This window comes from Triticum urartu, chromosome 1A (genome assembly GCF_056163025.1).
Source record: "Triticum urartu cultivar PI428250 chromosome 1A, HENAU_Tu73, whole genome shotgun sequence".
Taxonomy (NCBI): Eukaryota; Viridiplantae; Streptophyta; class Magnoliopsida; order Poales; family Poaceae; genus Triticum; species Triticum urartu.
Genome location: NC_141873.1, coordinates 573,955,912 through 574,028,000, shown reverse-complemented (window position 1 = coordinate 574,028,000; position 72,089 = coordinate 573,955,912). Strand labels below are relative to the sequence as shown.

The 72,089-nt window shown below is 45.9% G+C and overlaps 2 protein-coding genes, 2 long non-coding RNA genes and 2 pseudogenes across 4 annotated transcripts; 3 read left to right on the top strand and 3 right to left on the bottom strand.

Annotated features, from left to right (window-relative positions):
- Positions 1-23,354: 23,354 nt before the first annotated feature.
- LOC147992921 (uncharacterized) lies at positions 23,355-25,773 on the bottom strand. Its single transcript, XR_015615423.1, has 4 exons — positions 25,722-25,773; positions 25,454-25,633; positions 24,744-24,915; positions 23,355-24,286 (listed from the first exon to the last, which is right to left on the bottom strand). It is a non-coding gene; the product is annotated as an uncharacterized LOC147992921 (long non-coding RNA).
- A 29-nt stretch (positions 25,774-25,802) lies between these two features.
- LOC147992920 (uncharacterized) lies at positions 25,803-27,466 on the bottom strand. The gene is made up of 3 exons (XR_015609886.1): positions 26,328-27,466; positions 26,151-26,224; positions 25,803-26,013 (listed from the first exon to the last, which is right to left on the bottom strand). It is a non-coding gene; the product is annotated as an uncharacterized LOC147992920 (long non-coding RNA).
- Positions 27,467-29,810: 2,344 nt separating this feature from the next.
- Positions 29,811-30,406, bottom strand: LOC125539899 (mitochondrial import receptor subunit TOM7-1 pseudogene; annotated as a pseudogene).
- A 1,114-nt stretch (positions 30,407-31,520) lies between these two features.
- LOC125533201 (subtilisin-like protease pseudogene) lies at positions 31,521-33,831 on the top strand (annotated as a pseudogene).
- Positions 33,832-38,475: 4,644 nt separating this feature from the next.
- LOC125539914 (WRKY transcription factor 71-like) lies at positions 38,476-41,968 on the top strand. The gene is made up of 3 exons (XM_048703449.2): positions 38,476-39,077; positions 40,791-40,946; positions 41,407-41,968. Exons 1-3 carry the CDS (start codon positions 38,671-38,673, stop codon positions 41,771-41,773), a joined length of 930 nt encoding a protein of 309 aa, XP_048559406.1. The 5' UTR covers positions 38,476-38,670; the 3' UTR covers positions 41,774-41,968.
- A 4,648-nt stretch (positions 41,969-46,616) lies between these two features.
- Positions 46,617-49,407, top strand: LOC125539923 (WRKY transcription factor 28). Its single transcript, XM_048703460.2, has 3 exons — positions 46,617-47,287; positions 48,027-48,185; positions 48,666-49,407. Exons 1-3 carry the CDS (start codon positions 46,893-46,895, stop codon positions 49,033-49,035), a joined length of 924 nt encoding a protein of 307 aa, XP_048559417.2. The 5' UTR covers positions 46,617-46,892; the 3' UTR covers positions 49,036-49,407.
- The last annotated feature ends 22,682 nt before the right edge of the window (positions 49,408-72,089 follow it).

The following is a 72,089-nucleotide window of genomic DNA, read 5'->3' as shown; positions in this document are numbered from 1 at the left end:
TGCCACGAACCGGGACCAATGGTGTTGCCTATATATACCCCCGCGTAAGAGTAGAGCACATTGCTCTGTTTTTTGTCTTAGCCGAGGGGAGAGGGCTTGGTGGTGCTCTAGCTCACCTCCTATGCACACAAGGTGTTCGATGGAATGCCCGAGCCACACTACTTAAGCTTTCTCCTCTCCAAGCTCGACCTCGAAGCTCCATTTTCCTCAATATTTGTCTAGGTTTAGCGATCCGTCACGCCCCATCCCCGTCTTCACCGCCGTCGATCACCCGCGCCGATCTCATCGCCGGCACCACCGTGGTGAGCCTCTTGTTCTTATCTTCTTTCTGAAAGGAAAAATATTCTTACTTGTATGTTTAGATAGATACTTGTATTATTTTCTTACTTTTATTATTGCATCTTATATAGTGCGATGGTTTTGGTATCCGCCCCCGTCGGCCCTCGTCCTGTCTATGATTCGGATGTGGTATATATTATCTTTTCATAACTATTGGTTCATTTATTGTTTATGAAAATTATGCCGACCAACGTGACATAGATTTTATTTATCTAGGAGGTTGTTGAACCGGAAATTCAAACCGACCCTATTGTCGAGAGGTTAAATTTAGTTGAAGAAGAAAACAATTTCTTGAAGGAAAAAATAAAAAAACTTGAGGAGGAGAAGATGATATTGGAGTTGCATGTTGCGTATTTCGTCGATGATCACAAGATCAAGATGGATGCAATGCGCTTGAAGATTAGAAACATTAGAAAATATGCCATTCATACCGAGGCTTGGTATCATTATGCCGTTGGATCAGTTGTTACCTTGGTTGCGATTATGATCGCATTTGTTTTCGCATTGAAATGTTTTACATAGTTTCAATGTATGGTTTAATTAATTTAGATGCTCTGCAGAGCTTTATGTTGTTAGATGAGAACTATATATGTATGTAATTTGGTTTTGATGTGATGATGAACTTCTATTAATTTGGTCACTTAATTATCTATTCATGATGTTCTGTAATGATTTTTGACACACTTAATTATATATAATGCACGTAGATGAACCGGCAATGGATGTACGGTGACAGACACACCTCCGAATACATTAAGGGCGTGCATGATTTTCTCGAAGTGGCTGAGGCAAACAAGTAGAATGGTTTTATGTGTTGTCCATGCCCTATATGTGGGACTACGAAGTCTTACTCTGACCGGAAAATCCTTCACACCCACCTACTTTACAAGGGTTTCATGCCACACTATAATGTTTGGACGAGGCACGGAGAAATAGGGGTTATGATGGAAGACGGCGAAGAAGAAGAGTACGATGACAACTATGTGCCCCTTGAATACGGTGATGGTACTGAACATCAAGAGGAACCAGACGATGTGCACGATGGTGCTGCAACGGGCGAAGCTGCTGAAGATCAAGAGGAACCAGACGATGTGCCCGATGATGATGATCTCTGCCGGGTCATTGTCGATGCAAGGACGCAAAGCGAAAGTCAAAAGGAGAAGCTGAAGTTCGATCGCATGTTAGAGGATCACAAAAAAGGGTTGTACCCCAATTGCGAAGATGGCAACACAAAGCTCGGTACCGTACTGGAATTGCTGCAGTGGAAGGCAGAGAATGCTGTGCCTGATAAAGGATTTGAGAAGCTACTGAAAATAATGAAGAAGAAGCTTCCAAAGGATAACGAATTGCCCGGCAGTACATACGCAGCAAAGAAGGTCGTATGCCCTCTAGGATTGGAGGTGGAGAAGATACATGCATGCCCTAATGACTGCATCCTCTACCGCGGTGCATAAAAGGATCTGAACGCATGCCCGGTATGCGGTGCATTACGGTATAAGATCAAACGAGATGACCCTGGTGATGTTGACGGCGAGCCTCCCAGGAAGAGGGTTCCTGCGAAGGTGATGTGGTATGCTCCTATAATACCACGGTTGAAACGTCTGTTCAGAAGCAGAGAGCATGCCAAGTTGATGCGATGGCACAGTGAGGACCGTAAGAAAGACGAGAAGTTGAGAGCACCCGCTGACGGGTCGCAGTAGAGAAAAATAGAGAGAAAGTACTGGGATGAGTTTGCAAAGGACCCAAGGAACGTATGGTTTGCTTTAAGCGTGGATGGCATTAATCCTTTCGGGGAGCAGAGCAGCAATCATAGCACCTGGCCCGTGACTCCATGTATGTATAACCTTCCTCCTTGGATGTGCATGAAGCGGAAGTTCATTATGATGCCAGTTCTCATCCAAGGCCCTAAGCAACTCGGCAACGACATTGATGTGTACCTAAGGCCATTAGTTGAAGAACTTTTACAGCTGTGGAATGGAAACGGTGTACGTACATGGGATGAGCACAAAAAGGAGGAATTTGACCTAAAGGCGTTGCTGTTCGTGACCATCAATGATTGGCCCGCTCTCAGTAACCTTTCAGGACAGACAAACAAGGGATACCACGCATGCACGCACTGTTTACTTGACACCGATAGTATATACCTGGGAAGCTGCAGGAAGAATGTGTACCTGGGCCATCGTTGATTTCTTCCGACCAACCATCAATGTAGAAAGAAAGGCAAGCATTTCAAAGGCGAGGCAGATCACCGGAAGAAGCCCGCCATGCGTACCGGTGATCATGTACTTGCTATGATCAATGATTTACACGTAATCTTTGGAAAGGGTCCCGGTGGACTAGCTGTTCCGAATGACGCTGAGAATCACGCACCCATGTGGAAAAAGAAATCTATATTTTGGGACCTACCCTGCTGGAAAGACCTAGAGGTCCGCTCTTCGATCGACGTGATGCACGTGACGAAGAACCTTTGCGTGAACCTGCTAGGCTTCTTGGGCGTGTATGGGAAGACAAAAGAGACACCTGAGGCACTGGAGGACCTGCAACACTTGCACGAAAAAGAGGGCATGCCTCCGAAGCAGTATGAAGGTCCTGCCAGCTACGCTCTTACGAAAGAAGAGAAAGAAATCTTCTTTGAATGCCTGCTCAGTATGAAGGTCCCGACTGGCTTCTCATCAAATATAAAGGGAATAATAAATATGATAGAGAAAAAATTCCAGAACCTAAAGTCTCATGACTGCCACGTGATTATGACGCAACTGCTTCCGATTGCATTGAGGGGGCTTTTACCGGAAAACGTCCAATTAGCCATTATGAAGCTATGTGCATTCCTCAATGCAATCTCTCAGAAGGTGATCGATCCAGAAATCGTACCAACGCTAAGGAGTGATGTGGCGCAATGTCTTGTCAGTTTCGAGCTGGTGTTCCCACCATCCTTCTTCAATATCATGACGCACGTCCTAGTTCATCTAGTCGACGAGATTGTCATTCTGGGGCCCGTATTTCTACACAATATGTTCCCCTTTCAGAGGTTCATGGGAGTCCTAAAGAAATATGTCCGTAACCGCGCTAGGCCAGAAGGAAGCATCTCCATGGGCCATCAAACAGAGGATGTCATCGGGTTTTGTGTTGACTTCATTCCTGGCCTTAAGAAGATAGGTCTACCTATATCGCGGTATGAGGGGAGACTGACTGGAAAAGGCACGCTTGGAAGGGACTCAATAATATGCAGGGACGGATATTCTTGGTCTCAAGCACACTACACAGTTCTACAGAACTCTACCTTGCTGACCCCGTATGTCGATGAACACAAGAACAGTCTGCGCTCCAAACACCCGGAGCAGTGGGACAACTGGATTACATGTGAACACATCAGGACTTTCAGCAGTTGGTTGGAAACACGTCTCAGAGGTGACAGCACTGTTTGTGATGAGCTGTACTTGTTGTCCAGGGGACCATCTTTGACTATAATGATTTGGAAAGGATACAAGATAAATGGGAATACATTTTACACGATTGACCAAGATCAAAAGAGCACCAACCAAAATAGCGGTGCCCGCTTTGATGCAGCAACCGACAAGGGAAAGGAGACATATTATGGTTACATGGTGGACATATGGGAACTTGACTACGGAGTAGATTTTAAGGTCCCTTTGTTTAAGTGCAAATGGGTCAATCTGTCAGGAGGCGGGGTCCAGGTAGACCCACAGTACGGAATGACAACAGTGGATCTAAAAAATCTTGGGTACACTGACGAACCGTTCGTCCTAGCCAATGATGTGGCACAGGTTATCTATGTGAAGGACATGTCTACCAGACCGAGGAAAAGAAAAGATAAGGAAGCGAATACATCATACGATGAACCAAAGCGCCACATAGTTCTTTCAGGAAAAAGGGACATCCTGGGAGTGGAGGGCAAGACAGACATGTCTGAAGAGTATGAAAAGTTTCATGAAATTCCTCCCTTCAAAGTCAAGGCTGACCCAAGCATCCTGATAAACGATGAAGATTATCCATGGTTACGGCACAATAAGCAAATGACACAAGCGAAGAAAAAGTGAAGACTTTCTCCCGCAACTATTATGATGATACCATGCCAACTTTGTAACAGACGAGTATGATACCATTGTCCGTTTTGTACATGCACATGCTATGCCAACTTTTTCAGAGTTCATTTGAAAACTATGCGGCTCTCATGCATATAGGTACATCTATGTTCATATATTAGTCCCTGGCCCATGCGGCTCGCCCCTGGCCCATGACCATTAGTCCTGGTTTGTGCCACAAACCGGGACTAAAGGGTTGGTCTTCGTTGTGCTCAGAGTTTAGTCCCACCTCGCCAACCGAAGGGCGCTCACACCGGTTTATAAGCCCATCCCTCTCTACCTTGTTGAGCTCCTCTCAAAGTGAAAATAGATGCCCCTATACAGGGAATTTGACCTAAATTCATAGTGAATTTCTCTGAAACTCATAGAAATTGATTATGAATTTAGGTTCAATTTTCTCTATAGGTGCATCTATGTTCATTTTTTTAGTAAAGTTAATCACAAACTTGTGATTCACACAAATTTCAAAGAATTCAAATTTTAACTATTCAAATTTGAAAACTAATGGCACAAACAGAAAGTTTATAATTTTTCTAAAACTAATGGCACTAACAAAAAGTTTATAATTTTGCTGACCTAAAAGCAAAAAGAATTAAAAAGTAATGCAAAAAACCAAAAAGAAAATAAATAATGCAGAAAACAAAACAAAAAACTAGAAAAAAATAAAAATAGCAACAATAAGTATTTTGTTGTAAGTAGAAACAAAATAAAATAAATAAAGCAACAAAGAAAACAAAAAAAGTGTTTTCAAATTTGAAAACTAATGGCACTAACAGAAAGTTTATAATTTTTCTAAAACTAAAAGCAAAAAGAATTAAAAAAATAAAGCAAAAAACAAAAGAAAATAAATAATGCAGAAAACAAAACAAAAAAACTGGAAAAAAATTAAATATAGCAACAATAAGTATTTTGTTGTAAGTAGAAACAAAATAAACTAAATAAAGCAACAAAGAAAACAAAAAAAACAAAAAAAAAGTGCCACCTACTAGGCACCCACAGCCTGAATACGACTAGAAACCCTACCATGAGCCAGTATTCAGGCCCGCGGGAGGCCCAGTAGGCCCACAGGCACACATTGCACGGTTAGGCCCGAAAGCATGCTTTAGAGAGGAGCTTGAGAGGGAAGGCGCACCGCACCTTATAAACAGGTGCGGCTCCCTCTCAACCAGCGAGGTGGGACTAAACATTTGGGCGCGGGGCAGCACAAGGCCTTTGGTCCTGGTTGGTGGCACCAACCGGGACTAAAGGGGGCATTGGTCCCGGTTCGTGGCACCAACCGGGACCAATGCCCCTCTTTAGTCCCGGTTGGTGCCACCAACCAGGACCAAAGGACGCCGCTTCCCGCCCTTTGGGCTGCTGAAAAGAGGCCTTTGGTCCCGGTTGGTGGCACGAACCGGGACTAAAGAGGGGCATTAGTCCCGGTTTGTGCCACGAACTGGGACCAATGCTCTTGCTATATAAGCCAAGACTTAGGAAATTTTCACATTTCCCTCACAGTTGCCCCCGACGACGCCGAGCACATCGACGCCGCCAGGCTGCCCCGACGCCGCCCGCCGCCCCCGCCGTCACCGTCGCCCGCGCCCGTCGTCGCCGTCACCCGCGCTCTCGCCGGCCGTCGCCCCCGCCGTCACCGTCACCCGCGCCCTCGCCGCCCGCCGCCCCCGCCGTCACCGTCGCCCGCGCCCTCACCGGTCGTCGCCCGTCGCCGCCCTCGCCCGATGCCGACGCCGCGCGCCGCCCCTGCCCTGCGCCATCGCCGCCCTGGCCTACCCCCGTCGCCGTCGCCCGCGCCCCTGCCCCGACGCGCGCCGCCCCTGCCCGCCGTCGCCCGAGCCTCTGCCCCGACGCCATCCTCGCCGCCGACCCCGCGGTCCTCTCCTCAGCTTGGTCCGGCCGCCGGCGCCCTCCCTTTGCATTTTCTTTCATATATATTCTTGTTTTATATATATATATATATATGCTTGTTTATATATATATATGCTTGTTTTTTATATATATGTAATGATTTTTTTATAGAATATGATGTTTTTTTCATAGATGATCACATATATGATGTATGCACGAATGTGGATGAAATATAATGTTTTTTTGTTCATAGAACATGATGTTTTTTTAGTTCACATTTTTTTTTGTTCATGAGAGAGGCGGGGACGTTGAGGGATCATAGATGTATTTTTTCAGAATTTTCTATCATGCATAGACGGATTTTAGACCACGGGAGCACCCCCTCCCTATCGTTGCAAAATTTGCTAAGTGATATTAAGAAAGGAAGGAAAAGAAGGATAGGAAAGAAGAAAATAAGAAGAGGAAAGAAAGAACAAGAGGAGAGGAAGAAAAGGAGAAATAAATAAGAAGAAGAAAAAGAAGAGGAGAAGAAGAAAGGAATAGTGGAGAAGAATAGAAAATAGAATATTCTATTTTCTATTCTTCTCCACTATTCCTTTCTTCTTCTCCCCTTTTTTTCTTCTTTTTTTTCTTCGATCTTCTCCTCTAGCTATTCCTTTCTTCTTCTCCTCTTTTTTCGTCTTCTTCTTCTTCTTAATTTTTATCGGGAACGAGGGTGCCGAGGATCGCCAAGGGGTCGAGGGTCGGGAACTAGGGTAGAGGGTCGAGGGTTCGAGGGTTCTATAGGGTCGAGGGATCGAGGGTCGAGGGTTCCAGGGTCGTCTAGGGGTCAAGGGTTCTAGGGTCTTCGAGGGTTTGAGGGGTCGAGGATCGCCGAGGGGTCGAGAGAGGTTTCCTAGTGTCAAAGTATTGAAGAAATCCATGGCTTCATCATTAGCCGGAAGTAACCAGGGCATGATGGTACGAAGTCCTCCAAAGTTATTCTGGAATGGAGTCCCGGATAGGATAATTTGCCTTTTTGTACGAATTTCAGCAAAGGCCATCCAAATAACGATATTTGGAAGGTTCTTGCTGAACTTTGTACCAAAAAGCGAATTATCCTATCTGGGACTCCGTTCCAAAATAATTTTGGAGAGCTTCGTACCATCATGCACCTGTTACTTTCGCCTAATGATGAAGACATGGTTTTGTTGAATCCTTTGACACTAGGCAACCTCCCGACCCCTCGGCGATCCTCGAACATGAGAGGAAGAAGAGGATAAAAAGAAGAGGAAGAAGAAAAAAAGAGAAGAAGAAAGAATAGAGGAGTTAATAGAGGAGTTCTTCTCCTCTATTCTTTCTTCTCCTCTCTTTTTTCTTCTTCTTCCTCTTTTTTTATTGGGAACGAGGGTCGTCGAGGGTCGCCGAGCGGTAGAGGAAACCCTAATTAAATAGCAAGTATCGTCGGTGTGAGATACATGTGGCCGTCGGTGTCGGACACTACATCCACGTCCCACAAGCGACGCGGGCATCGATGCCCATGTCACTTGTGGGACATAGATGTAGTGTCGTCGTTGTCGATATACCCCCTCCCGATAGCTTCAACACGTGGGGAGGGGTCGATATTACCCCCTCCTTGAAGCGTTCTCGAGGCCACCCCTAACCCTTGAAGCGTTGTCGAGGCCACCCGAAACCCTAGAGAAGCAGCGTCGAGGCCACTAATTAATATGATTCCTTATTGTGATTAGATAGCTAGTTCTATGTTTGCCACTAATATATCCATATCTGTCATGTTTGAATAATAATTGCCATGTTGTAAATATTTGTAGAAACTATGGACACCCCGCCCCGAGACGAAGCACAAGAAGCATTGTTGAGGGAGATAATCGCAGAAGGAAGTGATGCCGTCTGCTCGATGATGTTTCTCAACGACACCGATGGTCTGGAAGGAGAGGGTGAAGAAGCAGCTGGCTATGATTATGATGGCTCCGATGACCCAATGCCGGTGCAAGAAGGAGAGGGTGAAGAAGTAGACCATGAGGACGGCTCCGGTGATCACCAAACCGAGTCCGGCCAGGTATATATATTAGTTAAGCATGTGCTGACTAGCTAATTGATGCATTCATTGTTTTGGTATGTACACATATTAATTAACTCTCGTCTTTGTTTCTTTTTTCTAGCCCTCCGGATCGAGCACAACTTCGGTAAAGAGACGAGGCCCGAAGAAAAAGTTGAGCTCGGATGAAAGGTTTGAGATCATAGCAATCGCGCGCGATGGCCAACCGATTGAACCCATCCGGACAAAGAAGGCATTTGTTGCTCAGTGCGGGGTTCTGGTTAGGGACAAGATCCCGATCAGCATCCAGCAATGGTATAAGCCTAAGAACGAAGACCCTGAGGTGTCTTATGTCAATGATCTACAGAAAAATGATATTTGGACTGAGCTGAAGTCAAATTTCACCCTACCGCCAGAGAATGATCCGGAGAAGCCAGTTATAGAGCCATTAATCAAGTCTTTTTCTCTTAAGAAGATGGCAGACCTATTCAGGAATTGGAAGAAAGACCTGAATAGGTTTGTCGATAAAAAAGACCCCAGAATTTAAGGGCAAATATGAAAAGATCAGAGATGACTGGCCCGCATTTGTGGCCCACAAGACATCGGAAAAGAGTAAAAAGATGTCGGCGACAAACAAGCAAAATGCTGCAAAGAAGAAGCTTCACCATCGCACGGGGTCAGGTGGCTACCTCATAGCCCGGCCTAAGTGGGCCAAGGCTGAGAGTGATCTGATTGATAAAGGGATCGAACCAGAGACAATGAACTGGCCAGACTGTTGCCGGACTTGGTTCTTCGGGGCTGGCGGAACCTTGGACCCTGTATCAGGGAAGTGCATTTGGACGGACGATCAAATGGACATACCAATCAAGAGGCTTCAGCAATATATCGAAGCAGCGCAGCAAGGGACGTTCTTTCCATACAGAGAGAAAGGCTGGTTTTCCGGACGCAGGCGGTTACAAATGCCAAGAGAGGAGGAAAAAAGTGCAGCAGACCGAACTGCAGGCGCTGCATGCAAGGGTACAAGCGATAGAGGAATGAGAAGCAAATCACAGCAAATGACCTGCCGAAGCTTCCCCCGAAGCTACCCCGCCATCTCAGCGGAGAAGCAGCGTGGCTTCCACCAAGCTGCTTCAGCCGGAGCATGCCTTGACGGCTCCTGCCAGCTATCCCGTGGATTCTATCACGGAGGCTCAAAATTGCCACCTTATGGCGGAATGGAGCAATTTGAAGGTCAAGGCGGTTGTTGGCTCTGTTTATCCTACTAAACCCGACGCAACTTTTCACTGCCGGCCGATTCTAGAAGGATATGCTAGGGTGATGGTGGATGAAATAACGGAGGGATTTGAGGACCTCCGGCTTGACCACCCTACCGGTGAAGGGGAGACTCGGCTGGGTTCTGCTCTGAAGACTCCATGCCTATGGCGGAAGGATCTCATCAACCTCCCGAACTGGACGCCTCCGCCTCCTCCTCCTCCTCCGGTGAGTCAGGGCACTCTGCCTCCTCCACCGCCTCCTCCTCCTCCTCCGGCGAGTCAGGGCACTCCGCCTCCTCCACCGCCTCCTCCTCCGGCGAGTGATGATCAGGGCACTCGGCCGACTCCTTCTCCGGCACGTGGCGGCACTCCGCCTCCTTCTCCGCCTGCGCCGGCGCGCCCGAGCAGCCAGCCTCCTCCTTCTCCGCCTCGTCAGCAAGGACGGAAGAGACCCGCCGCCGCTCCGGCTGCTCCAGCGCGTCGTAGTCCTTCTCCTCTGCCTCGTAAGCAAGGAAAGAAGACATCCGCTCTGTCTGCTCTGCCGGCATCTAGCAGTACAGCCAAAGGCGGGAGGACATACAGATTCGGTCCTTCTCTGAAGACTCCAGAGAAGTTACCGTACGAGAGGACCGAGGAGGAAAACGCGAAGATCGCGCGGACCGAAGTGAAGGACTGGTTTGAAGGGTTGAAAGCAAAGAGACATCCACCTCCGGAGGAGAAGGTAGATCCGGTGAAAGTGAAGCGCACTCTGGCTGCCCTGACAAAACCACCCAAGTCTCCGTCGAAAGGCAACTATGAGCGCATTATTGGAAAGGCATTTGCCGAAGCGGTGAGGTCGGGAAGTACTAAAAGTGATCAAAGGATGAAAGAACGACGAGCTGGAAAAAAATTGCCCAGCTCAGCGAACAAGCGAAGCAATCGTGCCCCCCGCTCAAGGTGCCTGCTAGCGACATCGTCGATCCGAGGATGGTGCCCGGTTATGGCAATCCTGAAGATTACCTGCCCGACGATGTACATTATGATTTCTTGGAGGTGCAGATACAAAGATACGAGTATGGGAAGCCTCTCGTCAAAGATGAAAGATCTCTATCAACGATGATGCGAAGATTGCATGATTGGTACATGAAAACCTGCAGAGTGTTTGAGGGGAGGAGTACTTTGTATGTGAGAGTTCAAAAGGAGCATGACCTCGTTGGAATTGAACTGTTGCCTATTCCATTTGAGGAGTTCTATCAGTTTTTCAATCAATTGGCCCTCGATAAAGCAACGGTCACCTGCTGCTGTCTGTAAGTAGTACTACTTCTGTCATTAAGTCTCTCTATATAACTCAGCTCTTTCATTGCATGTATTTATAATTATCCTCACTATACTATGCAGATTGAAGATCGCCGAATTGAAGAAAAAACAAGTGGGTGATATTGGCTTCATTAACACATATCTCATAGATGAAACTGAGGTTAAATTTCATGCCGAAGATACCGAGGCCAACTTGCTACGATCGTTGGTAATAAATGAAAACAAAGATATAATACTCTTTCCTTACAACATCAAGTGAGTGTTACTGTCTAGCTTGTGCATATTCGGTTTCCCTTATATATTAGTCCAGGTTATAGTAATGTAATTGATGAGTTATGCATGCGTGCGCAGTTTCCACTATATTCTCCTAGAGATTAAGCTTGAGAAGGGACTAGTAACCGTCTTAGACTCGAGATGAAAAGATCCCCAGGAGTATGCGGACATGACTGAAATCCTCGAGAAGTAAGTTAAATCGATCATTATCCACCATATCAGCAACTTTGTTCATTTCTGATATCAAGTAATTGTTTTCTTTGTATGGCAGGGTTTGAAGAAAATTCACCAAAAAAGCTCCGGGACTGCCTAAGAAGCTGCAATTTAGACACCCGAAAGTAAGTACTATAGTAGCATATTCCACACATCTCCTAGTGATTCAAGCGCTAGTTTCATCAATACCATTTAGCATGCTTGCTAATTATCAGTTTGATTGACCTCTATTTCTTGTAAAGTGGTTGTGGCAGGAACAAGGGAATGATTTTTGTGGATACTACATTTGCGAGTCCATCTGCCACACGACCTGTGAGCGGGGCTACTCTGACAAACAATATGAAGTGCGTAAATAACAATATTCACAATTTTATTTTATTACCATCACTTGTGTTGAGTTTCATTCATATATATATATATATATATGTATTGACCCCCTTCTTAAAATTAGATGTTTTGGATGCGGGATGAACTCCTACCACAAGATCGCATGCGAGCAATTCAAGAGGAATTGGCGGCATTCTTTCTTGACCACGTGATCGCTGAAGACGGAGAATACTATGTGGACCACGCGTCCGTATGTTAGGAGATCATATTTGTAAAAGATAATTATTGTATATATGTAGCCGGTAGTGTCGGATAGATATACGAGAACTTCTTGTTCGACCAATCTCTTGGAGAAGGAGAGGTGGTCGATATCACTTCTCTCTGTATGCATATATGTTCATGACAATCTTCTGTTTCCTTCGTTTGCTTACTAGCTAGCTAGCGTGTCTAGCTAGTCCTCTCTATACGTATGTATAGTACGTAGCGTCGACCAAGCACGGACAAAAGAGAGGACACTTCTCTCTATTAATTAGCTAGCTAACACAATATATGAAACACCTAAATTAACCCCCCAAAACCCGCAACCCACCCCCCTTTCAAAAAAAACCCAGCCACAGAAATGCTGACGCGTGGATGCCTATTGGTCCCGGTTGGTGCCACCAACCGGGACCAAAGGCCCTCCTGCCTGGGCTCAGCGCACAGGCCACGTGGAGGCCCATCTGTCCTGGTTCTGGATTGAACCGGGACTAAAGGGCCAGGGCATTAGTACCAACCCATTAGTCCCGGTTCATGAACCGGGACTAAAGGCCCTCACCAACCGGGACAATAGGCCTTTTTTCTACTAGTGTTGGTTTGGCCTACTAGATTGATCTTTCTTGCCATGGGAGAAGTGCTTAGCTTTGGGTTCAATCTTGCGGTGTCCTTACCCAGTGACAGAAAGGGTTGCAAGGCACGTATTGTATTGTTGCCATCGAGGATAAAAAGATGGGGTTTATATCATATTGCTTGAGTTTATCCCTCTACATCATGTCATCTTTCTTAATGCGTTACTCTGTTCTTATGAACTTAACACTCTAGATGCATGCTGGATAGCGGTCGATGTGTGGAGTAATAGTAGTAGATGCAAGCAGGAGTCGGTCTACTTGTCGCGGACGTGATGCCTATATACATGATCATGCCTAGATAATCTCATAATTATTCGCTTTTCTATCAATTGCTCGACAGTAATTTGTTCACCCACCGTAATACTTATGCTATCTTGAGAGAAGCCACTAGTGAAACCTATGGCCCCCGGGTCTATATTTTATCATATAAGCTTTCAATCTACTTTTATTTGCATCTATATTATAAAATACCAAAAATATATTTATCTTATCATACTATCTCTATCACATCTCACTTTCGCAAGTGGTCGTGAAGGGATTGACAACCCCTTTATTGCGTTGGTTGCGAGTTCTGTGTTTGTTTGTGTAGGTGCGTGGGACTTTTGAGGAGCCTCCTACTGGATTGATACCTTGGTTCTCAAAAAACTAAGGGAAATGCTTACGCTACTTTGCTGCATCACCCTTTCCTCTTCAAGGAAAACCAACGCAAGCTCAAGACGTAGCACCTCTCCGTCATACGGAGTGACAAATCCCAGTCTCGATTCATGCCAACCCAACAGACACTTCCGGAGATGCCTGTAGTGTACCTTTATAGCCACCCAGTTACGTTGTGACGTTTGGTACACCCAAAGCATTCCTACGGTATCCGGGAGTTACACAATCTCATGGTCTAAGGAAATGATACTTGAAATTAGAAAAGCTTTAGAAAATGAACTACACGATCTTGTGCTACACTTAGGATTGGGTCTTGTCCATCACATCATTCTCCTAATGATGTGATCCCGTTATCAATGCATCCAATGCCCATGGTCAGGAAACCATGACCATCTATTGATCAACGAGCTAGCCAACTAGAGGCTCACTAGGGACATGTTGTGGTCTATGTATTCACACATGTATTATGGTTTCCGATCAATACAATTATAGCATGAAAAATAGACAATTATCATGAACAATGAAATATAATAATAACCATTTTATTATTGCATCTAGGGCATATTTCCAACAGTCTCCCACTTGCACTAGAGTCAATAATCTAGTTACATTGTGATGAATCGAACACCCATAGAGTTCTGGTGTTGATCATGTTTTGCTCGTGGAAGAGGTTTAGTCAACGGATCTGCGACATTCAGATCCATATGCACTTTACAAATATCTATGTCTCCATCTTAAACATTTTCACGAATGGAGTTCAAGCGACGCTTGATATGCCTGGTCTTCTTGTGAAACCTGGGCTCCTTGGCAAGGGCAATAGCTCCAGTGTTGTCACAGAAGAGAGTCATCGGGCCCGACGCAATGGGAATAACTCCTAGGTCGGTAATGAACTCCTTCATCCATATCACTTCATGTGCTGCCTCCGAGGCTGCCATGTACTCCACTTCACATGTAGATCCCACCACGACGCTTTGCTTGCAACTGCACCAGCTTACTGCCCAACCATTCAAAATATACACATATCCGTTTTGTGACTTGGAGTCATCCAGATATGTGTCGAAGCTAGCATCGACGTAACCCTTTACGACGAGATCTTCGTCACCTCCATAAACGAGAAACATATCCTTAGTCCTTTTCAGGTACTTCAGGATATTCTTGACCGATGTCCAGTGTTCCATGCCGGGATTACTTTGGTACCTCCCTACCAAACTTACGGCAAGGTTCACATCAGGTCTGGTACACAGCATGGCATACGTAATAGACCCTATAGCTGAGGCATAGGGGATGACACTCATCTTTTCTCTATCTTCTGCCGAGGTCGGGCTTTGAGCTGTTCTCAATTTCACACCCTGTAATACAGGCAAGAACCCCTTCATGGACTGATCCATATTGAACCTCTTCAATATCATATCAAGGTATGTTCTTTGTGAAAGACCTATGAGGTGTCTCGATCTATCTCTATAGATCTTGATGCCTAATATGTAAGCAGCTTCTCCAAGGTCCTTCATTGAAAAACACTTATTCAAGTAGGCCTTTATGCTTTCCAAAAGTTCTATATCATTTCCCATCAATAGTATGTCATCCACATATAATATGAGAAATGCTACAGAGCTCCCACTCACTTTCTTGTAAACGCGGGCTTCTCCATAAGTCTGCATAAACCCAAACGCTTTGATCATTTCATCAAAGCGAATGTTCCAACTCCAAGATGCTTGCACCAGCCCATAGATGGAGCGCTGGAGCTTGCATACCTTGTTAGCATTCTTAGGATCGACAAAAGCTTCCGGCTGCATCATATACAATTCTTCCTTAAGGAAGCCGTTAAGGAATGTTGTTTTGACGTCCATTTGCCATATTTCATAATCATAGAATGCGGCAATTGCTAACATGATTCGGACGGACTTCAGCTTCTCTACGGGTGAGAAGGTCTCATCGTAGCCAACCCCTTGAACTTGTCGATAACCTTTAGCGACAAGCCGAGCTTTATAGATGGTCACATTACCATCCGTGTCAGTCTTCTTCTTAAAGATCCATTTGTTTTCTATGGCTCGCCGATCATCAGGCAAGTCTGTCAAAGTCCGTACTTTGTTTTCATACATGGATCCTATCTCGGATTTCATGGCTTTAAGCCATTTGTTTGAATCTGGTCCCGCCATCGCTTCTTCATAGTTCGAAGGTTCACCGTTGTCTAATAACATGATTTCCAAGACAGGGTTGCCATACCATTCTGGTGTGGACCGTGTCCTTGTGGACCTATGAAGTTTAGTAGCAACTTGATCCAAAGTACCTTGATCATCATCATTAACTTCCTCTCTAGTCGGTGCAGGCACCACAGAAACATCTTCCTGAGCTGCGCTACTTTCCGGTTCAAGAGGCAGTACTTCATCAAGTTCTACTTTCCTCCCACTTACTTATTTCGAGAGAAACTCTTTCTCCAGAAAGGATCCGTTCTTGGCAACAAAGATCTTGCCTTCGGATCTGAGGTAGAAGGTATACCCAATGGTTTCCTTAGGGTATCCTACGAAGACGCATTTTTCCGACTTGGGTTCGAGCTTTTCAGGTTGAAGTTTCTTGACATAAGCATCGCATCCCCAAACTTTTAGAAACGACAGCTTAGGTTTCTTCCCAAACCATAATTCATACGGTGTCGTCTCAACGGATTTAGACGGTGCCCTATTTAAAGTGAATGTGGTTGTCTCTAAAGCGTATCCCCAAAAAGATAGCGGTAAATCGATAAGAGACAACATAGATCGCACCATATCCAATAGAGTGCGATTACGACGTTCGGACACACCGTTACACTGAGGTGTTCCAGGCGGCGTGAGTTGTGAAACAATTCCACATTTCCTTAAGTGTGTACCAAACTCGTGATTCAAATATTCTCCCCCACGATCTGATCGTAAGAACTTTATTTTTCTGTCACGTTGATTCTCCACCTCACTCTAAAATTCCTTGAACTTTTCAAAGGTCTCAGACTTGTGTTTCATTAAGTAGACATACCCATATCTACTTAAGTCATCAGTGAGGGTGAGAACATAACGATAGCCACCGCGAGCCTCAACGCTCATTGGACCGCACACATCAGTATGTATGATTTCCAACAAGTTGGTTGCTCGCTCCATTGTTTCGGAGAACAGAGTCTTGGTCATCTTGCCCGTGAGGCATGGTTCACATGTGTCAAATGATTCATAATCAAGAGACTCCAAAAGTCCATCTGCATGGAGTTTCTTCATGCGTTTGACACCAATATGACCAAGGCGGCAGTACCACAAGTATGTGGGACTATCATTATTAACCTTACAGCTTTTGGTATTCACACTATGAATATGTGTAACATCACGTTTGAGATTCAATAAGAATAAACCATTGACCAGCGGGGCATGACCATAAAACATATCTCTCATATAAATGGAACAACCATTATTCTCGGATTTAAATGAGTAGCCCTCTCGCATTAAACGAGGTCCAGATACAATGTTCATGCTCAAAGCTGGCACTAAATAACAATTATTGAGGTTTAAAACTAATCCCGTAGGTAAATGTAGAGGTAGTGTGTCGACGACAATTACATCGACCTTGGAACCATTCCTGACGCGCATCGTCACCTCGTCCTTCGCCAGTCTCCGCTTATTTCGCAACTCCTGTTTTGAGTTACAAATATGAGCAACCGCACGGGTATCAAATACCAGGAGCTACTGCGAGTACTGGTAAGGTACACATCAATAACATGTATATCACATATACCTTTGGTGTTGCCGGCCTTCTTGTCTGCTAAGTACTTGGGGCAGTTCCGCTTCCAGTGACCATTTCCCTTGCAATAAAAGCACTGAGTCTCGGGCTTGGGTCCATTGTTTGGCTTCTTCCTGGCAACTGATTTACCGGGCGTGGCAACTCCCTTGCCGTCCTTCTTGAAGTTCTTTTTACCCTTGCCTTTCTTGAAACTAGTGGTCTTATTCACCATCAACACTTGATGTTCCTTTTTGATTTCCACCTCCACTAATTTCAGCATTGAATATAACTCAGGAATGGACTTCTCCATCTCCTGCATATTGTAGTTCATCACAAAGCTCTTGTAGCTAGGTGGGAGCGACTGGAGGATCCTGTCAATGACCGAGTCATCTGGGAGATTAACTCCCAACTGAGACAAACGGTTGTCTAACCCGGACATGGTGAGTATATGCTCACTGACAGAACTGTTTTCCTCCATCTTACAATTGCAGAACTTGTTGGAGACTTCATATCTCTCGACCCGGGCATGAGCTTGGAAAACCATTTTCAGCTCTTGGAACATCTCATATGCTCTGTGTTGCTCAAAACACTTTTGGAGCCCCGGTTCTAAGCTGTAAAGCATGCCGCACTGAACCAGGAAGTAATCATCACTACGCAACTGCCAGGCATTCATAACGTCTTGAGTTGCTGGGAAAATGGGTGCTTCACCTAGCGGTGCTTCTAGGACATATGCTTTCTTGGCAGCTATGAGGATGATCCTCAAGTTCCGGACCCAGTCCGTATAGTTGCTACCATTGTCTTTCAGCTTGGTTTTCTCTAGAACGCGTTGAAGTTGAGGGCAACATTAGCGTGGGCCATTTGATCTACAAGACATATTGCAAAGATTTTAGACTAACTTCATGATAATTAAGTTCATCTAATCAAATTATTTAATGAACTCCCACTTAGATTGACATCCCTCTAGTCATCTAAGTGATACATGATCCGAGTCAACTAGGCCGTGTCCGATCATCACGTGAGACAGACTAGTCATCATCGGTGAACATCTTCATGTTGATCGTATCTACTATACGACTCATGTTCAACCTTTCGGTCTCTTGTGTTCTGAGGCCATGTCTGTACATGCTAGGCTCGTCAAGTCAACCTAAGTGTTTTGCATGTGTAAATCTGGCTTACACCCGTTGTATGCGAACGTTAGAATCTATCACACCCGATCATCACGTGGTACTTCGAAACAACGAACTTTCGCAACGGTGCACAGTTAGAGGGGACACTTTCTTGAAATTTTATGAGGGATCATCTTATTTATGCTACCATTGTTCTAAGCAAATAAGATGTAAACATGACAAACATCACATGCAAATCGTAAAGTGACATGATATGGCCAATATCATTTTGCGCCTTTGATCATCATCTTCGAGGCGTGGCATGATCACCTTCGTCACCGGCACGACACCATGATCTCCATCATCGTGTCTTCATGAAGTTGTCTTGCCAATCATTACTTCTACTACTATGGCTAACGGTTAGCAATAAAGTAAAGTAATTCCATGGCATTTTCAATGACACGCATGTCATACAATAAATTAAGACAACTCCTATGGCTCCTGCCGGTTGTCATACTCATCGACATGCAAGTCGTAATTCCTATTACAAGAACATGATCAATCTCATACATCACATATCATTCATCACATTCTTTTGGCCATATCACATCACATAGCATACCCTGCAAAAACAAGTTAGATATTCTCTAATTGTTGTTGCATGTTTTACGTGGCTGTTATGGGTTTCTAGCAAGAACGTTTCTTACCTATGCAAAAGCCACAACGGTTATATGCCAATTGCTATTTACCCTTCATAAGGACCCTTACATCGAATCTGATCCGACTAAAGTGGGAGAGACTAGCACCCGCTAGCCACCTTTATGCAACAAGTGCATGTCAGTCGGTGGAACCTGTCTCACGTAAGAGTACGTGTATTGTCGGTCCGGGCCGCTTCATCCCACAATATCGCCAAAACAAGATAGGACTAGTAACGGTAAGCAAATTGAACAAACCAACACCCACAACTACTTGTGTTCTACTCGTGCATAGAATCTACGCAATAGACCTAGCTCATGATGCCACTTTTGGTGAACGTAGCAGAAATTCAAAATTTTCTACGCATCACCAAGATCAATCTATGGAGATTCTAGCAACAAGAGAGGGAGAGGATGAGCATCTTCATACCTTTGAAGATCGCTAAGCGGAAGCGTCACTAGAACGCGGATGAGGGAGTCGTACTCGCGGCGATTCAAATCGCGAAAGATCCGATCTAATGCCAAACGGACGGCGCCTCCGCGTTCAACACACGTACAACCCGGGGACGTCTCCTCCTTGATCTAGCAAGGGGAGAGGAGAAGTTGAGGGAGAGCTCCGGCAGCACGACGGCGTGGTGGAGGAGCTTGCAGTTCTTCGGCAGGGCTTCGCCAAGAACTACTATGGAGGAGGAGGTGTTGGGGAGGGAGAGGACTGCGCCAGGGGAAGGGGTGCGGCAGCCCTCCCACCTCCCCTCTATTTATAGGGGCAAGGGAGAGGGGGCGGCCCCCTCCAGATGGATCTAGAGGGGGGCGGCCAAGAGGGGGGAGGCTTGCCCCCCAAGCCAAGGGGGGCGCCCCCTTTAGGGTCCCCCCCCCAAACCCTAGGCATGTGGGCCCTAGGAGGGTGGCGCCCAGCCCACTTAGGGGTTGGTTCCGCTCCGTATTTAGCCCATGGGCCCCTCGGGGCAGGTGGACCCTTTCGGTGGTCCCGGTACAATACCGATATACCGCCGAACTTTTCCGGTGACTGAAACTGGACTTCCCATATATATAAATCTTTACCTCCAGACCATTCTGGAACTCCTCGTGACGTCCGGGATCTCATCCGGGACTCTGAACAACATTCGGTAACTGCATACTAATTCCCATAACAACTCTAGCGTCACCGAACCTTAAGTGTGTAGACCCTACGAGTTCGGGAATCACGTAGACATGACCGAGACAGCTCTCCGGCCAATAACCAACAGCGGGATCTGGATACCCATGTTGGCTCCCACATGTTCCACGATGATCTCATCGGATGAACCACGATGTCGGGGATTCAAGCAATCCCGTATACAATTCCCTTTGTCAATCGGTACGTTACTTGCCCGAGATTCGATCGTCGGTATCCCAATACCTCGTTCAATCTCGTTACCGCCAAGTCACTTTACTCGTTCCGTAATGCATGATCCTGTGACTAACTACTTAGTCACATTGAGCTCATTATGATGATGCATTGCCGAGTGGGCCTAGAGATACCTCTCCGTCATACGGAGTGACAAATCCCAGTCTCGATTCGTGCCAACCCAACAGACACTTTCGGAGATGCCTGTAGTGTACCCAGTTATGTTGTGACATTTGGTACACCCAAAGCATTCCTACGGTATCCGGGAGTTACACAATCTCATGGTCTAAGGAAATGATACTTGACATTAGAAAAGCTTTAGCAAACGAACTACACGATCTTGTGATATGCTTAGGATTGGGTCTTGTCAATCACATCATTCTCCTAATGATGTGATCCCGTTATCAATGACATCCAATGCCCATGGTCAAGAAACCATGACCATCTATTGATCAAAGAGCTAGTCAACTAGAGGCTCACTAGGGACATGGTGTGGTCTATGTATTCACACATGTATTACGGTTTCCGGTCAATACAATTGTAGCATGAACAATAGATAATTATCATGAACAAAGAAATATAATAATAACCATTTTATTATTGCCTCTAGGGCATATTTCCAACAACATGACTAGTCCTAGTAGGATTAGGATTACTCTATTACAAGTGGAGTCCTAGTCTTGCTTCCTTTGTAAGGGGATATTCCTTATGCTTTCCTCTTAAACCGGCCCATCATAACATAAGCCGGCCTTCTGGGCCTTGGGCCTAGTCTTCTATCTGACCCGCCGTCGGAACCATTAATGTGTCACCAGGCTCGTGAGTCATCAGACCAGTGAGCCGCCAGACTCGTGAGTCACCAATCCTCCGGCGGGTTACCAATGAAACGCCAAGTCCGGCCGGGTCATACCGCATGGTGTATCCCCGACACCAAAGCAGATTCATATTCATAATACTCAATCCAACACAAAGAACTTCAAAGAGTGCCCCAATATTTCTACCGGAGAAACAAAGATAAGAACGTGCATCGACCCCTATGCATAGATTACCCCAATGTCACCTTGGGAATTCGCGAGTTGAGTGCCAAAACATATATCAAGTGAATCAATACGATACCCCATTGTCACCACGAGTATTCAATTGCAAGACATATATCAAGTGTTCTCTAATTCATAAAAGTATTCAATCCGATAACAATGAAATCTCAAAGGGGAAAACTCAATTCATCAGAACAAGATAGAGAGGGGAAAACACCATATGATCCGACTATATTAACAAAGCTCATGATACATCAAGATCATGACATCTCAAGAACGCGAGAGAGAGAGAGAGATTAAACACATAGCTACTGCTACAAACCCTCAACCCCGAGGGTGTACTACTCCCTCCTCATCGTGGTGGCCGCCGGGATGATGAAGATGGCCACCGGTGATGATTCCCCCCTCCGATAGGGTGCCGGAAAGGGTCTAGATTGGTTTTCGGTGGCTACAGAGCATTACGGCAGTGGAACTTCTGATCTAGGTTAACCCCGAGGGTTTTTGGAATATTTGTGAATTTATAGGGTAAAGAGGGGGTGCGGGAGGCCACCGAGGTGGGCACAACCCACCTGGGCGCGCCTGGGCCCCCAGGCGCCCTGGTGGATTGTGCCCCCCTCAGGGCACCCCCAGGTGCTGCTCTGGCCCATCTTGGGTGCTCTGGTCCATAAAAAATCTCCAAAAAGTTTCACGGTGTTTGGACTCCGTTTGATATTGATTTTCTGCGATGTAAAAAACAAGCAAAAAACAGCAACTGGCACTGGGCACTGGGTCAATAGGTTAGTCCCAAAAAAGATATAAAGTTGCTATAAAATGATTGTAAAACATCCAAGAATGATAATATAATAACATGAATACTTCATAAATTATAGATACGTTGGAGACATATCAGTCCGCGGCGGACGTTCCTCCTCGCGCCTCCGCTATTGATTCCCTTCCGCCGTGACCTACTACTCCTCGCGGCAGACGTCCCTGGCTATCCTTCCCTTCTCCGCTTCTCCTCTTCCGGAAAACGCCGCCCGCCCTGGAGGTGGTTGCACACCCCTGCTCGCCCTATCCCCCTCCTGTCACCGCACAGGCTGAATAGCTCCACCTACGGCGCAAAATCGGCCGCGGAATCGCTGAACACCCCGTCCACCTCGCTTGATTGGATTGAAGATAGCAGAATCGGAGGGGCGGAAGAGGGAGAAATTGGGGAGAGCGGTTTCAAAATGTAGTGGGAGAGAGACGAAAGAGGGAGAGGAAGTGGTTGGACCCGGGAACCACTCATCGAACCCAACAGCCGTCGGCCTTGATGACCCGACGAGGCGACACCTGGGCCACATTTGGGCGCGCGGGGCGAAAAAACAGACAGCCCGGACCGCGCGCGCCAGGGCGCCTCGCGGACGGATCGAACGGCAGCGACAAGTGTGTGTGCTCTAGAAGGCGACGTATCCAGTGGAAATGGACATTCGGTAAAAATCTGAAAACTATTGTTTGGGGCGTGAGATCAGCAACATCTGGAAGCAATCCCACCTATGATCTGTCACCGTACGTTCTTGATCTCACGCCCGAGAACAATAGTTTCCATGATGGGTCTAATGATATTTATATGGTATCGTGAATGCTGGTACTTTTTTCTATAAAGTTGGTCAGAATTCAAAAGGTTTGGCTTAAAACAAACCTAATACGGGGAGTAAAATGAAACGGGGGACTACATGAAACCGGCCATCACATGTTTGATAGTTAGCATTTTATCAATACCAACTCCATCTTTGTGCACAGTTGTGACACAACACGCCTTATTTGGAAGCATATACTCAAAGAGGTAATTCTATTAAAGTAGCAGTAAACCGAGGCATCCAATCTTTGCAAGATATGTTTAGTTGTGTTGGTTAAAATTGTCGTCTTGAAGGTGCACTAGAAAAATATCAGTAAATAGCAATTGAAGTCATTAGCACAATCGGAAATACCATGTTCACCTGGGTGCTTTCCACCTCATATCTCACCTTTGGTGCAATTTTTTTTTATTGTCAGGGTGCTATCCGAAGGAACTCATAGACGACATCGTGACCAATTGCCAGGATTCCTCACGCCCTACAGAGAAGTGTTGTATTGTTGCCGTCGGCACTGTCGCTCGGCCTGCTTGTTACTGCTTGGTGAAGCAGGAGCTAGCATTTAGACTATCGCCGCTCTTAAATGGTGAAATTTATTGCTAATTGTGGAGCTAGTCCACTGCTGGATAATAGTTTGGACACTCCGTGTGGGGGTTCATCACATGATGACCAGATCATGGGTTCATCACATGGTGAGCGGACCATGGGTGATTATGGCTGTGCCGTCCTTGAGACGGCGACAATTTTAAATGGGTGCTCACTCTACAAGATCGCAGCATTCATCTTGTGGCCTCTTGTTGCTGTACTGATGATAGCAGTTGTGTTCTGGAGGCCAGTTCCACTTGCACCTGTGATCGAAGGAAAGGAAGCCCTGATCGAGGGAAAGAAGGACCTACGTTGATGAGGAGAGAGCTTGCTGCTAGTGAACAAATGGCCAGTCAGTCCTACTATTTTGGTGCTGATGTTACTAGATAATCTGGCCTATTTCTTTTTCATGTTGGACCAGACCTATTTGTTGTGATTTGCTTCGTTGACTGTTGAAGTGCAATGAACCGAACTGCAACTATTCTCCCAAATTATGCAGTAGTTTTACTTGGCTAAATCAATATTTGGCGTTCCTAGCATTGATGCCTTCTGTTTCTGCAAAATGGTTAGATTCTGTATCTGTTTTTTTGCAACTATGCGTGGATGCAAATTTGCTCCAGTTTGATTGATTGTTCAATCTTAATGGTCAGTATGAAATTATTATGTCTAATGCCGTTTGAAGGCTAACTTACAAAATGCTCTTACCTGGGGTGAAAATGGCTGGGAGCTCTGGTGTTTAGATATTAACACTTTGGAGGGTGTGTGACATTCCCATTGTCTTCTGTGGTAACAACTAAAATTGGGGCGTTATTTCACACGGTCGATCCTGCGCACCCAGGATGTTGTGGCTGGGAGAAGCGTTTGGGCGCTTGAATTCAGATTTTTAAGCTGCATGGTGAGACTTCAATTTCAACTCTGCTGACAGAATTCCCATACCTGCGCAAAGGGCACCAAAATTAGACAAAAGAATGAAAATTGCAAACGCTCTACTGATTGGCTTTCTTGGCAGCCAGAACTTGTCTTGGATCCTTGCTTATTACATCCATTTAGACATCATGGTTTTCATCTAATGAAGAGCAAACTAATTGTGATTAAATTTCTGCATGTAGAAAACAACAACGTATATAATGCTCAGTCCAAGGATGTCGATAGAACACTTTCCTCAAATATTCACAGCAGGTATCAATAACATCAATTTTTTATATGCTTTGCTCCTCCAAAAATGGAGCACAGAAATATACTGAATTAATACACATTACCTAACAACTGTAATTGTAATACCCATGCTCTCTACATACTGAAAGCTAGAAGAAATCATCTCAACTAAAATGGGTAAATTAGCTAGAGTACCCGTGCACAATGGCGTATATATTTTGCCTATCATGGTATGAACCTGCATGTGAAAGTGGGGCTTTGGAAGCCGAGGAACTTGTAGGATCCTTCAAGCGAGCTTAGCTAGAGTACTTGTCGAGGCTCTGCACTTACACTGCTCTCCATGGCGTACTCAAGTGCCATTTCATAGTCAACCTGATGATTTGACTTCGATCTAACAATCGCAATAACACCTGAAAAGCAATGAAAGACAGTGGGACATCCTCGAGAGCAGTTTTTTGGCTCCCAAACTCCAATGATACTTTCATTTCTAAAAATAAATCGAAGACGTGCAAAGAGATTTGACTAACCCAGAATATTAATCAAGTGTGGTACTTAATTTGATAGTGATTTGATAAGGAGAAGATAAGGGTTGTGCAGGACTATGTGGTTTTCTAAATGTGCACAAATCATAATCTTCTTCAGGCAAATGGCTTCAAATATTAAACTTCCATAATAGTCTAAAATAACAAATGCAAACTCCAGCAGACTATCTGTATTACCCATCATTAAAAAGGGCTCAATTAGCTTGGCAAACAGAAAAACTCTATGCTGGCCATATAGGCAACAGAGAAATTGTTCTCATGTTTGTATCTAAAATTTCTCCTTGACAGCTTGCAAACAGCCTAATTCAGGATCATGGTTCTAGTAAATGGTTAGGATAATAATAGAGCCAACATCAGAGCCCGAAATTTAGAACACTCCACTCAGAAGGGGAAAACCAAGGCATACCTAGCACCCTGAGAAATGATGGTTGGCTGCACATAAATGTCTTGGCTGGCCATTAGAGAGAACTAGAAAATACCCCGCACATTGCCACGGCATTCAGACTACTCACAATGGGAGTAACATAGATAGTAACATCACACATATCTAGATAAAATATATGATGTGGCAACCTGAAACATGGAACTATGGACATGTGCACAATGTTATCAGAATCTGCAGAATATTATGGCGGTAAAACAACAATACATTAGTTGGGGGAATTTGGACTAACCTGATACATTAGAGAATGCAAATAGGCAGTGGCGGAGCTTAGTGTGTTGCGCTGGGGGGGGGGGGGGGGGGGGCGCATGATTGGCACATGCAGGCATAAGTTTTTTTTAGAGAGGGAGCTTAGGATTTTGTGTGTTTGCCCCCTCACTAGTTCATATATTCTATTTGGCCCCCCCAAAGGACTTGGTCAAGCTCCGCCACTGCAAATAGGCACCGGCAAACACTGAGGGCTCCAGATTCATCCCATCTAGCTTCTTTTCGCTATGAGCTCCAAGAGATTGGATGACCTGCAACTGCAAGCATGTTGACTTCATATGGTGGCACTTACAAATCAAAAACTAAGCTCACATTGGAGATAAAGTGGAGAAGCCGAAAGGGATGGCTCCCCCATAGCGGTTGAGATTTAGATCGGGAGCACAGGCAGGCTAACCAGCTACAGTGGATACAATGAACATGGAGTAGCTCTGCTGATTAATGGCACGAACCGCTCGCTTCCGTTGTTCCCTGGAGAATAGAGAAGGCAGAAGGAAGTCCATAACCCGTTAGTCACTGTGCTCCAAACTTCACCGATCCTACTTGCAAACTCATCATCGAAAGAAAGCAGTACCCTGGTCGGCTTCCCTCCCCAGCTGCAAGGAACTGAGCTTGATAAAAAGGGCTACCATTGCTGCAGTAATCAGCTGAGGCGACACATCGTTAAACGCCGGTGGATACAACGCTCCTCCAAACCATCGCTGTCAAAGGAGGCCCTGCTTGGCCCTTCCGGCCGAAAATAAAGCCGGCTCTGGACTCCAGTCTCCCTAGCGACCGGTCCGGTTCTGGTGGAACCGAGAGGTTCCCAGCAGCGAGCCGACGACGCCCATACCTTGCCAGAAAAAGACGTAGAGATGGAGGGGACGACCAGGTCACCGCGGCCGCCGTCTAGACGATGCAGGGCAAACACCAGCAAAGTGAACGTAGTCCGATAGAATAACGGAGAGCCGCGGAGGCCTGCCGGATCACCAGATCGGCAGTCATGCCAAAAGAGCACCCTGACGCAGAGATCGTCATCCATCCTGCTGATGTAGACAGGGGAATATATTGGTGCTTGAGCGAGCGAAGGATCATCGTCTAAATTTTGTTGGATATAAAAAAAGTCCGTGGTTTACGGCAGGAAACTGGTGAGAGCATCTCCAATAGCTTGTCTATATGGATGTCTATACTCATTTTCCACGACGTGAGCTCAAAACAGGCGTCCAACATCTTGTCTATATGGTCGTCCAAATATACACATCCTCTAAATCGACCTCGGCAATGTCCACGCCTTGACAATGTGAAGGTGTCGTCTAAACTCAGCTGCAGTCATGATTTCTTTCTCTCCGCAGCGATGGCCCACCTGTCATGGTCCCTATATTTAGACGATCTGATGCAAAACTGGATGTGTATATGAGGGAATCTTTTTAGACCATTGTCTATATATTCATATAGACATCCAAATATACACATGCTAGTATTGGAGATGCTGTGAGGGTTAATAACGGAGCGTTATGCATTCACTTGGTTGTAGGAGTCCGTGATTTAAGGCTGGAAACAGATGATGGCTGGTAACGGAAGATAGTGCTTCGGTCTGTTCTGTACGCAACGCCATGACCGGAAAAAACACGAAAGGCCGCATCTGAACGCCGTGTCTTCTCTCCCGTTCCCCTCTCTCTCGTAGACAGGAGAAAGGGAGGAGAAAAGTTTGCCCCCGCTCTCCGCCGACGAGGCCGTGGGTTCCCGTCTCCTGCGTCCGCCGCTCCGGCCACGGGAGGAGGGGGGAACCCGGGGGCTCTGGCTCGGCTGTGTACATAGGGTAGGGCTTAGTTGGTCTTGCGCCGGCGTTTTGGAGGTGGCTTCGCCGGCGTGGAGAATAAAGATGCCCAGATCCCAGCCCCTTCTCGATGGCGTGATGCGTTGCGGGATCTGCGGGCTTTTGCTGTCCAGGCGGTGGCGCCGAGGTAGCGGCGGCGTCGCAGCCAGGGACTTTTGTTCCCCTTTCTCCGCTCCTTCTCCGGCAGAGGAAGCAGGGGGATTTGTATAGGAGCGTCGCGAGCTGGCTGCTTGTGCAGGTACTCGGACTGCGGCTGGATGGTGGCGGATCTGGTGTTTGGTCTAGTCGATCTCGACGGGGACGGCCGGATCCGGAGCTGGAGATGCACGGGGACGATCCCCGGTCGACGTTCCACAGTGGCAGAAGCTCCGTGGGCGACGGAGCGATTTTTCGACTCACAAAGCCGCTTGACGGCGATGGTGCGCCTCCGGTTCTTGGTGCGCAGGCGGCGTGTCTTCTTCCTTCTCGACGGACGCTCGGCGGAGTCGAGGAGAGGCGACGGCCATGGCTGCGGTGGGGCTTGGGGACCCAGGAGGGCCTTGTTGTATTTTTCTTTTTCTTGGGGTCTTTTATGCTTTTGTGTCTGGACAGGTGTCCTGTCTCTCGTTGTTTCGCGAGGTGTCTGTGTGTGTGCTGTTGTATTCTCTGGTTGATCTAATGCGCAGGTACTTCCTAAAAAAAGTGATAGAAATTCTTCAATATATCAAAAGTTGTTCTGTAAACATCAATCAAAGGGTGTTAACAAAATTGACATTCCAACCATAACCAGGTCAAATGTTGAGAGTCAAGAGAAGAGCACCATTAGTAGAACTGACAATAAAAATCATGAAGCTTACCGCAATTAAAAGTCAGCTGATATAACCAAAAGCTAGGGAAATGCATATAACACCTACCTTGAATGAACCAGGTCAAGATATGTATGCTAACAACCTACAACACTCTAATTCTTGAACGAATGACACCAATGAAGAGCGCCATGCTAAAGGAAAATACTCTCCAATTCAATAACACACGTGGCAGAACACGTTGAAATCGAACGGAACACTGAAGCACACGACAAGCTGCAAGAGGCAGAACGATCCCATTATGGAACAAAATGAAGAACAAGAGTACAAGCATCGAAGGTGCAGCTTCCAAAACACTGAAAACAGACATTTTTTTTTCACTGGCATTTTCAGGCATCCATAAAATGATCACAAGCCACGATAATTAATCAACTGCCCAGACAAATGGGCACAAAAGAACACTCCTCTACCTATGATTGACACCACCTCACGAAGTTGAAACGATCACATGTTGCACAAGGGCCAAGCAGCATGCCAGATCGACATTTCACATGTCCGACATCGAAAATACAGATATGAGATACCAGCAGTTATTGATTCCCAGTAAAAACATCATTGCAAAAATACCAGCAGCAATTGTACGAATCTTGAAAGAGGGCTGGCAATAACAAAGATCACAAAAAAGCAAGCTCAGGGCATACAGGTAACAACTTGGATGAACAACACAGAAATGCGACACCACAGATTATTGATTCCCAGTAAAATAGCATCGCGGAAATACCAGTGGTAATAGTAGGAACCTCAAAAGTTGAGCGACAACAAAGATCACATAAAAGTGAAGACACATAAGCGCAAGCTCAAGGATATACTGATAGCGAACTGGGATGAACAATGCCAAATACGTATGCAGTGGCGGAGCTTGAACGCGATTTGAGAGGGGGCTAAATGAGTCCTAAATAGAGTTGAGGGGCCTAATCTAGTGTATTCTATTAAAGTTTGTCCAAATATTATTAAATATTACTATGAGTTTATACAAAGAAATAAATTTGGAGGGCCATTGCCCCCTTTGGGCTTTGGCCCTCACTAAGCTCCGCCACTGTACGTATGCACATAACCTAAAATATGAAACACTAAAAGTGAGTCTACCTGAAAAATTTAGCCACTGTGAGCCCATTGTTGAACAACAGAAGCATGCCCAGTGAAACTTTGAAATCATTGATGACAAGACGAGATATTCCCCAATTATAGCGATTACCGAGAGGCATCCAGATCATATCACACACCTCTGATGATTTGCCTGAAGAACATGAACAGAGAACACAAATCCCTGCTGCATGTTATGCCCACAGCATCTCATGAGGACGCAAAAATGATCGCCTTTTCACAAGCGATGCAGCCACCAAGATCCACACCCCCACATCACAGACCAGAATCCACACGGACATCAACAATCACATCACCCCAATCATCACCGAAATTTTATAATTTATACTAGTACTATGTAACAGCGATTCAGGTTCAATTTGATCCAGAGCAGAATAGCAGGTGCAGCACAGATAATTCTAGCAAGTTCTCTGATGATGACAACTAACTACCACGGACACAACTGACTGCTTCATCTCTCGAACGAACCCTAGCGAAGCGCGATCACGCGGACGGTGGCGGGGATTGATCAGAACGGGGCGAGGAGCTGGAACAGGGAGGGCTTGGGGTCGGACTTGATGACGCCGACGGCGATGACGAGCGGGATGAAGCCGTAGTGCGCCACCACCTTGGCCGCGCCCATCGCCCACTCGCCCCACACGCGCCACTCCCGCGCCGCCGCCGACCGCCTCGCCGCCGCGTCCGCCGCCGCCGCCGCCTCCGCGCGCGACATGCCCCTCCGCCCCAGGGCCCTCCCCGGCTTCGGCTGCTTCGCGGACGCGCGGGTCGGGGGCGCCATGGGCTGGGTTGGTTCGCCCGCCTGGTGCTGGTGCTGGTGCTGGTGGTGGAGTCGCCGCCGGTGCTGGCCGCCGCGCGATGGAAGGTGGGGCGGGGTGGGGACTGGAGTAAAACCCTACCTGATATGGCCGTGCGAATGGGCCGTTGTTGGGCTGCTCACAGGGACGGGCTGCCTTCCGGGCACGTACGTGGGCTGCTGTATACTTTTTGCGCTCCTGCAAAAAGTGTTTGAAGTTACTAAAATAATGCAAAAAGTGTTTGAAGAATTTGAGTATACCCACCCAGTGTTTGATTTTTACAACATCAATCAAGTGGAGGTGATTAATTTTGGGGAGGCAGTCATAAGATGCTCGAGAAAATGGCGGAGAGAGAGGAAGAGGTTTTCATAAATAAAAAAATCACCATCATCTTGTTCCTCGCCAAGGTGTTGTATAATGGCATCCTTGACCGACCTCTTAGTATCGCTTCTCTTGATTGCAGAGGCAACCATTGCGATATTTTTGCATCTGAAATTATTGACACACTTTTAAAAAGAATATAGAATTAACGGCACAATATGTTGAAAGTTATTTAGAAAGATTATACAAACCGAGTGTATGGATCTAACAAAATTTGCAAATACTAATGCATACTAGCCCGATATGCACATTAATTGTTTCTAGAATTCATCTCAGCACGCACATTAATAGCGCGCGTGCGCGCGCGCACACACACACACATTTTGCAAATACGCCACATTAATATCTGGAGATTTCTTCTCACTATGAGGCTGGTTGTAATGGAGAGTATCATATACTAGTATCATGCATATGATACTAGTGTATGATCTACCTCCCTAATGCATAGTATTATATATTAGTATCATGTAGTACTATATTTATTGTCATGCATGATATAAAGTAGCATATCATTTATTATGATACGGTATCATGATATGATACTGCACCTTCTCTTTCTTCATTTAATGCTATGTCACCTCATCAAAATTGCCTAGTTGACATGTATGATACTAGTTACGATACTACCATTACGACCAGCCTGAGCATCAAAGAAACCAAAATGCATATATTGTTTCATGTAATTAATCTTAAAACAAGATATGGCAAGATCACATATCTCATTTATTTGTTAGAAAAAATATCATGACATACCATTGGTGGGATGTGTATAAATTGAGAGCACCGAGTGTCTAAAAGAATCACCATCATCTTCTTCCTCGACTAGGTATTGTACAATGGCATCATTAGCCAACATCTTAGTATCACTTCTCTTGATTGCAATCTTCTTTCCTACACCCATACTATGCTATCTTAAACAAGCTCCTGTAAGGGTACAACAGGGTGCTACCAATACCTCTGCCTACCACACTTACATCGTGCTCGTTGAGCCACCACCCTTTAATGCCGATGAAGACATGTACTACCATTGGTATGAGTCTTTTTTGCCCAGTTCGCGTGATGGCGACTCGGGCAAGGCACGTCTTGTGCACTCTTACACCAAGGTGTTTAGCGGCTTCGCCACAATGCTCACTGATGGGGAGCTTGATGCAGTTGCCAAGAAACCGGGGTTCGTGCGGGCATTCAAGGAGAAAACACGGTACCTCATGACCACACACACACCAAAGTTCCTTGGGTTGAGGAACGGCACCGGGTTTTGGAGGGACGCTAGCTACGGAAAGGGGGTCATTATTGGGTTGCTTGATACTGGCATCTATGCGAAGCACTCTTCATTCGGTGATCACGGCATTCCGTCACCCCCGGCAAGGTGGAAGGGTTCGTGCAAGGCGACCCGATGCAACAACAAGCTCATCGGTGCCAAGTCATTCGTTAAACACGAAGACACTAACAATGAAGATGGGCATGGCACACACACCTCATCCACGGCGGCCGGTAACTTCATCATCGATGCCTCATATCATGGCATGGCAGCGGGCACCGCATCTGGGATTGCTCCCGGTGCCCATATCGACATGTACACGGTGTGCAATATTGTGGGATGTTATGATTCCGACATATTAGCTGGCCTCGACGCAGCAATCAAGGATGGGGTGGACGTGCTCTCAATCTCCATTGGCCTCGATGTCAAGTTCGATAAGGACCCCATCACCATCGGCTTATTCAGTGCCATGTCAAAGGGTATTGTTGTGGTTTGCAGTGGTGGTAATGAAGGACCCGAACCACATTCAATTAAAAACGATGCACCATGGTTGCTCACAGTTGCTGCCGGCTCGGTGGATCGAAGTTTTGATGTTGGCGTCAATCTCGGCAAGGGCATGAGCCTTCACGGTGAAGCGCTTAACCAGGTGGCAAAGCCGATGTCAAAGATGTATCCGCTCCTCTACTCCGAGGCAGAGCGGGACTGTAACTACGTACATGGTTAACCATGTTGTCGCCCAGAAGATCGTGGTTTGTGACTCAGAGGCTCCTTGGCTTGTCGATTCCATACTGCAAGACGGCGCGGCCGGTGTAGTGCTAGTCAACAAGGCATCCGATGGATACACGGTTTCTCTTGATGATGACAACTCCGGTGTGGTGCAAATGAGCGCGCGCGACGGCGCCGTCCTCAGAGCTTACGCGGCATCGTCAAGCAGATGGGCACGCGCTGGCTTCTCGTACCACAAGACATTCCTTGGTTATCGTCCGGCCCCTGTAGTGGCATCGTTCTCTTCTCGAGGTCCAAGCAAGCATTTCCCCGGCGTGCTCAAACCGGACATATTGGCGCCGGGGCTGAACATCCTCGCTGCATGTCCATGGACGGAGTCCAAAATAGGCCCTTTCAACATATTATCCGGCACATCGATGGCAGCGCCACACATCAGTGGTGTTGCAGCGCTTATCAAGAGCTTGCATCCTCATTGGTCCCCGGCAGCCGTCAAGTCGGCCATGATGACGACTGCGTACGTTGTTAATAGCACTGGTGGCTCGGTCCTGGACGAGAAGCACGGGAAAGCGGACGCGTACGCGATGGGTGCAGGCCATGTGAATCCAACAAGAGCCGCTGACCCTGGCTTGGTGTATGACCTGGGTGTCACCGACTATGCTGGCTACATCTGCTGGCTCCTCGGTGATAGAGGCCTGACGACCATCGTGCGTAACAAGAGCTTGACCTGCGCAAAGCTACCCAAGGTCAGAGATGTTGAGCTCAACTACCCAACTATAACCGTGCCATTGAAGCCGAGTGCCTTCATGGTGAATCGGACGGTGACGAACGTCGGGCCGTCATCATCGACATACATTGCAAAGTTGGACATGCCCAAGTCACTCACAGTACGCGTCACCCCGGACAAGCTGGTGTTCTCGAAGGCCGGGGAGAAGAAGACATTCAGCGTGGAGGTGAGTGGCAAGGGCGTTCATGGACAAAAACATGTGGAGGGAAGCTTGAGTTGGGTGTCCACGCGACATGTTGTGAGGAGCGTAATCATCGCTGTTCCCAATCTTCCCGAATCTCCACCGTCTCAAGAGAGAGAGTTTTTAGGTGTGTTATGGAAATGGCTGGAAGTGAATGCTTTAAGTGTCATTCTTTTTATATACCGATAAATTATAAGTTTCTTATAAAATGTTAAATCGATCAACTTCCTGCGCATTTACATTAATACTACCATTTATAGTATATTATCATCCCGTCGTCACTTCATACATAACATGCAGGTTCGGATGTAGTAACATTTTACAAATACAATTGCAAGCCATGTGATGTCCAACTTTAGGTCACCGGATTATGTTAGAACTTAGCAGAGCCGTTTTTATCTTTGGGGAAATAGTTTGAAATTTTATCAATTGCGATGTAATAGTATAATCAGGAAACATAAAATATAGTAGTTCAGGGCAGTACAACCGGACCATACACCGGGTTCTCAACTGTCTGATGATTATGATATATATCCCGCTAATTGATAATCTCTATTTTAGTTTTGCTTTCTTCCCGTACGGGCACAGGAACCTTCCGCTGATCAAAAAGTCACATCCAATGGAACTGCGAGCTGCTGGGGTCGCCCTAAGCCAACCACAGACGTACTCGGTGAGACATATTTTTGTTGCTATATGGCACCGTAAGTAGTAAAGTGGTGTTAGGATGAAGTATAGTTCAGAGCGTATCTTTATATATCCGATCCACATCTCACATTTCTCCTAATCTCCTCGCTGCCGCCTGATCGCCGTTAGGCAAAGGCTGGCGGTGGATGACGGCGGCGGCGGGGCCTTTCCCGTCATGGCTCTAGGGCGCGGCCACGTCAGATTCTCGTGCGGATGCCCCGGTCTTCCCTCGCGCGTTTGGTCCCCACCACAGTCCACAACGGCGAATTGATCTGGCGGGGGTGGTTCGACCCGGTACGCGGCTCGGTGCTCCTTCAACCGCGGCCAGTAACCTTCCTCGTGGCGGGTGGCGGCGTTGGTGACGTGTCGCGATGGGCTGGGATGGCATCTCCCCCATCCCTGCATATGGAGGTCTTGGCTATGGAGGTGTTGTTGCGTCATGTTTGTCTGGGCCGGGTCCGTCCTAATCTGACCCGTCGGTGGCTGCCGGCGGCGAGGATGCGGAGGCGCGACTACCGTTGAAAACTGAGCCGACCTTGGTCATGGCAGACGATGGCATCGTCTTTGCGTTGGTACCCTGATGAAGGCATCATCTTGCAGTTCTCGTCTCCTCGCTCGGGCTACTCTAGGGGAAACCCAAGATCTGGAGTTTCTGGATCCGACGATGGCGGCGCGCAACGTCGTTCTTCCTCCCGGGGCATCGTCTTGGAGTAAGCGCTTGTGGGGTCAGAAGGTGGAGTGGTGTGGCATTTACCGCAGCAACAATGGCGGGTCTCGGCGGCGTGGCGCGGCGAGGTCTCGACGTCAGATGCGCGATGATGGACGTGCGCAAGGAGGTGGTGTTGTCTGACACCGTAGCGGCGTCGACAGCAGTACGGCCCCGCAAGATGAATGTGTTGGTCGCTCCTGAAGATGGGGCCGCGGAAGATGGTGGCGGCAGATCCAGAGCGTGCGCATGCGGTGCGTGCTGCTGGTCGGCAAGATTGGGAGGTACTCTTGGCCCGATGCGGGGCAGCTGCGTGAGACCACCAGATTAGATAGTGCATGTTTATGCTGTTCGAACATGAATATTGAAATCATCAATTTTAACTTTTTAAGGTAGCATGCCATCCGTGCGGAAGCATTAGGGATTGACCCCCTAATGACGAGATGGCGCACCTATGATGTTGACCTGGGTCGGTGGACAGGACGATGGAGCGCCAGGGGAGATAGAATCGTGACCGTGAAGCAAAATTGGTGATGGTGAGATTGAAAAGAATCGACAGCAATGCCCAGGTCCGGCGATGGTCTCCTACCATACTACAGATAAAAAAGTGTTTGACTTTTTGAAAAGAATTGAAATGTCTATATTTAGAATGGGTGTGGCTAGGTCTCAGTAGACTGAGACTTGGATCTCAGTCAAGCGCATAACATGTAAGAGAAAAAAAATCTAAAAATATTGCATGATCTTAAATAAGATCTCACAGATATAATATCGACTGAGGCTTATTGAAGTCCCAGTTGACCGGGACTTAGCAAGGCTGATTTAGAATAGTACTCTCATATGGCGCACGCCCATAACGTTGCAGCATTCCGTGCACCGCACCGCACCGCCCAGCCCACGGTACGAGAACTCTTTTCTTTGGCACGAAGGAATCGGTGCAGAAGGCGTGCGCGCACGACTGAAAGACGTAGATAAGATATGATCGAGCGGATCACGGGACAGACACCGATGGAGCATAGAGCGCCGCCCACCACCACGTACGTACATACTACTCCGGCTTCCATCCATCGACCCTGGCTAGACCTACGTACTCCTACGAACTACTCCGGTGCCACGCCGGACGCACGTCGTCGCCTCCGCCGGCCTCCGTGCACGTCGCGCTCGTCTTATCGCGGCGGCCGCACATATGTACAGCCGCACGCCTCAGTTCATACGCACCGACGGTCCTACCTCATTATGAGCACGTGCCACCAATGAGGCCACCGACGACTCCACTGGTGGCTTCACCTCCACGCACACATATGTACTCCCTCTGCTTTAAAATAGTTGAGCCAACTTTGTTCTAAAATTAGTACCTACTTGACGGCCAGCGGTGTGGTCGTGTGCGCATTTGTCATGGGCGGGCGTGCGTGCGTGCGTCCGGAGACTTGGACCGCTGACAGAGAGGGGGCAGCGGGCCGGCTGGAATCGATGGCCATGCGTAGCGTGGCACACACGGCTCGATCGCAATGGTGCTAACCAAAGCATGAAATGTTCAAAAAAAACCGAAACATTTGGAAACTTTTTTTGTTGTTGAGGAAACTAGTTTTTTTTGCGGCAATCTTTTTTTTGTTGTTGAAAAAATACAGGACCATCCCGGACTAGTCCTTGGAGGTGTATTTTTATAGAAGAAAATCTCTAAGCACTCAGGTCACCTCCGGACTCGAATTCGGGTGGGCTTGCTCGCACCGAGCGAGCCAAGCCAACAGGATGACACCCCACTCTCTTTTTTGTTGTTGAGGAAACTAGATTTTGCCTTTGCGACAAGTTCGAGTTTGATATGATATAGAGATAAATGCACTAGTGGTGTTTTAGCTTGCCACGCATGTTCACTTTGAGGAGTACTCGGAGCCAAGTTTTGCACCAGTTTTTTCTTTTGATATTCCGCAACCAAGAGAAACTCTAACTGATCCACTAAAACTTAAAAACTTAAGAGTAGTATACGAGCCGAGTATCCTTTAAAGAAAGTACTTTTGCTTCTCTAAAAAATAGCTGTTTCTAACTGATTTGGCCTATACATTTCGTCAAACACTTACTATGCACCGAGCAGCGACCACACCGGTAACAACAGAGAACACGTCGGACATGCCTGTCGCAGTGGGTCACGTGTGCTGTCACCGCCATTGGTGTTGTCGATCACCGTCGGGGCGACCACCCACACAAACGCCGCGCCCGTTCTGATGACCCACACGTTGCCCGTCCCGGCAACAAATTACACGCCCGCCCACCGTTACCTCCCCTACATCATCATTGTCACGCCGCTTGATGTCCTCCTCGTCCATGCCGCTCCATGCGATATGTGATTCCTTGGATGCCCCAAGGCAAGAAGCATGATGGCGACGATTGGCGTCGGCGGATAATGCCTATACAGCAACAACAACAAGGGCCGTAGTTGCGGCCAAGAAGTAGCAAGAGGCCGCTCTGCATTGCTACTACTACAAGCCCACCTTGGCCGCCAGCCACCCTACTCCAGAGAAGATGGCGAGGAAAAAGAAGCCGACGACCGCCACTGCATTAGGCCGGCATCCCCGACATGCGGTTCTCCAGCTTGCTCAACTTCATCTTTGCTAGAAAGCGGCCTTTGGCTCCGCGGACGACCCTGACGGATCAAGAGCCCATGTGTTCCACAGTGTCGTCGCACGCGCGGTCCTGCCTGTCCAAGACATCGCACCATCTGGGTCGTGGCGCAAGTCAGAGTCGAAGTACTCGGACCGTGAATTCCGATGGCGGAGGTGGAAGATAAACTGCTCCGGCCGTGGACCGCCCACTCGTCGCCCAAACACAAAAGGTTGCCGCCAAGGTCGCCAGTGATGTTGCCACCGAGGCCCAAAGCAACCTGGGGGCTTCACGCGCGTCGCCAGGCGGCCACGAGGGGGCCTTCACACGAAAAAAAATCTTACTTCAGCTAGACACGGTTGAGTACATTTACTCCTTGGTGAGGCTATGGAGTAAATTTTTTCCTCCTCTCTAACCTTTATAAGGGATCGGTTAGGTTTCGGTTAGAGAACAAAAAGTAAAATTTTACTCTTCTAAATCTTTTTAGAGAATTGGTTCGAGTTACTCCAAGAGCAGCAAAGTGAAACACAACAAGTTCAAGCACCGCCGATGCATTTACGCCTATATCATATACATATAAGATCCTCGAAGAAAAAACAAATGGCCAACCAACCCCAACGCGGCAACGCCTACCAACCCCATCAACGTGTACGCACAGGGAGTGTACTCGTGTACAGCCCGGAAAGCATTCACATTTCGCATGGAAAATGAATAAAACGCGCAGCTGGAGACGCGTGTACACATGATAATATCTCGAGGCAGGATGGGGATCGATCATCCTCCCTCCCTATGCTCATCAACGGTTAGGCTAATTCAAGCACGTACTACCAGCTACGAGAAGTATACTTTAATACCACGCGCGTGCAAGCACACAAGTTTCGTCCCAAAGGTGAAGGTCATAGTCGTATCTTGCTTGCTTGCACCTCCCCAAAGGGGCAAAGACGGCTACTGCGCCTCAGTTCAACGCCCGCCGGCCTTTCCCTTCGTCTCCCATTCAACGCTTGGCCTCCATCTCACCAGCTCCCAAACCTCGCGTGCACCACTCCATGTCCGGATCAGCAGCAGCAGGCGGAGAAGACCACGGCGCCGGTCAGCTCTACGGCAACCATCGGCATGCCGCCGACGGCGGCGACGTACTGGGGAACAACGTCTTCTTCCAGAGTCATTCGGCGTGTGCCGGTGGGGACGATGGTGGTGTCATCCCGTCGACCTACTCCAGCATCACCGACTACCTGCAGGGGCTCCTCGACCCCGCGGAGCTCGCCAGGCACCTGGACGCGCCTCCGTACTTCCCGGCGCCGGGAGATGTGATCGGCGAGGCAGCGACTCCAGTCACGCCCAACTCGTCGACGTCCGGCGAGGCGACGGGGGCCGAGTCCCACGGGTGCAAGAGAGGCAGTCCATCGCCGGAGGAGGGGGACGAGGATGGATCGGCCGATCATGGCAGCTGCAGGTACGTGAGCCATTTTATCAGGATGGATTCGATCTCGATGCATCCGTGTGCTAATTAAATCCAGCTCGATGTTGCTGGATTTCTTGTCCGTCGATCGACCATTAATCATATGCGTGCATATGCTTTGTCGATTAGAGGGAACAAGTGTAGGTCCATCCACTGGTAGTATGTGTTCTTCCCATCAACGCAAAAACAAAAAAGTATGTGTTCTTCCCAGATCGATATCGGTCTACAAGACTACAACTCTCCATTGATACTCTCCGCCGCTCTAAACCAAGGTTTTGGCTACCAAGTACCAAGTTGCACTTTTTATCTGGTGGGTCACCGAGAAACTCGGATACCACGGTTACCGCAAAATTCTAAGTAAATTTCAAGCGATTTTTTTTTTGATGAATTTTGAATCCGAACAAATTTCGTCCATTTTTTTGCATGGGAAGTTGATTTCTTGTAGGGTACTGGGAAACGCGAATACCGGGTGGTACCCAAAACCCTGCTCTGAACGTGAAGATCATGCTGCACATGGCATCATCGCGTGAGGTGAGATGTGAACAATGGGATTTAGGGTTCGCCATCCGTCAACTTCCCACCTACCTGCCATTCCAAACAAACAAAACTTATCCTATCAGTTCCCTGGGTAGCAAAGGAAGAACCGGCCGCTCAATGCATATCAACTTGCAATGATTGAGCAACACGGCATTTGATAGCTATATCCAGGCAACCCTCTTGTTTAGTTCCATGTTGTTCTTTTTTTTGGCTAAAGTTGTTAGCTCTTCTTAAGTGAGACTCTGAATAATGGTGGACGATCGATGGGTGTTGCTGTCGCTGATTGTTATCACCTAGCTTATGATTTTCCTCGCACTATCTTTGATCATCATAACAGAGAAGGAAAATTTGTAGTGCATGAGCTAGCTCAGATGGAGAGCTCCTGCTTGTGCTTGGATGGCGGATGAGCATCCAGTTCTTGTCCTTTTTTTTTTTTGCAACTGGGCATCCCGTTTTCATTAATTGCTTAACCGAAATACAAAGTTCGCCAGAGACTTGCAAGCAAGACAAGGATGAGGGAAATAGAGGGAAGCGAGTTGATGCATTACAAGGAAACCCGCCACGAGTGCCCAATATCGAAACACTCGTTACGGGACAAAAACCAGGCAACAGAAAGTACTATAACAAAACGCCCAATCGCGAAAAGTTAAATCAGAAGCAGATGACATTATCCAAGTCTTTTTTTGTGCGGGTGACATTATCCAAGTCTTGACATGAAGATCAACGCTAACCAAGGGATCACATAACCCACACCCAAAATAGTGCGACAGGGAGAAAGGAAAGATCAACCACCAGCGATGTGTCCCACACCCAGTTCAGCAGCTGCTGGCTTCATATGCCGAGCGAGCATCCCAACCTCGTTCAGCAGCACTCGAACACCTCCTCATGAAAGAACAAACTATGAAATAGCCTCCATAGGAGATTGCACAACTCCAGCTCTTGTCCCCCGCTTGCTTAATGATGCAATAATTAATACTTTTTTTGCGAGGATGCAATAATCATTACTGACCAATAAAAAGAGAGGATTTTATGTCAGAAATGAAGTCCTACTTTGTTCTTAGTCAGTTATATCCTAGTGATTAGTTACCAAACAAAATCATCTACTCATGTACACATGATTAAGAATCACCAAGGACGTTCCTCATTGTGCTGATCCACTGACTGATCCAGGAGCGAGAAGAAGAAGATGAAGGAGGGGAAGAGGGAGAAGAAGCCGCGTGGGTCCCGTGTGGCATTCGCAACCAAGAGTGCGGTCGACCACCTCGACGACGGCTATCGCTGGCGCAAGTACGGCCAGAAGGCAGTCAAGAACAGCTCCTTCCCAAGGTACAACCATGGACATGCACATCTTTTCTTATTTCTCGCACACATTCCTCGTTTGGTATATATTGCAGTAACCGTCAAGATCATATACTTGTACTTTTCGTTGTGCAAGCATCTTTTTAAGTTTGAGCAACACGGTCTTGTCTGGAATGATTACCTACGTGAATTCTACAGGGAAGATTGCACAGCGCGCAAAATCAACCGCAACATGTGTAACATCTGCCCGGTGCGTTCATCAAATATCGTGTTCACCGATCTAAAAAAACACGATATATACTCCTTCTGTTTCATGATATAAGAGCGTTCTTGACACTTATGAAACGGAGGGAATAAGTAGTAGCAGTTAAGCAATCTAGGTAGCATCAGACTGAACAAATATGTATATGTTGCATCCTGCACGGTCAGACAGCTATATATATACCGGACAGGACAATTTACTGATAGTAGCAATGCATGTGCGCAGGAGCTACTACCGGTGCACGGCGGCGCAGTGCGGGGTGAAGAAGCTGGTGGAGCGGTCACAGCAGGACCCGTCCACGGTCGTCACCACTTACGAGGGTCGCCACGCGCACCCGAGCCCCATCGCCACCCACCGTGGCTCGCGCATGCTAATGGCCACTGGTGTCGACACTGTCTACTCACTCGACGTGCTCCAGCATCAACATCATGGATTTTTCCCGGCCGGTACCGACGTCTATGGGCGCATGTACGCACTGCCCAGTACCGACGCCTCGGTGGTGGCACACCGGTCGTCCGAGTACGGTGGCATGCAGGTGCATGCCGGTGTTCTTCCCGATGCCGTGATGAGTTATGAGCATGTTCATCGTTAACTCGGTCACTCTGTTTATGTACATAGTACTGTATGTCTGTAGCTTCGGTTTGGCCTTAATTAGCGAGGCATGCATGGAGCTAGCCAATGGGCACACACGTTCTTTTTCAAACTGACAGGTACAAATTTTTGTTGTTCTGAATTTGTTTTGGATGTTGGAATCAAATTATTTATAGTTTTTCTAAATTCTTTATAACTAGCTTTTCCTGGTACATCAAAGCCCATTTCTATACGGCAAGGATTATACATTGTGCAATTCAGATATGTCACGGGGAATTTGTAACACTAGTCGATACTCTGCATGTTGCAGCGGGATATTTTTCTTAGAAATCTTTTGAAGGAGTATAACACTAGTTCAGCCATAAGTTGGAGGCTACGTTAGGAACCTCAAACCCAACAGACACGTGGGACTCAGTTTGACACTTAACCTGTCACGTACAATTAGATGTAATAAGATCGAGGTCAACTCTGATAGTGTGGAGATTGTTGCTGCCCTAATCGATGGTTGCTCTTCTTAAGTAGTTTCTGCTATCTTTGATGACTATTATTTTCTGTTGCTTGACTTTACTCATGTCATCTATAATCAGTGTAATTGAGAAAGAAATCAAGTAGCTCATGAACTGTCTAGGAGAGCTAGATTTTCTCCTCCAAATATCTATGGATACCACCCAGGATGTGGTTATTCCTCTTATTGTAAGCAATGCTACTATCCTTATGAGACGCAATCATAGTGCACAACAGATATTTAACTCCCAAATGAACTCAATAAATAGAGCTATGCTTCCCGGCAAATGCGCCAGAAAATAGTCTTGATGCCCCACAAGTATAGGGGATCGCAACCGTCTTCGAGGGTAGTATTTCATCCAAATTTATTGATTCGACATAAGGAAAGCCAAAGAATATTTATGAGCCTGAACAGTTGAGTTGTTAATTCAACCGCACCTGGAAAGTTATTTCTCTATAACAAAGTGTTTAGTAGCACTGTAGTATGATACTTTGATAGTAGCAGTAATAGTAGCAATAGTAACGGTAGCAGTGACAATACCAGTTTTGTAGTAATTGTAACAACACCAGCAATAGTACTAACTTAGCAAAGACAATATGAGCAAAGCATGGGCATTGGATCAGCGATGGATATTTATATGGATGCTATTCATCATGCAACAGTCACAACCTAGAGCGATACACAATAGCTCCAATTTATCGATTCAATGTAGACATGTATTCCGTATATGTAGTTTAGGGTTTGTGCTTAGTGAGTACTAGGATTGGATTGGATTCGATCTGACTGCAATCGAATCAATTCAAATCCAATTGATTGTTGTTAACTGATAGTGTAGATGGCAACCGCCTCAGGTGTGGATGCAAAATTGTTGCATGATCATTTATTCATGCTAGATTGTTACATTAGTGCTCCTCGGGTGTTGATGCTAGATTGGTGCTGGTAATGCGTCGATGCTAAATTAGTACTAAATTCTCGCCTCCATCCAGTCCATCGGTCCTAAAAAATGTCATATGAGATCAGGTCTCACGGTTAGCAGGTGAGACCCATCCTGATAGATGACACGTGACATTCACGAATCCCAAAGCATCTAATCTCTCCTCCTGATTTCTAGTGAGGGATAAGATAGATGCTTTGTGATTTGTGAATACCATATGTCATCCATCAGAATGGATCTCGCGTGAGATCTGGTCTCATGTGAGACCTGATCTCATAGAATTCCTTTCCATCGGTCTAGCTAGGTCCCGTCGTGCGCGCGCGTCCCATCCGGCACGGCGCTCCAGTTCACAGCGCGCGCCGTGTATATTCAGTTCAGACGCCGCACCGACACGCCTCTATCGCTATGTCACCGGCACGTGCCACCTACCCAGCCGGCAGTGCCACCGACGACTCGGCCGGTGGCTCCACCTTCACGCACACATGTATAGCGCCGACGTCGACGGACTTGTTCTCTACTAGGATGGCGAGCGCGGTGTCCGGCGTGGTCGTATGCACATTAACGATGACGGGCGCGCGTGCGTCCGGCGACTGACAGCGACCGAAAGCGAGGGAGCAGCGGGACGGGACGGAGCACTCGCCGTTCAATCCACGCGTGCCGGCTGGTTTCGATAGCCTCGTCCGTACACATGGCTCCATCACCAACCGCTTGCGATCGGGTAGCGGCCAAGAACGATCTATACATAGGAAATTAAAAGCAAGAAATGTTCGCACTGATCGATCTCAACTGTACATTTTGGCCTTGGCGATACGGGTATGCAAGACCCTCCCACAAAAAACAAATCGCGTACCAACCCCCAACGTGTACCAACTACCAAATGTATCCACGTGTAAGCAAAGCAAGTGCACGTATACGTACGTGTAAAAAAAGTGTACGTATACGTATGTGCTGCAATCGGCAATTTTCTTTTCCTGCGGGAGAAAGGAATGTGGAGCAGGGCTGCAAGTGAGTCGAGTTCGAGCGAGTTTGCCTAGGCTCAACTCAACTCATACTAAAATTCAAGCGAGCTTAAAATGTGCAAAGCTCAAGGCCGAGCTGCAGAAAGTGGCTCATGCTCAGCTTGTAACGATCTTGAGTTGATCTCGAGCTAGTTTCGAGCTAAATAAGATGATTTTTCAAATTATTTTAAGGCCAATTTTAAAGTAAGATAGGCCACACTAGAAAAAAAATACTATAAATTCGACTTATTCTTTCTCAAGTGAAGACTAGTATTTAATAACAAGAGATCGTGAGTAGAAGACGACGAAGGTGCGTCTGCTCTCAAACTTTGACCAAAATAACAAGATATTGAACACACGATTGGCTACGTGATGAGAATACATTTTCTTCATGCTTAATTTCCATGTTTGCTAGTAGGTAAAGTGAAGAAAAAAAATCATACCGAACATATATGGAAATGAATGATCGTAATACTAACAATAGATATGAAGGTTATTTAATATACTTATATGATATGGAGCTATCGAGCAAAATTTGAATGAGCCAATGCTGGCTCAAGATTGGCTCGTTTCTCGATCAAGCCTCAGCTCATACGGATATACAAGATTCTTGCAGAAAAAACAAATTGCGTACCCACCCCCAAGGCGTATCAACTACCAAGAGATCAAAGCCTATGCACGTGTAAGTAAAGCAACTGTACGTATAAAACAAGCCAAGAGCTACGTATGTGTTGCGATCTGTGATTTTTTTTTCCGTCGGGGGAAAGGAATAAGTGTACTCGTGTACCGCCCAGAATAATTCACGTCTCACATGGAAGATGAGTAAAATGCGCAGCTGGAGACGCGTGTGCACATGTGAACATCAAGTACTTTCCGCACCTAATATGACAAAAGTACTATATATATATATATATATATATATATATATATATATATATATATATATATATATATATATATATATATATGCCCCTAAAAGACTAAAATACACCGGTGGTCATATATATACCTACGTACTTCCTTCGTTTTTATTTAGTTCGTGTATTAGTCTTGATTAAAGTCAAAATTTGTAAACTTTGACACAGTTTAAAAATAAAAATATTAACATATACAATAACAAATCAATAGCATTAGAATCATTATTGATTTGTTATAATAAAATGTTTATATTTTTTTTATAAAGTTGATCAAATTTTACGAAGTTTCTTAATATGCAGAGTAAATAAAAATGAAGAGAGTATATATATGCACCACTGGATGAGGATCGATCACACTCCCTCCCACCCTCCCGTACGTGCAAACTCACTATATATGCTCATTAATTCTTAGGCTAATTCAAGCACTGGTTTACTACTAGTAGTAGTTTAGAGCATCTCCAACAGACGCCTAAAAAGAGCTCCGCGCACTAAAAATTAGTTTTTTGGGGCGCCCAACACCTCCAGCAGATGTTGTAGCGCTAAAAGGTTTTGGGCGCGCGCTGAAAAACGCTATCGCGTGCAGCATATTTTAGGCTCTGGATTGCGCGCGTTTCACAATTTGCACTGTCTGCTTTTTGGGCGCGCGTCTTTGGGCGTCTGCTAAAGCAATATTGGTCCCGGCGCACTAAAAGTGCTAAAGTGGCACACTATAATTTTTATTGGGCGTGAGATTTTTGTGCGGCCGTTGGAGATGCTCTTAAGAGCAACTCCAACGCAATGACCCAAACGGACGCGGATTTTGTCCGTTTAGGTCGCATATACGCCTAGCGGACATGAGGCGGACGGGGGCTGACGGTGGATGAACCCAACGCAAGGTCAAAAAGCGGACACGCAAGAAGCGGAGGAGGAGTCCTCGACACAGGCGCTGCTGGCCAGGAGCTATGACGGGAGCTCGTCCTCTACCTCTCGCAGGGCCACCTTGACCGGCCCCGAGCCTGGCCCCGAGCTCGCTGCGCCGCACCCGGCCCGAGCTCGCTGCGCTGCGCCGTGGCCCAGGCGTGCCGCAGCAAGGAGCCCGACGGCGACTGACCCCGCGGCGGCCGGCCGGCAGTGGATAGACACGCCAACGGCGACCCCTCGCCCGGCGAACACAGTGACCTGGACCACGGCGGAGAGGAAGGAGATCAAGCGTGGCGGAGAGGAAGGAGATCCAGCGCAACGCGAGCGTGTCGAGGACCCTGGTGGCCATGGGAGGGAGCTCGATTCCCTCCCTGAGCTCTGGTCCAGAAATGCCGCGCCTTGGTTTGTGGGAAGAAAAGGCGAAGGCGCGGGTCGCTGATTTGTGGGGCTATGGCAGACATGAGAGGCCACCAGGCGGATGGGAGCGGACGACGGGAGCGCTCGCTTTTGTCCGCCGCGGACCCATTTGTTCCCATATTTGCGTTTAATTTGGGTCCGGAACGGACAATAAGCGGACAGCGGGCGGACGCCATGTTCGTTTGGATCGTCCCGTTGGGTCATATTTTCTGTCCGGATAATCCAAACGGACAAAATGGGTCGCCTCGTTGGAGTTGCTCTAATACCACGACGCGCGCGAGCACACAAGTCTGGTCCCAAAGGTGAAGGTCATAGTCGTATCTTGCTTGCACCTCCCAAAGGGGCAAAGACGACTACTGCGCCTCCGTTCAACGCCCGCCGGCCTTTCCCCTCGGCTCCCATTCAACGCCCGACCTCGATCTCACCAGCTCCCAAACCTCACCTCGCGCATGCACCACTCCATGTCCGGGTCAGCAGCAGCAGGCGGAGAAGACCTCGGCGGCGGCCAGTTCTACGGCGACCATCCGCCTGCCGACGACGGCTTCTTCCAGAGTCGTTCGGCGTGCGGCGGTGAAGGCGATGGTGGTGTCACGCCGTCGGTCTACTCCAGCATCACCGACTACCTGCAGGGGCTCCTCGACCCCGCGGAGCTCGCCAGGCACCTGGACGCGCCTCCGTGCTACCCGGCGATGAGAGACGTGATCGGCGAGACGGCGACCCCGGTCACGCCCAACTCGTCGACGTCCGGCGAGGCGGCGGGGGCTGAGTCCCACGGATGCAAGAGAGGCAGTCCGGTGCCGGAGGAGGGAGACGAGGACGGATCGGCTGATCATCACAACCACAGGTACGTGTGCAATTCAATCTTGGTGTACAACTGTTTGCTAATTGAATCTAGCTCGAATTTGATGGATTTCTTGCCCATCCACCGACCATATATCACATGTGTTCGTATGACTTGTTGATTAGAGGGGAGAATTGTAGATCCACTGGTACGTGTTCTTGGCAGATCGATCCCGGTCTCCATTGATCTTCTCGGCCGGCCGGTCTGAACGCGAAGATACTGCCGCACGTGGCATACCGTGTGAGATGTGAACACTAGGATTTAGGGCTCGCCATCCGTCAACTTGCCACCTACCTACCTACCATTCCAAACAAACAAATCTTATCCTATCATTCTTGGATGAGGCATGTGTCTGTTAGATGTCTATCTTTTGAATTGTTGTTTTCCCTACCCCTTGAGTTCATCTTGTTATTTTACTGATTGTAGCGGTGCTGCTTTGTACCGAGAGACAGAGGATGTTGTTGTTGTTGGCGCTGTGGCTTCATCTGAATGAAATGGAAGTAGGGGTTTCACCCCTGTTTTTCAATCAAAAGAAATAAAACAAGAACCGACCGTTCGATGTAGATCAACTGGCAGTGATCGAACGGCAGATAACTAGCTAGTTTTCCCGGCAACTTCTTGCTTAGTTCCACTTTGCATGTAGAAATTGAACTGGCGGTTACCATGGCGAAATTATCAAGTCAAAAACGAATAATTTAAAATTACTAAGGATGCTCCTCATTGTGTTGACCGACTGATGCAGGAGCGACAAGAAGGAGCAGAAGAAGAAGGGGAAGGGGGAGAAGAAGGCGCGCGGCTCCCGTGTGGCCTTCGCAACCAAGAGCGAGGTCGACCACCTCGACGATGGCTACCGCTGGCGCAAGTATGGCCAGAAGGCCGTCAAGAACAGTTCTTTCCCAAGGTACTACCTCCTTACATTCACCCCTATGCGTATGTGTTTCGAAAAGAAAAAACATGCCTTCCACTTCTCAGTTTTGCTCCTGTAGTGAGCTTGCAACTTCAGTTTAGAGATGGTACCCCAAATGTTCTGAGTCGAATTGCAGGACTGTAATATGACCGCAACTTGCTTTCGTTAGTGAAATCGGAGAGAAACAAATAACTTCTAAAAAAAATAACATTTCACTTTCGTTGCGATGATCATCTTTCTAAGTTTGAACAACACAATCTCTTGCTTGAAATTAAAGTTTCTACGACACACAACACATGTAATCATCTTGATTAGGCATCACGATATGCATATTTAGACAGCAATTAATAAATCTTGCTAGAATCCTCATGAAAAATATGTATGTGTGCATGCATGCATGGTCAGGGCAGCCATATGCTACGACAACAATTTAGCAATGCATTGCATTGAAGTGAGATTCTGAAACACGTGCAGGAGCTACTACCGGTGCACGGCTGCGCAGTGTGGGGTGAAGAAGCTGGTGGAGCGGTCGCAGCAGGACCCTTCCACGGTTGTCACCACCTACGAGGGCCGCCACGGGCACCCAAGCCCCCTCGCCGCCCACCGTGGCTCAAGGATGATAATGGCCACCGGCGCCGACACTGCCTACTCGCTTGCCGCGCTCCAACATCAGCAACATGGCTTTTTTCCAGCCGGTGCCGACGTCTATGGGCGCATGTGCATACAGCCCACTACCGCCGTCTCTCCGTCGCTGGCACACAGATTGTCGGAGTACGGTGGCATGGAAGTGCATGCCGATCGCCTTCCCGATGCCGTGGTGCACTATCAGTCTAGGCATCATTAATTCAGTAACTCTGCGTATGTAGGAGTACATATATAGTACATCTGCAGCTTCGGTTTGGCCTTAATTTAGCGAGGCATGGAGCTGCCCGATGGGCACACACGTTTTTTTATTCGAACCGACAGAGACACAGGGTAACAGGTACAAATGTTTCTTGTGCTGCATTTGTTCTGGATGTTGAAATCATTTCTTTATAGCTAGCTATTCTAGTTACAATACCAAAGCACAATTCTCTACGGCAAGGATTATACAGTGTGCAACTATTCAGGTCTGTAATCAGGATTTTCTTAGCAGAAAGTATGCAATTGTGTACATCTTGTGCTATGTATAAGATATGCTGCAAAATACCCCGTTTGGTAGCTCAGTATTTTTAAAGTATTCTAAGAATACTGCAATTTTTTCAGATTACCATAGTTTTAGTTACAACAAGGTGTTTGGCTGCCATTGGAAACTGTCTTTTTAATACTGCATTATTTGCAAAACCGTGGTATTATCTCTGTTTTAAAAAAACAATCCCGGACCTCTTTTTTTTTAAAACTGAGCTCGAGAAAGAAAGGGGTCCCTGTTATCTTCTTCCTTGCTTCAAACCGTTGCTGCCCCTCCTTCATTCTCCCATTGCTTCCGCTCGGAGACCTTGTTCTGCCGGATCTCGTCCTTGAGCTATGCTACGTCAGTGTGGTCCGCCTGGAACTTGCTGCCTTGAAGCGCTTTGCCTCTGCTGTGCTAGCTGCAACGATGAACTATACATTGGCAGCTTGTTGGGTCGTCGTACACTGCCTCTCCATGTCGGCCCCCGTCTAACTCCACCAAGGTAGCCGGGAGGAACGGGGCAAGCAAATTCTGCTGGGCTCAAGCTTGCTACTCTGCAAAGCTGAGTTGTTGTTGTTCTTGCTCGTGCGATTTTTGTCTATCGATGTCGGCCACAACATACGAGTGTCCATACCCAACTAATCAACTCTGACCAACCAAACCATTGAGTGATTGCAACTAGCTAGGAACATGCGTGTTTGTAACTGCTATCAACTGGCTAGCTAGTTAGCTAATTACGTTGTTGCATAATAAAGCACCGGCCAAACAGGTCACAGTATTCCCAATACTGCAAAATACTTTGATATGTCAAAACTGTGGTATCTTCCACCAACGGGCTAAAATACCGTAGTTTTTCAATACTTTGGTTTTTGTAACACCTTGCTATCAAACGCAGACTTAACTACACCAACCAGCCTGTACATATATGTTTGATCCAAAAGGATGTGGTGTGTGCATGCGGGTTAGTGAGGGGATATACTTCTTTGGTACTGTTGACTACTCCCTCCTTTTCGGTTTATAGGACTCAATTCAAAAATCTCACTAACCAAGGTAGATGGTGAGTGGTGAAATACTTTTTGTAGTTTGAAAAAGCACCAAATTAATGCTCTTGTTTTCCTCAAAAAATTATGTTTACCAATGCATTAATTGCGATACATGCATGTATAAAGTATATGCATTGGTAAATTTTCTCCTAATACTTGCATGCAATGATTTAATGCACCTCGGAATCTGAACTTGTGATGAGGAACAACCAAATTGAGCCTTATAAAACCGAAAAGGAGGGAGTACCAATGAATGGATTGGTTTTAAATTGTTCAACATTGCAGCAACGTATCTTCAACATGCGGTGGGCAAAATCTAGAATACCATTGTTCTTTAAACAAAATATTTATTGAAGCCAAACACAAAATTTAAAATTATGGTTTTAGGATCAATGGTAATTCTAAAAACTATAAAAATTTCCATGCCAATTTAGCTGTAACCGTCTCCAGCCCAATTTATCCCTATCTCCCCTCTAAGTTTGCATGTTTTTTGCTACATTCTCCGAGTCATCATGGTGGATGTGTGTCAAATGAAGAGATGGTCTCCCATGCTTATTGTTAGCAGCTGATGTTGCATGATGAATACGCCCCCTTGAAGGTAAGAGTGCCAGTGCTAACATTATCGCCACAAGCTCCTTCTCGTACATGGATGACCCCCGGTTTTCTTGGGCCCCAACACCTTGCCGAGGAAGGAAAGTGTGTGCACATTTTGAATGAGCACTTCCCCAACACCAGAGTCTGATGCATCTGTCTCTATTTCAAAAGGCTCATCAAATTGTGGTAAATCAAACACGAGCGCTCTGACCAGTGTTGATTTAAGATGTTGAAATGCCTCCTCGACCTCCGGACTCCACACAAATATTGAGACCTTCTTCAACAGATTTGTCAAAGGCCGGCCGACGAGACCAAAATCTTGGACAAACCTTCTGTAGTACCCTGCCAAGCCCAAAAATCCCCACACCTGTTGGACACATTTGGGAGTGGGCCAGTCCTTAATAACAGGGATTTTTTTCACATTGGTGGACACTCTCTGGGTACTAATGACATGCCCCAGATATGTCAATTCTTGATGAGCAAACTTGCACTTGGATCTTTTGATTTTAAGCCGGTGTTTCTCCAACAGTTCAAACACTTATTTGAGTAGCCTAACATGTTCCTCCAATGTGTGGCTATAGACCAAAATGGCATCAACAAACACCAGTACTCCTTGGCGAATAAGTGGTGAGAATACAAAATTCATCACTCCCTTAAAGGTTCCTGGCACACATGCAAGCCCATACGACATGACTTTGAATTCATAGTGCCCCAAATCTGTTTTGAAAGTCGTTTTGAACTCATCTTCCAGTGCCATCCCAATATATATGGCGGTAACCCGTATTGAGATCCAAGCTAGTGAATTACACTTCCCCAGCTAATTCATGCAGTAACTCCTCAACAACTGCATAAGGGATATGTTCTTGACTGCAATGGCGTTGACGTGACGGTAATCAGCACATAATTGTTGGGGAACGTTGCAGAAAACAAAAGATTTTCTACGGTTTCACCAAGATCTATCTATGAGTTCATCTAGCAACGAGTGATCAGAGTGGATCTACATACCCTTGTAGATCGCGTGCAGAAGCGTTCAAGAGAACGTGGATGATGGAGTCGTACTCGTCGTGATTCAAATCACCGATGACCAAGCGCCGAACGGACGGCACCTCCGCGTTCAACACACGTACGGTTGGGAAGACGTCTCCTCCTTCTTGATCCAGCAAGGGGGGAGGAGAGGTTGATGAAGATCCAGCAGCACGGCGGCGTGGTGGTGGATGCAGCAGTGATCGCAGCAGGGCTTCGCCGTTCTTCTGCGAGAGGGAGAGGTGTAGCAGGGGAGAGGGAGGCGCCAAGGCTTGGGGTGCGGCTGCCCTCCCTCCCCCCTCCTTTATATAGCCCCCCTAGGGGGGTGCGCCGGCCCTAGGAGATGGGATCTCCTAGGGGGGGCGGAGGCCAAGGGGGAGGAGTGCCCCCCAAGGCAAGTGGAGGCGCCGCCTCCCCTAGGGTTCCCAACCCTAGGCGCATGGGGGGGACCCAAGGGGGGGCGCACTGAAGGAAATATGCCCTAGAGGCAATAATAAAGTTATTATTTATTTCCTTATATCATGATAAATGTTTATTATTCATGCTAGAATTGTATTAACCGGAAACATAATACTTGTGTGAATACATAGACAAACAAAGTGTCACTAGTATGCCTCTACTTGACTAGCTCGTTAATCAAAGATGGTTATGTTTCCTAACCATAAACAAAAGAGTTGTTATTTGATTAACGGTATCACATCATTAGGAGAATGATGTGATTGACATGACCCATTCCATTAGCTTAGCACCCGATCGTTTAGTATGTTGCTATTGCTTTCTTCATGACTTATACATGTTCTTATGACTATGAGATTATGCAACTCCCGTTTGCCGGAGGAACACTTTGTGTGCTACCAAACATCACAATGTAACTGGGTGATTATAAAGGAGCTCTACAGGTGTCTCCAAAGGTACATGTTGGGTTGGCGTATTTCGAGATTAGGATTTGTCACTCCGATTGTCGGAGAGGTATCTCTGGGCCCTCTCAGTAATGCACATCACATAAGCCTTGCAAGCATTGCAACTAATGAGTTAGTTGCGAGATGATGTATTACGGAACGAGTAAAGAGACTTGCCGGTAACGAGATTGAACTAGGTATTGAGATACCGACGATCGAATCTCGGGCAAGTAACATACCGATGACAAAGGGAACAACGTATGTTGTTATGCGGTCTGACCGATAAAGATCTTCGTAGAATATGTAGGAGCCAATATGAGCATCCAGGTTCCGCTATTGGTTATTGACCGGAGACGTGTCTCGGTCATGTCTACATTGTTCTCGAACCCGTAGGGTCCGCACGCTTAAGGTTTCGATGACAGTTATATTATGAGTTTATGAGTTTTGATGTACTGAAGTTAGTTTGGAGTCCCGGATGTGATCACGGACATGACGAGGAGTCTCGAAATGGTCGAGACATAAAGATTGATATATTGGACGGCTTTATTCGGACACCGGAAGTGTTCCGGGTGATTTCGGAGAAAACCGGAGAGCCGGAGGGTTACCGAAACCCCCCCGGGAGAAGTAGTGGGCCATATGGGCCTTAGTGGAGAGAGAGAGGGGCAGCCAAAGGTGGGCCACGCGCCTCCTCCCCCCTGGTCCGAATTGGACTAGGAGAGGGGGGGCGGCGCCCCCCTTTCCCTCTCCCTCCCCACTTCTTTCCCCCTCCTAGTAGGAGTCCTACTCCTACTAGGAGGAGGAAGGAGTCCTACTCCTACTAGGAGGAGGACTCCTCCTTGGAGCGCCATAGAGGGCCGGCCGGCCTCCTCCCCTTGATCCTTTATATACGGGGGCAGGGGGCACCCCTTGACACACAAGTTGATCCACGTGATCATATTCTTAGCCGTGTGCGGTGCCCCCTTCCACCATAATCCTCGATAATATTGTAGCGGTGCTTAGGCGAAGCCCTGCGACGGTAGAACATCAAGATCGTCACCACGCCGTCATGCTAACGGAACTCTTCCCCGACACTTTGCTGGATCGGAGTCCGGGGATCATCATCGAGCTGAACGTTTGCTAAAACTCGGAGGTGCCGTAGTTTCGGTGCTTGATCGGTCGGGCCGTGAAGACGTACGACTACATCAACCGCGTTGTGCTAACGCTTCCGCTGTCGGTCTACAAGGGTATGTAGATCACACTCTCCCCTCTCGTTGCTATGCATCACCATGATCTTGCGTGTGCGTAGGAAAATTTTGAAATTACTACGAAACCCAACAGTGGCATCCGAGCCTAGGTTTTATATGTTGATGTTATATGCACGAGTAGAACACAAGTGAGTTGTGGACGATATAAGTCATACTGCTTACCAGCATGTCATACTTTGGTTCGGCGGTATTGTTGGACGAAGCGGCCCGGACCGACATTACGCGTATGCTTACGCGAGACCGGTTCTCCCGACGTGCTTTGCACATAGGTGGCTTGCGGGTGACAGTTTCTCCAACTTTAGTTGAACCGAGTATGGTTACGCCCGGTCCTTGCGAAGGTTAAAACAGCAGCAACTTGACAAACTATCGTTGTGGTTTTGATGCGTAGGTAAGATTGGTTCTTGCTTAAGCCCGTAGCAGCCACGTAAAACTTGCAACAACAAAGTAGAGGACGTCTAACTTGTTTTTGCAGGGCATGTTGTGATGTGATATGGTCAAGACATGATGCTAAATTTTATTGTATGAGATGATCATGTTTTGTAACCGAGTTATCGGCAACTGGCAGGAGCCATATGGTTGTCGCTTTATTGTATGCAATGCAATCGCGCTGTAATGCTTTACTTTATCACTAAGCGGTAGCGATAGTCGTGGAAGCATAAGATTGGCGAGACGACAACGATGCTATGATGGAGATCAAGGTGTCGCGCCGGTGATGATGGTGATCACGACGGTGCTTCGAAGATGGAGATCACAAGCACAAGATGATGATGGCCATATCATATCACTTATATTGATTGCATGTGATGTTTATCTTTTATGCATCTTATCTTGCTTTGATTGACGGTAGCATTATAAGATGATCTCTCACTAATTATCAAGAAGTGTTCTCCCTGAGTATGCACCATTGCGAAAGTTCTTCGTGCTGAGACACCACGTGATGATCGGGTGTGATAGGCTCTATGTTCAAATACAACGGGTGCAAAACAGTTGCACACGCAGAATACTCAAGTTATACTTGACGAGCCAAGCATATACAGATATGGCCTCGGAACACGGAGACCGAAAGGTCGAGTGTGAATCATATAGCAGATATGATCAACATAGCGATGTTCACCAATGAAACTACTCCATCTCACGTGATGATCGGACATGGTTTAGTTGATTTGGATCACGTAATCACTTAGAGGATTAGAGGGATGTCTATCTAAGTGGGAGTTCTTAAGTAATATGATTAATTGAATTTAAATTTATCATGAACTTAGTCCTGGTAGTATTTTGCAAATTATGTTGTAGATCAATAGCTCGCGTTGTTGCTTCCCTGTGTTTATTTTGATATGTTCCTAGAGAAAATTGTGTTGAAAGATGTTAGTAGCAATGATGCGGATTGGATCCGTGATCTGAGGTTTATCCTCATTGCTGCACAGAAGAATTATGTCCTTGATGCACCGCTAGGTGACGGACCTATTGCAGGAGCAGATGCAGACGTTATGAACGTTTGGCTAGCTCAATATGATGACTACTTGATAGTTTAGTGCACCATGCTTAATGGGTTAGAATCGGGACTTCAAAGACGTTTTGAATGTCATGGAGCATATGAGATGTTCCAGGAGTTGAAGTTAATATTTCAAGCAAATACCCGAGTTGAGAGATATGAAGTCTCCAACAAGTTCTATAGCTAAAAGATGGAGGAGAATTGCTCAACTAGTGAGCATGTGCTCAGATTGTCTGAGTACTACAATCGCTTGAATCAAGTGGGAGTTAATCTTCCAGATAAGATAGTGATTGACAGAATTCTCTAGTCACCATCACCAAGTTTGTAGAACTTCGTGATGAACTATGATATGCAAGGGATAACGGAAACGATTCCCAAGCTCTTCGTAATGCGGAAATTGACGAAGGTAGAAATCGAGAAAAACATCAAGTGTTGATGGTAGACAAGACCACTAGTTTCAAGAAAAGGGCAGAGGGAAGAAGGGGAACTTCAAGAAGAACAGCAAGCAAGTTGCTGCTCAAGTGAAGAAGCCCAAGTCTGGTCCTAAGCTTGAGACTAAGTGTTTTTACTACAAAGGGACTGGTCACTGGAAGCGGAACTACCCCAAGTGATTGGCAGATAAGAAGGATGGCAAAGTGAACATAAGTATATTTGATATACATGTTATTGATGTGTACTTTACTAGTGTTTATAGCAACCCCTCAGTATTTGATACTAGTTCAGTTGCTAAGATTAGTAACTCGAAACGGGAGTTGCAGAATAAACAGAGACTAGTTAAGGGTGAAGTGATGTGTGTTGGAAGTGGTTCCAAGATTGATATGATCATCATCGCACACTCCCTATACTTTCGGGATTCGTGTTGAACCTGAATAAGTGTTATTTGGTGTTTGCGTTGAGCATGAATATGATCTGATCATGTTTATTGTAATACGGTTATTCATTTAAGTAAGAGAATAAATTGTTGTTCTGTTTACATGAATAAAACCTTATATGGTTACACACCCAATGAAAATAGTTCGTTGGATCTCGATCGTAGTGATACACATAATCATAATATTGAAACCAAAAGATGCAAAGTTAAAAATGATAGTGCAACTTATTTGTGGCACTGCCGTTTAGGTCATATTGGTGTAAAGCGCATGAAGAAACTCCATGCTAATGGGTTTTTGGAATCACTTGATTATGAATCAGTTGATGCTTGTGAACCATGCCTCATGGGCAAGATGACTAAAACGCCGTTCTCCGGAACTATGGAGCGAGCAACTGACTTATTGGAAATAATACATACTGATGTATGAGATCCGATGAGTGTTAAGGCTCTCGGCGGGTATCATTATTTTCTGACCTTCACAGATGATTTGAGCAGATATGGGTATATCTACTTAATGAAACACAAGTCTGAAATATTTGAAAAGTTCAAAGAATTTCAGAGTGAAGTGGAGAATCATCGTAACAAGAAAATAAAAGTTTCTACGATATGATCGCAGAGGTAAAATATTTGAGTTACGAGTTTGGCCTTCAGTTAAAACAATGTGAAATAGTTTTACTACTCACGCCACCTGGAACACCATAGCATAATGGTGTGTCCAAACATTATAACCGTATTTTATTAGATATGGTGCGATCTATGATGTCTCTTATCGATCTACCACTATCGTTTTGGGGTTATGCATTAAAAACAGCTGCATTCACGTTTAAAAGGGCACCATCTAAGTCCGTTGAGACGACACAATCTGAACTGTGGTTTGGCAAGAAACCAAAGTTGTCGTTTCTTAAAGTTTGGGATTGTGATGCTTATATGAAAAAGTTTCATCCTGATAACCTCAAACCCAAATCGGAGAAATATGTCTTCATAGGATACCCAAAGGAGACTGTTGGGTACACCTTCTATCACAAATTCGAAGGCAAGACTTTTGTTGCTAAATTCGGAGTTTTTCTAGAGAAGGAGTTTCTCTCGAAAGAAGTGAGTGGGAGGAAAGTAGAACTTGATGAGGTAACTGTACCTGCTCCCTTATTGGAAAGTAGTTCATCACAGAAATCTGTTCCTGTGACTACTACACCAATTAGTGAGGAAGCTAATGATGATGATCATGTAACTTCAGATCAAGTTACTACCGAATCTCGTAGGTAAACCAGAGTGAGATCCGCACCAGAGTGGTACAGTAATCCTGTTCTGGAAGTCATGTTACTAGACCATGACGAACTTGCGAACTATGAGGAAGCGATGATGAGCCCAGATTCCGCAAAATGGTTTGAGGCCATAAAATCTGAGATATGATCCATGTATGAGAACAAAGTATGGACTTTGATGGATTTGCCCGATGATCGGCAAGCCATAGAAAATAAATGGATCTTCAAGAGGAAGACGGACGCTGATAGTAGTGTTACTATCTACAAAGCTAGAATTGTCGCAAAAGGTTTTCGACAAGTTCAAGGTGTTGACTACGATGAGATTTTCTCACTCGTATATATGCTTAAGTCTGTCCGAATCATGTTAGAAATTGCCGCATTTTATGAAATCTGGCAAATGGATAAACAAAACTGCATTCCTTAATGGATTTCTTAAAGAAGAGTTGTATATGATGCAACCAGAAGGTTTTGTCAATCCTAAAGGTGTTAACAAAATATGCAAGCTCCAACGATCCATCTATGGACTGGTGCAAGCATCTCGGAGTTGGAATATACGCTTTGATAAGTTGATCAAAGCATATAGTTTTATACAGACTTACGGTGAAGCCTGTATTTACAAGAAAGTGAGTGGGAGCACTACAACATTTCTGATAAGTATATGTGAACAACATATTGTTGATCGGAAATAATGTATAATTTTGTAGAAAGCATAAAGGAATATTTGAAAGGAGTTTTTCAAAGAAAGGCCTCGGTAAAGCTGCTTACATATTGAGCATCAAGATCTATAGAGATAGATCAAGACGCTTGATAAGTTTTTTCAATGAGTACATACCTTGACAAGATTTTGAAGTAGTTCAAAATGGAACAGTCAAAGAAAGAGTTCTTGCCTGTGTTGCAAGGTGTGAAATTGAGTAAGACTCAAAGCCCGACCACGACAGAAGATAGAAATAGAATAAAAGTCATTCCCTATGCCTCAGCCATAGGTTCTATAAAGTATGCCATGCTGTGTACCAGATCTATTGTATACCCTACACTGTGTTAAGCAAGGGAGTACAATAGTGATCTAAGAGTAGATCACTGGACAGCGGTCAAAATTATCCTTAGTGGAATAAGGAAATATTTCTCAATTATGGAGGTGACAAAAAGGTTCGTCGTAAAAAGTTACGTCGATGCAAGTTTTGACACAGATCTGGATGACTCTAAGTCTCGATCTAGATACATATTGAAAGTGGGAGCAATAAGCTAGAGTAGCTCCGAGTAGAGCATTGTTGACATAGAAATTCGCAAAATACTTACGGATCTGAATGTGACAGACCCGTTGACTAAAATTATCTCACAAGCAAAACATGATCACACCTTAGTACTCTTTGTGTGTTAATCACATAACGATGTGAACTAGATTATTGACTCTAGTAAACCCTTTGGGTGTTGATCACATATCGATGTGAACCATGGGTGTTAATCACATGGTGATGAGAACTATTGCTGTTAAATCACATGGCGATGTGAACTAGATCATTGACTCTAGTGCAAGTGGGAGACTGAAGGAAATATGCCCTAGAGGCAATAATAAAGTTATTATTTATTTCCTTATATCATGATAAATGTTTATTATTCATGCTAGAATTGTATTAACCAGAAACATAATACTTGTGTGAATACATAGACAAACAAAGTGTCACTAGTATGCCTCTACTTGACTAGCTCGTTAATCGAAGATGGTTATGTTTCCTAACCATAAACAAAAGAGTTGTTATTTGATTAACGGGATCACATCATTAGGAGAATGATGTGATTGACATGACCCATTCCATTAGCTTAGCACCCGATCATTTAGTATGTTGCTATTGCTTTCTTCATGACTTATACATGTTCCTATGACTATGAGATTATGCAACTCCCGTTTGCCGGAGGAACACTTTGTGTGCTACCAAACGTCACAACGTAACTGGGTGATTATAAAGGAGCTCTACAGGTGTCTCCAAAGGTACATGTTGGGTTGGCGTATTTCGAGATTAGGATTTGTCACTCCGATTGTCGGAGAGGTATCTCTGGGCCCTCTCGGTAATGCACATCACATAAGCCTTGCAAGCATTGCAACTAATGAGTTAGTTGCGAGATGATGTATTACGGAACGAGTAAAGAGACTTGCCGGTAACGAGATTGAACTAGGTATTGAGATACCGACGATCGAATCTCGGGCAAGTAACATACCGATGACAAAGGGAACAACGTATGTTGTTATGCGGTCTGACCGATAAAGATCTTCATAGAATATGTAGGAGCCAATATGAGCATCCAGGTTCCGCTATTGGTTATTGATCGGAGACGTGTCTCGGTCATGTCTACATTGTTCTCGAACCCGTAGGGTCCGCACGCTTAAGGTTTCGATGACAGTTATATTATGAGTTTATGAGTTTTGATGTACCGAAGTTAGTTCGGAGTCCCAGATGTGATCACAGACATGACGAGGAGTCTCGAAATGGTCGAGACATAAAGATTGATATATTGGACGGCTTTATTCGGACACCGGAAGTGTTCCGGGTGATTTCGGAGAAAACCGGAGAGCCGGAGGGTTACACGAACCCCCCGGGAGAAGTAGTGGGCCATATGGGCCTTAGTGGAGAGAGAGAGGGGCAGCCAAAGGTGGGCCGCGCGCCTCCTCCCCACTGGTCTGAATTGGACTAGGAGAGGGGGGGCGGCGCCCCCCTTTCCCTCTCCCTCCCCACTTCTTTCCCCCTCCTAGTAGGAGTCCTACTCCTACGAGGAGGAGGACTCCTCCTTGACGCGCCATAGAGGGCCGGCCGGCCTCCTCCCCTTGATCCTTTATATACGGGGGCAGGGGGCACCCCTTGACACACAAGTTGATCCACGTGATCATATTCTTAGCCGTGTGCGGTGCCCCCTTCCACCATAATCCTCGATAATATTGTAGCGGTGCTTAGGCGAAGCCCTGCGACGGTAGAACATCAAGATCGTCACCACGCCGTCGTGCTGACGGAACTCTTCCCCAACACTTTGCTGGATCGGAGTCCGGGGATCGTCATCGAGCTGAACGTGTGCTAAAACTCGGAGGTGCCGTAGTTTTGGTGCTTGATCGGTCGGGCCGTGAAGATGTACGACTACATCAACCGCGTTGTGCTAACGCTTCCGCTGTCGGTCTACAAGGGTACATAGATCACACTCTCCCCTCTCGTTGCTATGCATCACCATGATCTTGCGTGTGCGTAGGAAAATTTTGAAATTACTACGAAACCCAACACGCACCAGCCCACTATGGGCTGGTTCCCTCCCCACTTCAGCCCATGGGGCCCTCCGGGATGGGTGGTCCCACCCGGTGGACCCCCGGGACCCTTCCGGTGGTCCCGGTACAATACCGGTGACCCCGAAACTCTCCCGATGGCGAAACCGCACTTCCTATATATAATTCTTCACCTCCGGACCATTCCGGAACTCCACGTGACGTACGGGATCTCATCCGGGACTCCGAGCAACTTTCGGATTACTGCATACTCATATCTCTACAACCCTAGCGTCACCGAACCTTAAGTGTGTAGACCCTACGGGTTCGGGAGACGTGTAGACATGACCGAGACGGCTCTCCGGTCAATAACCAACAACGGGATCTGGATACCCATGTTGGCTCCCACATGCTCCTCGATGATCTCATCGGATGAACCACGATGTCGAGGATTCAAGCAATCCCGTATACAATTCCCTTTGTCAATCGGTACGTTACTTGCCCGAGATTCGATCGTCGGTATCCCAATACCTCGTTCAATCTCGTTACCGGCAAGTCACTTTACTCGTACCGTAATGCATGATCCCATGACCAGACACTTGGTCACTTTGAGCTCATTATGATAATGCATTACCGAGTGGGCCCAGAGATACCTCTCCGTCATACGGAGTGACAAATCCCAGTCTTGATCCATGTCAACCCAACAGACGCTTTCGGAGATACCCGTAGTATACCTTTATAGTCACCCAGTTACGTTGTGACGTTTGGTACACCCAAAGCACTCCTACGGTATCCGGGAGTTACACGATCTCATGGTCTAAGGAAAAGATACTTGACATTGGAAAAACTCTAGCAAACGAACTATACGATCTTGTGCTATGTTTAAGATTGGGTCTTGTCCATCACATCATTCTCCTAATGATGTGATCTTGTTATCAATGACATCCAATGTCCACAGTCAGGAAACCATGACTCTCTGTTGATCAACGAGCTTGTCAACTAGAGGCTTACTAGGGACATGTTGGTGTCTATGTATTCACACATGTATTACGATTTCCGGATAACACAATTATAGCATGAATAAAAGACAATTATCATGAACGAGGAAATATAATAATAATCCTTTAATTATTGCCTCTAGGGCATATTTCCAACAGTCTCCCACTTGCACTAGAGTCAATAATCTAGTTACATTGTGATGAATCGAACACCCATAGAATTCTGGTGTTGATCATGTTTTGTCCTAGGGAGAGGTTTAGTCAATGGATCTGAGACATTTAGATCCGTATGTACTTTACAAATATCTATGTCTCCATCTTGAACATTTTCACGAATGGAGTTGAAGCGACGCTTGGTGTGCCTGGTCTTCTTGTGAAACCTGGGCTCCTTGGTAAGTGCAATAGCTCCAGTGTTGTCACAGAAGAGTTTGATCGGCCCCGACGCATTGGGTATGACTCCTAGGTCGGTGATGAACTCCTTCACCCAAATTGCTTTATGCGCTGCCTCCGAGGCTGCCATGTACTCCGCTCCACATGTAGATCCCGCCACGACGCTCTGCTTGTAGCTGCACCAGCTTACTGCTCCACCATTCAACATATACACGTATCCGGTTTGTGACTTAGAGTCATCCAGATCTGTGTCGAAGCTAGCGTCGACGTAACCCTTTACGACGAGCTCTTCGTCACCTCCATAAACGAGAAACATGTCCTTAGTCCTTTTCAGGTACTTTAGGATATTCTTGACCGCTATCCAGTGTTCCTTGCCGGGATTACTTTGTTATCTTCCTATCAAACTTACGGCAAGGTTTACATCAGGTCTGGTACACAACATGGCATACATAATATACCCTATGGCTGAGGCATAGGGGATGACACTCATCTCTTCTATATCTTCTGCCGTGGTCGGACATTGATCTGAGCTCAATTTCACACCTTGCAACACAGGCAAGAACCCCTTCTTAGACTGATCCATATTGAACTTCTTCAATATCTTATCAAGGTATGTGTTTTGTGAAAGACCTATGAGGTGTCTTGACCTATATCTATAGATCTTGATGCCTAATATATAAGCAACTTCTCCAAGGTCCTTCATTGAAAAACTCTTATTCAAGTAGGCCTTAATGCTGTCCAAAAGTTCTATATCATTTCCCATCAAAAGTATGTCATCTACATATAATATGAGAAATGCTACAGAGCTCCCACTCACTTTCTTGTAAATGCAGGCTTCTCCATAAGTCTGCATAAACCCAAACGCTTTGATCATCTCATAAAAGCGAATGTTCCAACTCCGAGATGCTTGCACCAGCCCATAAATGGAACGCTGGAGCTTGCATACCTTGTTAGCATTCTTAGGGTCGACAAAACCTTCCGGCTGCATCATATACAGTTCTTCCTTAAGATAACCGTTAAGGAATGCCGTTTTGACGTCCATTTGCCATATCTCATAATCATAGTATGCGGCAATTGCTAACATGATTCGGACGGACTTCAGCTTTGCTACGGGAGAGAATGTCTCATCGTAGTCAACCCCTTGAACTTGTCGATAACCCTTAGCGACAAGCCTAGCTTTATAGATGGTCACATTACCATCCGCGTCTGTCTTATTCTTAAAGATCCATTTATTTTCTATGGCTCGCCGATCATCGGGCAAGTCAGTCAAAGTCCATACTTCGTTTTCATACATGGATCCTATCTCGGATTTCATGGCTTCCAGCCATTTGTCGGAATCCGGGCCCGCCATCGCTTCTTCATAGTTCGAAGGTTCACCGTTGTCCAACAACATGATTTCTAAGACAGGGTTGCCGTACCACTCTGGTGCAGAACGTGTCCTTGTGGACCTACGAAGTTCAGTAGCAACTTGATCTGAAGTTTCATGATCATCATCATTAACTTCCTCTCTAGTCGGTTCAGGCACCTCAGGAACATTTTCTTGAGCTGCGCTACTTACCGGTTCAAGAGGTAATACTTCATCAAGTTCTACTTTCCTCCCACTCATTTCTTTCGAGAGAAACTCTTTCTCTAGAAAGGATCCATTCTTGGCAACAAAGATCTTGCCTTCGGATCTGAGGTAGAAGGTATACCCAATAGTTTCTTTAGGGTATCCTATGAAGACACATTTTTCCGACTTGGGTTCGAGCTTTTCAGGTTGAAGTTTCTTGACATAAGCATCGCATCCCCAAACTTTTAGAAACGACAGCTTAGGTTTCTTCCCAAACCATAATTCATACGGTGTCGTCTCAACGGATTTCGACGGAGCCCTATTTAAAGTGAATGCGGCAGTCTCTAAAGCATAGCCCCAAAATGACAGCGGTAAATCGGTAGGAGACATCATAGATCGCACCATATCCAATAGAGTGCGATTACGACGTTCGGACACACCATTACGCTGAGGTGTTCCAGGCGGCGTGAGTTGTGAAACTATTCCATATTTTCTTAAGTGTGTGCCAAATTCGTGACTCAAGTATTTTCCTCCACGATCTGATTGCAAAAACTTGATTTTTCTGTCACGTTGATTCTCAACCTCACTCTGAAATTCCTTGAACTTTGCAAAGGTTTCAGACTTGTGTTTCATTAAGTAGACATACCCATATCTACTCAAGTCATCAGTGAGGGTGAGAACATAATGATAGCCACCACGAGCCTCAACACTCATTGGACCACACACATCAGTATGTATGATTTCCAATAAGTTGGTTGCTCGCTCCATTGTTCCTGAGAACAGAGTCTTGGTCATTTTTCCCATGAGGCATGGTTCGCACGTGTCAAATGATTCGTAATCAAGAGACTCTAAAAGTCCATCTGCATGGATCTTCTTCATGCGTTTGACACCTATGTGACCAAGGCGGCAGTGCCACAAGTATGTGGGACTATCATTATCAACCTTACATCTTTTGGTATTCACACTATGAATATGTGTAGCATTACGCTCGAGATTCATTAAGAATAAACCATTCACCATAGGAGCATGACCATAAAACATATCTCTCATATAAATAGAACAACCATTATTCTCGGATTTAAATGAGTAGCCATCTCGAATTAAACGAGATCCTGATACAATGTTCATGCTCAAAGCTGGTACTAAATAACAATTATTGAGGTTTAAAACTAATCCCGTAGGTAAATGTAGAGGTAGCGTGCTGACGGCGATCACATCGACCTTGGAACCATTCCCGACGCGCATCGTCACCTCGTCCTTCGCTAGTCTCCGCTTATTCCGCAGGTCCTGCTTTGAGTTACAAATGTGAGCAACCGCACCGGTATCAAATACCCAGGAGCTACTACGAGTGCTGGTAAGGTACACATCAATTACATGTATATCACATATACCTTTCGTGTTGACGGCCTTCTTGTCCGCTAAGTATTTGGGGCAGTTCTGCTTCCAGTGACCACTTCCCTTGCAATGAAAGCACTCAGTCTCGGGCTTGGGTCCATTCTTTGGCTTCTTCCCGGCAGCTTGCTTACCGGGCGCGGCAACTCCCTTGCCGTCCTTCTTGAAGTTCTTTTTACCCTTGCCTTTCTTGAACTTAGTGGTTTTATTGACCATCAACACTTGATGTTCCTTTTTGACTTCTACCTCCGCTGATTTCAGCATTGAAAATACCTCAGGAATGGTCTTTTCCATCCCTTGCATATTGAAGTTCATCACAAAGCTCTTGTAGCTCGGTGGAAGCGACTGAAGGATTCTGTCAATGACCGCGTCATCCGGGAGATTAACTCCCAGCTGAGTCAAGCGGTTATGTAATCCAGACATAGTGAGTATGTGCTTACTGACAGAACTATTTTCCTCCATCTTACAGCTGAAGAACTTGTCGGAGACTTCATATCTCTCGACCCGGGCATGAGCTTGAAAAACCATTTTCAGATCTTTGAACATCTCATATGCTCCGTGTCTCTCAAAACGCTTTTGGAGCCCCGGTTCTAAGCTGTAAAGCATGCCGCACTGAACGAGGGAGTAGTCATCAGCACGTGTCTGCCAAGCGTTCATAACGTCTTGGTTCTGTGGGATAGGTGTGTCACCTAGCGGTGCTTCTAGGACATAATCTTTCTTTGCAGCTATGAGGATGATCCTCAGGTTCCGGACCCAGTCCGTATAATTGCTGCCATCGTCTTTCAGCTTGGTTTTCTCTAGGAACGCGTTGAAGTTGAGGACAACGTTGGCCATTTGATCTACAAGACATATTGTAAAGATTTTAGACTAAGTTCATGATAATTAAGTTCATCTAATCAAATTATTTAATGAACTCCCACTCAGATAGACATCCTTCCAGTCATCTAAGTGTAGCATGATCCGAGTTAGCTAGGCCGTGTCCGATCATCACGTGAGACGTGTTCGGTTTCGTAGTAATTTCAAAAAATTTCCTACGCACACGCAAGATCATGGTGATGCATAGCAACGAGAGGGGGAGAGTGTGATCTACGTACCCTTGTAGATCGACAACGGAAGCGTTAACTTGGTTGATGTAGTCGTACGTCTTCACGGCCCGACCGATCAAGCACCGAAACTACGGCACCTCCGAGTTCTAGCACACGTTCAGCTCGATGACAATCCCCGGACTCCGATCCAGCAAAGTGTCGGGGAAGAGTTCCGTCAGCACGACGGCGTGGTGACGATCTTGATGTACTACTGTCGCAGGGCTTCGCCTAAGCACCGCTACAATATTATCGAAGACTATGGTGGAAGGGGGCACCACACACGGCTAAGAATATGATCACGTGGATCAACTTGTGTCTCTAGGGGTGCCCCGTGCCTCCGTATATAAAGGCTCAAAGGGGGGGGGGCTGGCCGGCCAAGAGGTGGCGCGCCAGGAGGAGTCCTACTCCTTTCGGGAGTAGGACTCCCCCCCTTTCCTAGTTGGAATAGGATTCGCGGAGGGGGGAAAAGAGGAGAGAGAGGAGGAAGGGGGCCGGCCCCCTCTCCTTGTCCTATTCGGACCAAAGGGGGGGAGGGGTGCGCGGCCCATCTCTGGCCACCTCTCCTTTCTTCCACTAAGGCCCACTAAGGCCCATATACCTCCCGGGGGTTCCGGTAACCTCCCGGTAATCCGGTAAAATCCCGATTTCACCCGGAACACTTCCAATATCCAAATATAGGCTTCCAATATATCAATCTTTATGTCTCGACCATTTCGAGACTCCTCGTCATGTCCGTGATCACATCCGGGACTCCGAACAACCTTCGGTACATCAAAATGCATGAACTCATAATATAACTGTCATCGTAACCTTAAGCGTGCGGACCCTACGGGTTCGAGAACAATGTAGACATGACCGAGACACGTCTCCGGTCAATAACCAATAGCGGAACCTGGATGCTCATATTGGCTCCTACATATTCTATGAATATCTTTTATCGGTCAGACCGCATAACAACATACGTTGTTCCCTTTGTCATCGGTATGTTACTTGCCCGAGATTCGATCGTCGGTATCCCATACCTAGTTCAATCTCGTTACCGGCAAGTCTCTTTACTCATTCTGTAATACATCATCCCGCAACTAACTCATTAGTTGCAATGCTTGCAAGGCTTAAGTGATGTGCATTACCGAGAGGGCCCAGAGATACCTCTCCAACAATTGGAGTGACAAATCCTAATCTAGAAATACGCCAACCCAACATGTACCTTTGGAGACACCTGTAGAGCACCTTTATAATCACCCAGTTACGTTGTGACATTTGGTAGCACACAAAGTGTTCCTCCGGCAAACGGGAGTTGCATAATCTCATAGTCATAGGAACATGTATAAGTCATGAAGAAAGCAATAGCAACATACTAAATGATCGGGTGCTAAGCTAATGGAATGGGTCATGTCAATCAGATCATTCAACTAATGATGTGATCCCGTTAATCAAATAACAACTCTTTGTCCATGGTTAGGAAACATAACCATCTTTGATTAACGAGCTAGTCAAGTAGAGGCATACTAGTGACACTCTGTTTGTCTATGTATTCACACATGTATTATGTTTCCGGTTAATACAATTCTAGCATGAATAATAAACTTTTATCATGATTTAAGGAAATAAATAATAACTTTATTATTGCCTCTAGGGCATATTTCCTTCAGTCTCCCACTTGCACTAGAGTCAATAATCTAGATCACATCGCCATGTGATTAACATCGATAGTTCACATCATCATGTGATTAACACCCATAGTTCACATCGCCATGTGACCAACACCCAAAGGGTTTACTAGATTCAGTAATCTAGTTCACATCGCTATGTGATTAACACCTAAAGAGTACTAAGGTGTGATCATGTTTTGCTTGTGAGAGAATTTTAGTCAACGGGTCTGCCATATTCAGATCCGTATGTATTTTGCAAATATATATGTCAACAATGCTCTACACGGAGCTACTCTAGCTAATTGCTCCCGCTTTCAATATGTATCCAGATTGAGACTTAAAGTTATCTAGATCAGTGTCAAAACTTGCATCGATGTAACTCTTTACGACGAACCTTTTGTCACCTCCATAATCGAGAAACATATCCTTATTCCACTAAGGATAATTTTGACCGTTGTCCAGTGATCTACTCCTAGATCACTATTGTACTCCCTTGCCAAAATCAGTGTAGGGTATACAATGGATCTGGTACACAGCATGGCATTCTTTATAGAACCTATGGCTGAGGCATAGGGAATGACTTTCATTCTCTTTCTATCTTGTAACACAGGTAAGAACCCTTTCTATGACTGTTCCATTTTGAACTACTTCAAAATCTTGTCAAGGTATGTACTCATTGAAAAAACTTATCAAGCGTCTTGATCTATCTCTATAGATTTTGATGATCAATATGTAAGCAGCTTTACCGAGGCCTTTCTTTGAAAAACTCCTTTCAAATATTCCTTTATGCTTTCTACAAAATTATACATTATTTCCGATCAACAATATGTTGTTCACATATACTTATCAGAAATGTTGTAGTGCTCCCACTCACTTTCTTGTAAATACAGGCTTCACTGCAAGTCTGTATAAATCTATATGCTTTGATCATACTATCAAAGCGTTTATTCCAACTCCGAGATGCTTGCACCAGTCCATAGATGGATCGCTGGAGCTTGCTTATTTTGTTAGCACCTTTAGGATTGACAAAACCTTCTGGTTGCATCATATACAACTCTTTCTTTAAGAAATCCATTAAGGATTGCAGTTTTGTTATCCATTTGCCAGATTTCATAAAATGCGGCAATTGCTAACATGATTTGGACAGACTTTTAAGCATCGATACGAGTGAGAAAATCTCATCGTAGTCAACACCTTGAACTTTGTCGAAAACCTTTTGCGACAATTCTAGCTTTGTAGATAGTAACACTACTATCAGCGTCCGTTTTCCTCTTGAAGATCCATTTATTTTCTATGGCTTGCCGATCATTGGCAAGTCAACCAAAGTCCATACTTTGTGCTCATACATGGATCCCATCTCAGATTTCATGGCCTCAAGCCATTTTGCGGAATCTGGGCTCACCATCGCTTCTTAATAGTTCGCAAGTTCATCATGGTCTAGTAACATGACTTCCAGAACAGGATTACCGTACCACTCTGGTGCAGATCTCACTCTGGTTTACCTACGAGATTCGGTAGTAACTTGATCTGAAGTTACATGATCATCATCATTAGCTTCCTCACTAATTGGTGTAGTAGTCACAAGAACAGATTTCTGTGATGAACTATTTTCCAATAAGGGAGAAGGTACAATTACCTTATCAAGTTTTCTACTTTCCTCCCACTCACTTCTTTCGAGAAAAACTCCTTCTCTAGAAAGGATCCATTCTTAGCAATGAATGTCTTGCCTTCGGATCTGTGATAGAAGGTGTACCCAATAGTCTCCTTTGGGTATCCTATGAAGACATATTTCTCCGATTTGGGTTTGAGCTTATCAGGATGAAACTTTTTCATATAAGCATCACAATCCCAAACTTCAAGAAACGACAACTTTGGTTTCTTGCCAAACCACAGTTCAGATTGTGTCGTCTCAACGGACTTAGATGGTGCCCTTTTAAACGTGAATGCAGCTGTCTTTAATGCATAACCCCAAAACGATAGTGGTAGATCGGTAAGAGACATCATAGGTCGCACCATATCTAATAAAGTACGGTTATGACGTTCGGACACACCATTATGTTGTGGTGTTCCAGGTGGCATGAGTAGTGAAACTATTTCACATTGTTTTAACTGAAGACCAAACTCATAACTCAAATACTCTTCTCTACGATCAGATCGTAGAAACTTTATTTTCTTGTTACGATGATTTTCCACTTCACTCTGAAATTCTTTGAACTTTTCAAATGTTTCAGACTTATGTTTCATCAAGTAGATATACTCATATCTGCTCAAATCATCTGTGAAGATCAGAAAATAATGATACCTGTCGCGAGTCTCAATATTCATCGGACCACATACATCAGTATGTATGATTTTCAACAAATCTGTTGCTCGCTCCATTGTTTCGAAGAACAGAGTCTTAGTCATCTTGCCCATGAGGCATGGTTCGCAAGCATCAACTGATTCATAATCAAGTGATCCCAAAAGCCCATCAGCATGGAGTTTCTTCATGCGCTTTACACCAATATGACCTAAACGGCAGTGCCACAAATAAGTTGCACTATCATTATTAACTTTGCATCTTTTGGTTTCAATATTATGATTATGTGTATCACTACGATCGAGATCCAATGAACCATTTTCATTGGGTGTGTAACCATATAAGGTTTTATTCATGTAAGTAGAACAACAATTATTCTCTAACTTAAATGAATAACCGTATTGCAATAAACATGATCAAATCATATTCATGCTCAACGCAAACACCAAATAACACTTATTTAGGTTCAACCCTAATCCGGAAAGTATAGGGAGTGTGTGATGATGATCATATCAATCTTGGAACCACTTCCAACACACATCGTCACTTCACCCTTAACTAGTCTCTGTTCATTTTGCAACTCCCGTTTCGAGTTACTACTCTTAGCAACTGAACTAGTATCAAATACTGAGGGGTTTCTATAAACACTAGTAAAGTACACATCAATAACATGTATATCAAATATACTTATGTTCACTTTGCCATCCTTCTTATCCGCCAATCACTTGGGGTAGTTCTGCTTCCCGTGACTAGTCCCTTTGCAGTAGAAGCACTTAGTCTCAGGATTAGGATCAGACTTGGGCTTCTTCACTTGAGCAGCAACTTGCTTGCCGTTCTTCTTGAAGTTCCCCTTTTTCCCTTTGCCCTTTTCTTGAAACTAGTGGTCTTGTCAACCATCAACACTTGATGTTTTTCTTGATTTCTACCTTCGTTGATTTCAGCATCACGAAGAGCTTGGGAGTTGTTTCCGTTATCCCTTGCATATTATAGTTCATCACGAAGTTCTACTAACTTGGTGATGGGAACTAGAGAATTCTGTCAATCACTATCTTATCTGGAAGATTAACTCCCACTTGATTCAAGCGATTGTAGTACCCAGACAATCTGAGCACATGCTCACTAGTTGAGCGATTCTCCTCCATCTTTTAGCTATAGAACTTGTTGGAGACTTCATATCTCTCAACTCGGGTACTTGCTTGAAATATTAACTTCAACTCCTGGAACATCTCATATGGTCCATGACGTTCAAAAACGTCTTTGAAGTCCCGATTCTAAGCCGTTAAGCATGGTGCACTAAACTATCAAGTAGTCATCATATTGAGCTAGCCAAACATTCATAACGTCTGCATCTGCTCCTGCAATAGGTCCGTCACCTAGCAGTGCATTAAGGACATAATTCTTCTGTGCAGCAATGAGGATAAACCTTAGATTACGGATCCAATCCACATTTTTGCTACTAATATTTTTTAACACAATTTTCTCTAGGAACATATCAAAATAAACACAGGGAAGCAACAACGTGAACTATTGATCTACAACATGATTTGCAAAATACTACCAGGACTAAGTTCATGATAAATTTAAGTTCAATTTAATCATATTACTTAAGAACTCCCACTTAGATAGACATCCCTCTAATCCTAGTGATTACGTGATCCAAGTCAACTAAACCATGTCTGATCATCACGTGAGATGGAGTAGTTTCATTGGTGAACAT

Bases quoted from the DNA above. Each gene is read 5' to 3' on its own strand.
- LOC125539914 (XM_048703449.2), top strand. From the start codon at position 38,671: ATGTCCGGATCAGCAGCAGCAGGCGGAGAAGACCACGGCGCCGGTCAG. The intron at 39,078-40,790 runs GTACGTGAGCCA...TGACTGATCCAG, and splicing joins GCCGATCATGGCAGCTGCAG to GAGCGAGAAGAAGAAGATGA. The intron at 40,947-41,406 runs GTACAACCATGG...GCATGTGCGCAG, and splicing joins AAGAACAGCTCCTTCCCAAG to GAGCTACTACCGGTGCACGG.
- LOC125539923 (XM_048703460.2), top strand. From the start codon at position 46,893: ATGCACCACTCCATGTCCGGGTCAGCAGCAGCAGGCGGAGAAGACCTC. The intron at 47,288-48,026 runs GTACGTGTGCAA...CGACTGATGCAG, and splicing joins GCTGATCATCACAACCACAG to GAGCGACAAGAAGGAGCAGA. The intron at 48,186-48,665 runs GTACTACCTCCT...AAACACGTGCAG, and splicing joins AAGAACAGTTCTTTCCCAAG to GAGCTACTACCGGTGCACGG.